This window comes from Epargyreus clarus, unplaced genomic scaffold (genome assembly GCF_041222505.1).
Source record: "Epargyreus clarus isolate Ecla_fem2 unplaced genomic scaffold, WU_Ecla_fem_2.2 ptg000036l, whole genome shotgun sequence".
Classification (NCBI taxonomy): Eukaryota; Metazoa; Arthropoda; class Insecta; order Lepidoptera; family Hesperiidae; genus Epargyreus; species Epargyreus clarus.
In genome coordinates, this window is record NW_027332241.1 from 7,218,084 (window position 1) to 7,290,172 (window position 72,089).

The following is a 72,089-nucleotide window of genomic DNA, read 5'->3' on the forward strand; positions in this document are numbered from 1 at the left end:
AACACAGCGTTTAACACTGCTGTTATAACAGAAATAGGTGTGGCTGTGGAGCCAGTGTCGAAAGATAAAGGGTTCTTACCAACTTACCTACAACATAAATATCAGAATTAACCTGGAACCTAAACCCTGGACCTTTTATTCAAGTGATCAAATTTAATACCACTTTTTCACTTACTCAGTATGAGTAAGTGAATAGTAATCTTTGAAAATCAGTATTTTTAGTATGAGTTTTTACGTTTTTACAAAAATGGCTGTTTTGGTATTTATTTACGTATTTGCCCATACACTCCCAATCAGCGTCCCTAGCGGATTGTATCAGAACTGATTGGAAATATATGAGAAATACCTAAACAAATACAAAAACAGTAATTTATGTCAAAACGTAAAAACTCATACTAAGGACACTGGACTAATCCTTCAATATAGAGTTCTAATCGGATTAAAATCAGACTCTACATCAGAACTCTACACAGTACGAAAAGCTCCAGACCAAGTAATTTCATTTTGCCAAATTTCGCCATAGAGCAGGTGCGACAAGGACGGAGATATACTGTCTGGTGAGTGCGAGCGAGATGGCACAGTGCCGTCTTCCTTTGACTGCACTCGTCTCGTGTTTGGGTGTGGTGTGTCTGACAGCGGGTTCATAAGCGACAGCGGATGAAAACTATATCGCTGTAAGATAATCGATGTAAGATAATTGAATTTGAATTTGAATTTAAAGCGATATTTTGAAGTGTTTGATGTTTATAACTATTGGTTTGTTTTATCCACCATTATTCCCACCGCTGTGCATAGGTCTGTTCTCAGAGGGGCTTAGGCTAACCTAAGACTAATCTTACCTTAGGGTTAGACTCTATTGCCCTGGTCGAGTGCTAATTAATTGACTTCATATACCGTAAAGAACATTCTTAAAGAACTCTTAAGTATGCATCTTGTAGATTTCCTCACGATGTCATCTTTCGCCGTCAAAGCAAGTGAAATAATGTGTAATGTGCATGAAAAAGCAGAGGTGTGGGCGTGGGATTTGAACCTCGAACCTTCGACAGTAAAGCCGAGTTTTAAGCACTACGGTATCACTGCTCAATAACTGAATTTAGTGTAACTCTACTTCTTTGTACATATTGAAGATATATGACATGTGTTTTACATTGTCAGTATGGACGTAAATAATAAATATTATATATTATTTTAATTTAATACATTTGTAACACATAATGTGCATTTTATGTTTCTATACACACTATATGAACTTAAATTGTACCAAATTATATATACGTCGTACACAAATACTTTGAACAGGGATAAAAAAATCTTCTTCACAATTTAATATTTAGATTATTCTAATAAATAACGAAACAATATAATAAAATGTATTTCCAAAATAATATTAGTCTAAAAACCACAGTTGGATCAGTAATTTTTGAGAAAATTGAACATAGAACTTACACGAACATACAAACATACATACATACACACATACATAGCGGTCGCATACAGAACCCTTTTTTGAAGTCGGTTAAAAAGTTACTAAAGGCTTGTTAGGGGTTAAAAGCTTCTAGCTATCCGCGGTAACTACCAACCTACCCCACCCCGACGACAGATCGGGCGAGGTCATCGACCCTCGAAGGCTGCTTGCAGGCACTTCCGCGTGTAGCTATACTGATGCCGTACCTGGATCCAGTTGACTAATAACAAAATGAATCTGTCTGTCTGTAAACTTCGGTGATAGAACCCTTTGGTTCGACTCCGACATCACGGACACTTACTTCTGTTATAATAGTAACAGCAGTGTAGCGCTGCTGTGTTCTGGTTTGAAGTATGGTAAGGGAGGCATACTTTTCCGTGTTCCAGCTTAGTCCTTAGGAATAACGGCGCATCTGTGGTCTAACTTACGAAGGACTTTATCTGGGGTTGATTACAGATGTCCATGGGCGGCAGTAGCCACTTACCATTGGATAGATTCCTGTACCCTTACCATGAGTTTTAACGTTTTGACAAATGACTGTTTTGGTATTTGTTTACATATTTGCCCATACAATTTCCAATCAGCGCCCTTAGCGGATTGTGTCAGAACTAGGAAATCGCATAGGCCAATACGTAAACAATAACCAAAACAGTCATATTTGCCAAAACGTTAATACTCATGGTAAGGGTACTGATGACTATGGAAAACTACATTTCTTTTCATTTCATTTCGGATATGTATGTCTGCCTTAGCCTTCAAAGCATTCTGGTTTACGTACACTACTGTTATAATAGAAATTGTGATCGACTTCAGGTAGAACCATTGTTCTATATGCAGTTAATGGCAGGTGGACTGCATTTAAAATAATAATGAAATTGAATATTAATTTATTAATAATCATAATACCCAATATTACCACGCTTTTATTAGCTTGGGTTGCATGTATGTATGTATGTACCTATCTAACGTAATCTTTGAACTCGATTTTTACCCACTTTGAACGGTTCGATTAATTTAAAATTTTGAACAACTATCAAGAACCGATGACAATACACGATTTTAATAATTTTATCCCATTCTCCTCATCAGGATCGTCAGGAATCAGGATTAACGATTTTCCTTGTGCGATTTTAGCGTGGTTTTTAGTTTTTAAACTGTTAACATTATTTTTTTGTTACCTTCAGGTACTAATAAGCAGACATCATGTATTGGGTAAGTACATAAACTAGATAATTATTATAAGAACGATTTCTCGGCAGCACACCTATTTCTGTTATAACAGCAGTGTTAGCGCTGCTTTGTTGTGGTTTGAAGTGTGGTAAGGGAGACATAGTATTCCAAGGTATACCAGCTTAATCTTTAGGCGTAACGACGCATCTGTAGCCAACCTCAAGTAGAACTCTAATCTCATCTGGAGTTGATAACAGATGTCCATGTGTGGCTGTAACCACTTACTATCAGGTGGACTGCATGCTCGGCTGCTACTCCTATGTTATATCAAAATAAACATATCCTGACTAACTGATTTATCTCCACAGAGCCTAAACAATCGAAGAAAGAAGCTATTGTCTAAATTTCACATTTGAACAATAGCCTTCTTTTATGACGTAGGAATACACTAAGGACGAATTTAATGATATTCCTCCCCTAAGGGGGTAAAATAGAAGTTGAAAGTTTGTTTGAAAATCCGCCAAATTTGAAGCAAATTCTATGAAAATTAGTTGGCTAGTTTCTGGCTATAGAATGAGGAAACACCGTTTCTAACTAACTAACTAACTATTTCACCGTTTTAATTGGAAAATCAGCTCTGAGGGGTAAAATAGGGGTGTAAAGGTCGTTATAACCTGACGAAAGGTAATGTTTTTCGAGCGTTTGTATAAATGTATGTCTTATTTGTTACGCCCTATTTATAGTACAAACGACTGGATGGATTTTAACATATTAGATGTCCTTTATCTTGGTCCTCAACCCGCTACTGTGCCACTGCTGGGCACGGGGCTCCTCTCAGAATGAGAAGGATTAGGTCATAGTCCACCTGGCCAAGTCCCTTGGTAGATTTTACATACATTACATTACATTTGAGAACTTTTTTTAAGATCTCAGGTACGCAGGTTTCCTCACGATGTTTTCCTTCACCGTTTAAGCAAGTGATAATTAATTTATAATTTTGAAAAATCACACGCCTGGGAATCGAACTTTGGACTCCTCAAGAGGCCCAATTTCATCCACTATCATACAACATACTACTATTTATAAAGCTCAATTTATTTATTAATTTTCCCTGATAATTGAAAACCGGAAGACCGCTTTTCCGGGGGAATAGTTCGCTAGTGCCTAATTGAAGCCTCCAGGCTTTTGTATTGATCGGTCTCTGAAGTCTCTCGTAGAGACGATAGAGCTTGGATATTACGTAATGTATGTAGAGTCTTCAATTTACGTTAGGATTTTAAACTCCTGGTTCGCTCGTAGTTACCAACGTCACGTTACTTAGTCCTCAGGAATAATAAAGCTGTGGTCGACTTTTTTATAATATAGGAGTAGCAGACGAGCACGCAGTCCACCTGATGGTAAGTGGCAACTACCGCCCATGGATATCTGTAATCAACCCTAGATAGGATTAGTCCTACCAGAGGTCGGCCACAGATGTGCCGCTACCTGACGACTAAGCTGGAACGCATCGGAAAATTATGTCTTCCTTACCACACCCTTCAAACCAGAACACAGCAGCGGTTAATGCTGCTGTTATAAAGCTGAAAAAGGCGTAACGATGGTGTCCCCCGAGTCAAACCACGGGTTCTATCTGCGAATATTATAAGTTACGTCACGCGTCTGTATTTGGGTCACAGAAATACATACATAAATATGAACCAAATCTGAACTTAATCTATCCAGTAGATTTGCAATAAATTGGCTGTGACAGACGAACAGACAGACAGACAGTCACGAATGATCTAATTGGTACAACATACGTTGGAATCCTCTGAATTGTGGGAGTAACTTATTATAATAATATTACTTGTTTTTCCAGTTATGTAATTTTCAGAAATCATGAAGATCTGTAATCAACCCCAGATAGGATTAGATATTCCTACCTGAGGTCGGCCACATATGCGCCGCTACATGAGGACTAAGCTGGAACGCCTCGGAGAAGTATATCTCCCTTACCACACTTCAAACCAGAACACAGCAGCGCTACACTGCTGTTATGAGGTAGAAATAGGGTTCTACCAGCTTCAAAATTGAAGTATATGTATGTAACTAAAAATAGACATTATATTCAAGCAATCATCTCTATTATAATTTCTAGGTCCGCGAGGTCTATTCCTAGATAACCATTTTGGAAATATCGATTCCGTTGCTAAGCAGCAGTGCATGCGCAGTACTAAGAGGGGGGATGGAAATTTGGCGGGGAAATCGATATCTTCTGTCTCTGTCTGACGTGGGGGTGGGAGGGAGATGGCGTGGTTCGACGGCTCTCCGTAAATTGGTTAAGTTTGGAGCTTAGATTTTGATTTTGATACTGATTTTTGGTCTAGGTCTAGAATTGAGGTTTTATTGCTATAATACGCCAGGACTTCCGTAATCGTGGATGTTTTAGACACATACAAAGGTGATACAAACATCCATGCACAGAAAAGAAATTCTTACAATTTTTTTAATTTTGGCATAATGCAGTTAAGTTAAGCAGGTTTTTAATATGTATATCACTTCAGTGTTTTTCAAAGCTTTTCGTAATATGACCGTTGAGTATACAAAAATATTTCTCGACCCCCTACCCTAGTTGTATCTACTCGTAAATTTGAAGGTGGTAGAACCCTTTGTGGTTCGACTCCGGTGACACCACCGCCACACCTATTTCTACCTAATAACAGCAGTGTTAAGCTGTGTTCCGTTTTGAAGGGTGTGGTAAGGGAGACATACTTTTCCGAGGCGTTCCAGCTTAGTCCTCAGGGGTAGCGGCGCATCTGTGGCCGACCTCAGGTAGGAATGTCTAATCCTATCTGGGGTTGATTACAGATGTCCATGGGCGGCAGTAGCCACTTACCATCAGGTGGACTGCATGCTGGTCTGTTACTCCTATATTATAAAAAAAAATCTTATTTCTATTTTATTGTGTTACAAAAATGTAAGCAGGATAATATATATATTTTTTATTACTAATTGGTTAAATATACATAATTAACTAGATACTTAAACCAGACTTACTTTTAAATTGATTAAACCGAGTGCCTTAAATAAAAAAATCTTTGTGAAAATATATTTTTTTTAAGTTTATATATTTCTCTTATTTAAGTAAATCCACTGGAGTACAATTTATGGTAAATGGCGACTGCCATCCAAGCACATCTATATTCAATCTCTGATAGAGTGAGAGTCATACATGTAGTCGGCCGTTGAAAAAGATTTTTTTACCTTGGCTACTCCTTATCCTCTCGAATCTGTTATCCATTATTGTTAAAATAAATAATAGTTAATTATTTAATACGTAACTTAGTTAGTGCTTATCTGAGATTGGAACTTCGAGCCACGAACTGAGACGCCAAATCTCAAACCATTTGGCTATCACTACTTCATTCAATGCTTTCATTTTTTTTTAATTTAATTAGATTTTTTTTAACTGAAAAGAAATTCAAACGTAAGTGGCATAGAATATTAGTTAAAACTCAGATTAAATGAACATAAGTATCATTTATCTGTCGATTCATACGAATAAAGCTTACACAGGATCACTTAGCAACAGCATAATTTTACCACACCCCACTCTGTCCAAGGCCTCTGCCACACTTTCTGAGGAAACTGACTCTTATTACTCGTTCACAGAGCGACTATTCGGTTGGAAAGGCCCCCATTTCACTTACAAGCGTGGAACCGGCCAGGGAATAATTGATAAGAGCAAGTCTCGATTTTTGTTTGCTGTTTTTTCACGGAGTACCACAAGGCATTGCCTCGGCCCGGTACTCTTCGGCCTTGGTGGGTTTAATTTATCCAGTTTAGTTACATTTTGATTCGTATAAGTGGGTCGCCTTGTATCCTTGTTTGGGGTGCATACAACGTTTAATTAGGGTTGAAATTTTGGAGTTTTATATTCGATCCCTTCGATCTCTTGATCCAGTTTTACCTACCAAAGATAGGATTTGATAATGTCTAGTATGCAGTATTATTGAATGTTAATCTTTTGGCAAAACATTGGATAGATTGATTATTAATAACGGGCAATAGTGAAAATCATGAGTTAAAATAATAAGTTTTCATATTAAAAAGGACCTAAATAAGATAAGTAAATGTAAAAAGATCTAACCGTTCTTTTTTTGATTTGTCGACAGACTTTCTTTCTTTTGGCTGCTATTGATAAGTTTTAAGTTAAGTTAAGAATAAAAATATCTAGAAAAGTTATAATTATGGGTAAACTCATATTAACAGAGTTTATTTGTCTGATCTGTTCTCGTGCAGTCTTTGTCAAGTTCGTCAGAAACGGATATGATTACTCAAAACTTTAACGATACTACGAACTTGTACAGCAATGATAGCCTATTTCCTATATAGCCTATTTGATAGCCAACTTCGAATGATTTCGATTTTTCAACGTTCGTTAGAAACTAATTATCACTCACTCTAACGATGTAAAAATAGTGAAGAATACATGCCTGAGATTTAAAAAAATCTCAAAGATGTGTGAAGTCCACCAATTTGCTCAAGGCTAGAAATGAACTATGTCCTAAGCCCCAGTGAGGAAAGCCATGCCCAGCAGTGAGACATTAATTGGTTGACAATAACACATAAAATAACACGTAACATATGTAAATACATAGTAATATACAATATTTCTCTGTTTGTGGCCACAACAAGCATATAATGTAGAAGTAGCAGACGAGCATGCCGTCCACCTGATGGTGGCTACTGCCGCCCATGGACATCTGTAATCAACCCAGATAGGATTAGATATTCCTACCTGAGGTCGGCCACAGATGCGCCGCTACCCCTGAAGTCTAAGCTGGAACGCCTCGGAAAAGTATGTCTCACTACCGCACCCTTCAAACCGGAACACAGCAGCGCTACACTGCTCTTATAAGGGAGGAATAGGTGTGGCGGTGGTGCTGCCGGAGTCGCACCGCAAAGTGTTCTACCACCGTTAATAATAAATAAAGATATGCAAGATAAGCAAAAAATGTAGTTTGTAACGTCTAGACCTATCACAATTGTACCATTTTAACCAGAAAATTAATTCAAAATTAAAACCATAATAAAACTATGGTGATTAAAGGTAGAACGGAGATCGTGTCGTCAGTGACATCGAGTCGTGACGTCGCGTCGTGACGGTCCTCGTGGTAGAATATCATTTGTTTTGCCTTCAACATTCTTGTGAAAAATTGCAAATGCAGAAATATGGTGATTTCATACATAAATGGATGGTTTAGTTCTAATATCAAGAAAAATATCTTATATATAAAATTCTCGTGTCACAATGTTAGTTACCGTACTCCTCCGAAACGGCTTTACCGATTTCCACCAAATTTTATATGCATATTCAGTAGGTCTGAGAATCGGCTACTATCTATTTGTCATACCCCTAAGTGATAAGGGTTGTTCACCCTTAACATTTTTTCATTTATATGGCAACACAACGTTTGCCGGGTCAGCTAGTTCTTATATACGATTTAAATTGAGTGGCCTGAAGTTTGAATCTATGGCACGCATCTCTGATTATTACTCAAAGTTATAGATATAGCCCGCGCCAAACTGCTAGTCCACTCTGAAGTTGTTGCGAGCCGGTGTAGTCATACAATTTGCTATGGCGACGCGATTCATTTCTATATTCAGAGCGGACTAGCAGTTTTACGCGGAGTTTATTAAAAATTATTTATCACTTGCTATAAAGGGAAGAAAAATGTGAGGAAAAGAGTTCCTTAAAGAAGACAATAAAAACAAGAAAATCGGACTGTTTAAAAATATAGCCTCTGTTTCTCCCACACTTTAGACTAATCCAACGACATTTCCTATGTTAAGATCGTTCCAAATAATGAAACCTGCATGCATTACAAAAACATTAGCTCCACTCCAACTAAACAAGGTTCTCAGAGGTATATGATATAATCAAAACACTTGTCCAGATGTGGACTGCCTTAAACCCTCTCTGTGAGGAAATCCGTGCCCTTGCCCAGCAGTGGGACTGTGGGTACGACGTATCGTGTCGTCAGTGATCGAGTCGTGATGGTCGTGTCGTGACGATCTTCGAGGTAGAATATAATTTGCTTTGTCTTCAATATTCTCACAAATGCAGAAATATGCTGATTTCATCCGAGTACATGAACGTCTGTAGATCTATTTATTGAAGATTTTTTTATGATACAGAAGTAGCAAACGAGCATGCAGTCCACCTGATTGTAAGCTACTGCCGCCGATGGACATCTGTAATCAACCCCAGATAAGATAGTCCTACCTAAGGTCGGCCACTGATGAGTTACTTTACCTGTAACCTAAGATATAAGAAAAGATAGAGAACCCTTGGTAGATAAGGTGGTAGAACCCTTTGTGGTTCGACTCCGGCGGCACCACCGTCACACCTATTTCTGCCGCACAACATCAGCGTTACGCTACTGAGTTCTGGTTTAAAGGGGCGTGGTAAGGGAGACAGACTTTTCCGAGGCGTTCCAGCTTAGTCCTCAGGGGTAGCGGCGCATCTGTGGCCGAACTCAGGTAGGAATATCTAATCCTATCTGGTGTTGATTACAGAGTAGTAGCCACTTACCATCAGGTGGACTGCATGCTCGTCTGCTACTCCTATGTTGTATAATGTACAGTGTTAGAAAAGTTCTCAAAGGTTTGTAAATACTACCATTTTGCCAGATGTGGATAATGGATAATCCCACTCTGTGAGGTGACTCATGCCCAGCAGTGGGTCATTAAGACGACCCGCGTAGCGGAGCGGTCACCATACCGGTCTGACGCGCAAAGGGTCCCGGCTTCGATCCCCAGCCAGACAGATATCTAAATGATGAATTTAGATTTCTGTTTCTGAGTCTGGGTGTTTGCGTATTTGTCTATGTGTGTGTCCATGGCACCCACGACACAGGGAATCCTAGTGTGGGGCTGTGAGTGTAGAAAGCGTTTTATTATTATTATTAATGCCATAACAACAAAAACAGGATAACGTTTACTGTCTGTACATTGTAATAAACTTATCGCTATATATACACATGACAGACATAATATTTTTATCTATAGTGTCCATACAGACATACAGTTGAGCGTTTCGGAGAATTTCGCTTACACGGCAAATTAAATAAATATTGCGTTTTATTGCCACACCTTCTTATATTTCTCTAAAAGTATTTAAAGGTGGGTTGTGACCCCCTAGGGGGTCGCCGAGCGCTAAAGAGGTCAAACAATATATCTTCAAAAATATATTTTTACTAAAAGTTGTAATTTATTATAAAAGGCGTTTGGCGACGTATTAGTAAAAATATGTCAGTTTTTGGTATTTAATGATGTATTTAACGAATATAATTTTGAAAATATATAAATAGCTATAGTGTTATTTTAATAAAATATATTTTATGTACATACTATAATAAAGTACAAATTAAAAACAGCGGAGCAAAGGGGTTCGAGTAATATTGTTACACCTTTAGGGGTTGAGCCATGTAAAAGATTGAGTAACACTGGTCCAATACATAGCTATATTCCGGTTTGAAGTGCGGTACGAGACACTGTTTGAAACGTTCCAAATTAGTTAAAAGTATCAATAACCGACCTCAGGTAGGACGCCAATCCTATCTAAGATTGATTATAGATGTCTATGTAGTGGTCATTTACCATGCATGTCATATGCGTAGATATGCCACATGCTTTAAAGGTGATGAAAAAGATCAAATAGTTCTTAAAAATCTCAAAGGTATGTGAAGTCTACCAATACGCACTTGTCCAGAGCGGTGGACTATGGCCTAATCCTTCTCATTCTGAGAGGAGACCCGTGCCCAGCAGTGGGACAGTAATGAGTTGACGATAGGTATTTCAAGCACTTTCTTGTAGCGATAAGGCGGTGCAACGTAGGTCGAAAGTTATCAGGCGCTGATAACTGATGTGAGCTCCAAGGGCATTTTTAAGAGCTCGTAATAAAACTGTGGAGTCGACGGACGAAATCAATGGAGATGATTTTTACTATAGTAGCGGACGAGCATGCAGTCCACCTGATGGTAAGTGGCTACTGCTGCCCATGGACATTTGTAATCAACACCAGATAGGATTAGATATTCCTACCTGAGGTCGGCCACAGATGCGCCGCTACCCCTGAGGACTATGCTGGAACGCCTCCGAAAAGTCTGTCTCCCTTACCACACCCTTCAAACCGGAACACAGCAGCGTCTAACACTGCTGTTATTAGACAGAAATAGGTGTGGCGGTGATGCCGCCGGAGTCGAACCACAAAGGGTTCTACCACCTTCACCTGATGGTAAGTGGCTACTATTGCCCATGGACATTTGTAATCAACACCAGATAGGATTAGATATTTCTACCAGAGGTCGGCTACATGGCAACACAACGTTTGCCGGGTCAGCTAGCATAAGATATACAAATATACTTGAAAGATGGTACTGAATCTGTACTCATTATTCCTGAAAAACCATTTTATATAATACAGATAAGATAAGATATAGAAAAGATTAAATAACAACTCCATTCTTTATTTTCTCTGACAATCCATTATATGACATCTTATTCTCTAAACAATATAATAATCCTTCTTTCTTTCTTTATATACTTTCCTTTATATACTTTCCCGCTACATTGCTACTCACTAGTAATTAAAAAAACTTTTTAACATAAAATTATTAAAAAATTGGAAAGATTCCATTAAAATTCAAATCCCAGGCACCCCTGATTTTTCAAAGTTATGTGCGCATTAGAAATTAATTATCAATTGCTAAACGGTGAAGGAAAACATCGTGAGGAAACCTGCATACCTGAGAGATTTATACAAAAAAATCTCAAAGGTTTGTGAAGTCTACCAATACGCACTTGGCCAGCGTGGACTATGGCCTAATCCTTCTCATTCTGAGAGGAGACCCGAGCCCAGCAGTGGACAGTAATGAGTTGTTGATGATGATGATGAATTTAGCATTGAGTCCGCCTGTTGTACCACAACTTTGTTTTGGTCAATAAAGTATAAATAAATAAATGAATTAAAAAATGTTGTAACTTAAACGTTACAATTCTGTATGATTCGGTCAGGGTGGTACCACCGTCACACCTTTTAGTGTGAAGCAGTTTTGCGTTTTGGTAGATGGGTGTGGGTGACTTACATATGAAGATCATCTTGGTCTTCAGGAATGGCAACTCTGTGATAGGCTTCAAATCAAATCAAATTAATTTTTTTTATTCATAATAGGTTCTTTATAGAGCACTTTTTGAAAATCAATGCAATTACCACCACTTCACAAGGTGTTTCGTTATAGAGAAGAAGCGGCGACCGAAAGAAGAAAGAAACTCCATAACACACATCTTTTAAAAAAATATGTTTCATACAATGGCTCTTAACCTAGTGGTACATGTGGAACTGGGGCTACTTCAGACCATACCGTTTTATCCGTTTATGAAAATGGTGTCTATGTCAGCAGCACTACCCCACAGCAGAATGCCATATGACATAATGCTGTGAAAGTAACTGAAATAGACAAGCAGCCAAGCCTGGCAGTGGGGACTCTTCCGATAAAACCTGTTATATATGGCTTTGGAAGGCGTAAGAATTCAAATTCTTGCTATTTCTAGCTGCTACCCCTGAGGACTGAACTGGAATGCCTCAGAAGAGTGCCTACATTTCCTCTAACATACCATTCAAACCAGTACCTTTACAATGAGGTTTTATGTTTTGACACATGACTGTTTTTGTATTTGTTTACGCATTAGCCCATACAATTTCTAAGTTCTGATATAATCCGCTAGGAGCGCTGATTGGAAATTGTACGTAACGTAACAAATACGTAAACAAAAACCAAAACAGTCATATTTGTGAAAACGTAAAAACTCATGGTAAGTATGCTGTATGCTGTTATGACTGAAATAGGTGTGACGGTGGTGCCGCTGGGATCGAACTACATAGTGTTTAAATATCTATCTTTAAGTATGTTTATGAGAATCTTATTGGAAACATTTTAATTGAAATATATAATTAAATATGTATACGTCTAGGGCGATATGTTGGTGTTACTGTATTGTGGGTTTATTTGAAAATTCACTTCTTGTATGGTAGCCAGCCATGAAGATGGTTAGGAATATTTGCTGAAAAATTAATTCTTAGTTCATATTTTATCTAATTCATATTCATAGAATAGTAAAGATTACTCACTCCTAACAAGAAAATGTACCCAGTTTTGAGAATTGAAACAGTTGCGTAAAAAAGTTTTGCCACGTCTCCGTGCTAAAATGTCCCTAAAATATTTGAAATAATTATTTATTTATTATGAAAATTACGCAGTATTACTTATTTATTCGTAAATTTTCTCTAAAAATGTTTTTATTTGTCAAGAATTCAAAATAATAACTTACTAATAAGCCGTTTGTGGCTTCATTCAATTTCAAGGCGGCGAAGTATCTTTACTAATCTATGTTCATATTATAGCCTTTTCAGGCTTGTCGTATTATTCAATGTATTTTGAGGACTAAGTTGGAACGTCTTATCATATGCATCTTAAAATTTAGTTTGCTTAACCTGAAAACCTTATAAAATTGTTTTCAAATTCCAAATTTAGGCCTAAATATTATGTAAATGTATAATATAATTATTACTTTAAATTTCATGTGTAATATTTAATATTAATAAAAAAATCAATATCACTCCATAATGTAACTATGAAAACTTAATTTTTAATACGCATTTTGACAGTTAAAAAGCGTTAAAAAATTCAAATTCTAAAAACGCAACAGATTTTGCGTTTTAAAACTAGGTGTGGTTCTAAATAGGAAAAGAGAGTCGAGTGCCTACTCTATGTAGAGCTGCGCTGAGCTCATATTGTTTCAGTGTAGTATTGAGCGGATCCAGACTTCTGTGTATGTGTGCTGTGTACGCGAAACCCACCCTTATGCCACAGTAAGTAGGGCGAGAGTCGCCTGTAGTGTACAGTTGTGTCCGTGTGCGTATCTGTCGTAGTGTGCAGCCCTGCGCTGTTGCAGTAAGCCCTAGGTCAGTACTCCGCGATGCATACGACTGATTGCACCACTCACGCCGCGAAAAACCAAAAATCACACAAATAACCCCAAAATCACCCCAGTGAGCCACAACGGACCCTTTGCACGCGGTCTCGACCACAAAGCGAAAACTCCGCCATATTTGCCACGGTAAGTGACTTTCTATTTTTTCGCCATGCGTAAGCCATTTTGTGAGACAAGCTTAAAACTCAAAAATTGCATTCGATTCCAAATTCGAATCTGGATTTCAATTGCGTTGTTAATATCGATAGCGTTGTCTCATGCGTCATAATGTCTTAAAATCATGTAATTCACGAAAATACCTTATTTAAGTGTTCTTTTTAAATATAAATAAGAAAATAATGCATTTTTGTGTAATTTCTGGTATATCTGGTAAATTTGGTTACGTCACAATTTGAGGGAAGCCATTTTGAAAACGGCGTCGCCCCACCGACGTATTCGGTACTTTTCGTTGCCGGAATCGTAAGGAAATTAAATTCCTTTGTGTCAATCTATAATAAAAACGTAAGTGATTTTGATATATTTTATATAGATTTGATTTGGTTATCACTTGTGGGATATACAATAATTTGTTCGCATTTTTGGCTTCTTTGTGACGTCACAGCCCCAGACTTGAAGCTTTCCTGACCTACTTTTGATCTGGTGAATAATTTATCAATACTTTCTTTGTCTTTCCTTAAAATATATAGCAGTAAGTTTTAAAAGCTTGAAAATTACAATAGAATTACAATTTTGGAGAATTTTTGAAAATTGCATTTTGCAGGTTATGTGCTAAGCCAATTTTGCTTTTGCGTACTATGAAGCTAAATTTTTAATTTTCTTTTTTTTGGAAAAGCATCTTTTATTTTGTATTGTATTTTATTCTTTCTTTTGTCTTTTGGGATAAAATAATTGAAAATATTTTTCTTTTGTGCTTTATTAGTAGGTACTAGTAGTTATTAACATTTTTATGAAATCAAACCGAATCAAATTATTTTAATTTACAAATTGCTTTTGATGTACATAATTATATTCATGTCAAAAGAAAAATCTTTATATTTAAGCAATCTGGAAAAAATAGAAGCAAAATTTCAGAAATTCTTACAATATTCTGTCTTCTGCTTAACATTTCAAAAATGTTTTCAGCCATGAAGGAAATATCTATTTAATAATAGTCTAAAACTGACTGACCGACAAAGCATAATGAAAAAGGGTAAAAATCTGAAATTTTGTAAAATTTCTTAACTATTAAATAATTTTTGAAAATTCATTGCTTAAGGTCTAATAGATGAAACATTGTGTTTCATAGTTATAGTATTTTTATTTTTGTAATGAACATAGCAGTGCTGTTTGGAAGGGCGTGGCTTCAATTGCGCATTAGTTTTAGCGACCCTTAGAACTTTATAATTTAGTTATTTGGTATTTTCTAAATAGCCTAGGATTTTCTACGTCACACACACCAGAGTCAAGAAAACATAAAGAAATTCACTCATGGTCACTCAAAGACAAACCTTTGATAAGAGATAAGTAACACAGATAAGATTAGATCTTAATTGCTATCCCTGAAGACTAAGCTGGAACACCACTTATAAGATCTTTATAGGTATCTTCATGACCACACCCTTCAAACCAGAACAAAGCAGCAGCAAAACTGTTCCAAAACAGATGATTTTCCAAATTGGATTCTAATTTGAATTAAAATTACAATTGACTTCAGTGATTTGCGAAGAAGTTATTTTTTCTTCTGGTATTTTTACTGGATATATTTTTAATGGTAGTTAAGTAGTAACTGGAAAAGATCAATCTTGAAATGATATTTATTTAAAATATCATGCAGTCCACCTGATGACGAGAACACTGTTGTATGAAAGTCATTAAAAAGAAATAAATAAGTCAATTTCTACTATTTTTACATAACAGTTTACAGTGTATTTTATTTAGAATAATATTTCCTTGATGTAGGCAGAAAAATCGTTTCCCTACCGTAGTATTTTTAATATACAACTAGTTTTCTTGATATCTTAAAGTTACATGAAATTCATTTATTTTGTATGACTACGGAAGTTTAAATTATCAGTTAAAAAAATTATCTTTAACCACTTCCGGGTCGATACGACCTCAGTTGAAAATATTCTGAAGGAAAATCAGTGGGCTCAAGTTTTCTTTATCATAATCAAAATCTTTTTTAATGATTCTTTTGTCTCTATCTTTTTCTATTTTCTCTGAGCGTTCATTGTCTTCATGCTTTTGGCTATCTTTTACCAATTTATCATATTGCCCATTTTCATTCGAAAAGTCCGGTCCATAATTTTTATAAAAGATGACATGATAATACGATCTTGCTCTACATAAAAAAATATGGAAGAAAATTCAGAAATTTCTTTGTCTAGCTAACTGCTGCCTAAAATTATAATTAAGTAAGTAAAGACCATGAAATCCTTTGTTTTCAAAATACTCTTTCAAAAGTCCTTAAAATTCGACAAATAAATTACAATCATTTCATCATTATTAGAACAAAAATGTCAAAAAAAAATTTACCCCTCAAAATTTCGACATTTCGATACTTAATTAATAACATATAATTGATTTTCTTTTCACCCAAAACATGACAATTCAACCAATTACCAAAAATACAGCCAACCGGAAACGTAATTCCCTTTAAGGCATCGTAGAGCCTTCAGTCGTCACAGTTTTGGGCGTTACCCCGGGTCCATAAAATCGGGGGTGGAAGGCAGCGGGGCGGGGGCGGTGCAGGAAGGCTCTACGCCGCATTGATTTTCCACTATGTAGTCTATGTACTTGCGCGAATTTGTATGTCTATGAAGGCTTTTAAGGAGTAGATGCTCGCGATACGTCTAATATATAACGTTATAATGATAACAGATTGAATATTATTTCTTTGTGACATTTACTAAATATAATACGTTGCATACGAGTGTCAAGTTCCGCCTTATTTGATTCAGTAGTTCCGGAGCGGCTGTGATAGACGGATGGACAGACAAGTGATCCTATAACGGTTCCGTTTTGTATTTTGTCAGACGGAACCCTAAATATAAAATTCCTTTCTTCTCACTGCCGCCTGTAAGTAATATTTTTACTAACTTCTTCATACTTCATATTAAAATTACTTTTTCTTTTCACTTATTTGGTCATTGCACTATTTGTTCGATAGACTTAGAAAATTTTCGCAACTTTTTTTCATTTACTTCTATTTATTGGTTCGACTTCGGAGACACCACCGCTAGACAAATATAAATTCTGCTTAATAACACCAGTGTCCAGCTGCTGCGTTGCACTTTAAAAGGTGTGGTCATACTTAGTGTTTTGAAGGTGAGAGAACTCTGTGGTTCGACTACGGTATAAGTTGGTAGAACCCTGTGGTAGGTAAGTTGGTAGATGTCCCTGTAGTTCCGGGACTAAAATAGGGCTACGGTATCCCCTGCCTGTCGTAAGAGGCGACTAAAAGGGGGTTTCCGGGGTTGCGGGCGGCACCGGCCACCGGGGGTTTTAGTGCGGTAAAAATCCCACATAACCCGGCGTCGCTCCCACGTCGTCGGGTACCTTTTGAAGGTTTCCCCCTCGAAGAAAAAGGTAAGTTGGTAGAACCCTTTGTTCTTCGACTGGAGGCACCACGGCCACACCTATTTCTGTCATAACAGCAGTGTAGCGCTGCTGTGTTCTGGTTTCAAGGGTGTCAGTTTAGTCCTCAGAGGTAGCGGCTCATCTGTGGCCGACGTCAGGTAGGAAAATCTAATCCTATCTGGGGTTAATTACAGATTTCCATGGGCGGCAGTAGCCTCTTAACATCAGGTGGACATCTGATACTATTATATTTAGTGTACTAACTTATGGATTCTACTAGTATGGTGGATTTAGTACTGAATTACCTGAAAATGATTGAAAAAAGAACTAAGAATTAGTTAGCAATTTTCGAAAATTTAGTAATAAATCCATTTGACTATCTAAATATATATAACTCAAAGATGACTGGCATAGTGATCTATCAACGCACAGCCCAAACCACTGGACGGGTCGGGCTGAAATTTGGCATGCAGGTAGATGTTATGACGTAGGCATTCGCTAAGGAAGGATTTTGGTCAATTCAACCCCCAAGAGGATAAAATAGGGGATGAAAATATTACTTCGTAACGCGAGCGAAACCGCGTGTAAAAGCTCGTAACGTGTAAGTTAATACATCAAAGAGCCCTAATAAAGGTTTATTCAAACACCACATACATACATTATGTACATCAAGTGCAGGTCAATTACCTCAAAGTGCAACAATATTGATAACGACGATACGCGGCCCTTGAACCTGATGACGTAGACAAATGATCACATAAAATCAGTGAGATTAGAATTGCATTTTGCAATACCGGAGAATAAATTGCAAAGTTTATTGCAGTTTGCATTAAAATTGCAGTTTGTGTAAAAATAGAAAATCTGGTAGATTAGACATTAAATTTTCATATACAAGCATAGATAAGTATATATATCTCACCGCCTTGTAATTGAAGGAAGCCATTAAATTATTTAAACAGCTGACAATTCTGTCAGCCGTTTAATAGCTGTCATGGTGTAATTTACGCGGAATATTGCCGATATGCGCAGTTAAGGCACGAAATCAAAGAAAAAGGGCAAAGAAATATCGTTTCATACGTAAACGATCTAAAAACTACATTTTTTTTAATATTTTTCAAACACGAAAATAATTGACGGTGACAATTGTCAAAAGATTACATTTTCTTGTTAGGAGCGAGTAATCTTTACTAATCTATGTGTCAAACTACATAGTTTTCAAATCCCTACAAGTTTGTTAAGTTATAAGTTATCTTAGACCCTCTATTGGGCGTAGGGATACTACCTGCATTTTTTATGAAGTATCTTCCTAATGTATCAACTTCTGATTGGCTCAAAGGGTTTTAATAGTCATAGACCCGTTATGGTCATTAAAAAAGGTTATATACCTTATACATTTATAATCAAGGTATATATAACATATGTATACTTTTACATAAGTTGATTTTCTTGACTGACTTATGATATAGGAGTAGCAGACGAGCATGCAGTCCATCTGATGGTAACTGCTGGCCTTGGATATCTGTAATCAACACCAGATAAGATTAGATTCCTAGCTATATCGGCTATAAATGCGCCGCTACCCCTGAAGACTGAGCTGGAACGCCTCGGAAAAATATGTCTCCCTTCAAACCAGAACACAGCAGTCAAAGTTATTGAATAATATGAATTGTATTCATTTCGTATAGGCCTATAGGTACGTACAAATTGTCAGTCATATATTTTCTTACCACCTGAATGCTACCACTAGAATAAGAACTTTATTGAAAGGTACAGCCAGTATTGGTACCATCGTCACACCTATTTTTAACTTGAAGCAGTTCTGCATTTTGGTGGAACAGTCTGGATGCCGGTTGACTTACTATTGATACTTACTACTTGATATTTCTTCGCACTTTTTCTTCGATTTCATCATTTCATTCATTGATCCTCGTAAATGACACCATAACAGCCTTTAAACGGATGACAGAATTTTCAGCCGTTTAAGCCATTTAATGGCTTCCTTCAATTACAATGCGGTGAGATATCTATCCTTATCTATGGTTTGACATAAGAAAGTTATTTACATAAAATAGATATTTTTTTTTTCAAATATTGAAGCAAAAAATAAGCATGCAGTTCACATGATGGTAAGTATCGAATAGAAAAATGACAACATTTTTTTTTAAAAGGTAATAAAAATAACAATTAAATATTTTAAAGATTTCACTTAGGAAAATAGTATGAAAAATCCCGTCAAAAACTATGTAGCTTAAAATACGAATTAAAAGTAGTTAAGTGAGCTTTTTTAAATAAACTCAATGTATTTTGTATATCAGGTATGTTGAACCTATATTTAAAATAATATTTGCCAACTAACCTTCTAGGAATATTAAAAAATATTTCCTTTCCTGTGGTCACATTCCACAATAAAGTATAAGAAAAAACTGTGCCTTTTATGAAAAAACAATGCAGTTATGACATTTCTGATACACCTTAACTAAACTAACCTTTTTGAAAAAAAGAGATCACAAATTTATAAAAAAGCTTTCTACGAAATCCATTCTCAAAACCTTAATTTAAATTAAATTACCACGAAACCTTATTGGCATAATACAACAGAATCATCCAAAAAAAAAAAAACAAACAAAGAACCAGAGCCTGTATCAAAAAACAAAACAAAAAAAAAACAAACTGTCACTTGTCAAATTGACCGCCAACCAACCGTATGTGAGACGAAACTATGAAAATAGACCAATGATGGTCTATGAGGCCGTAGGTTGCAATGATGCGTTGTCCGCCGACCAATAGTATGCGCCCGCGACGCCCTTTGGACGCGAAGCGGCAACGTCGCGAACCCTTTCCGGTTCTATGTGGATTGGGGATACCATAGATTAAATATTGGAGCTCTGCCGCGCTTTCTACATACCTACGACGCAGTTTCTTTAAGTTACAAGTCTCGGCTCTGGTATATACAGAGTAAAAAAACTTTTGATGCGTTTTTTTTGTTTATAGATAAAAAATAATTTGGCGTTTGAAAATAAATTTAATATAACATAAATACTAGAATTTACTTGTTTAATTAAGTAGATTTTCCTATAGTTAATATCCGAGAAAAATTGATTTTAACCTTGCACAGCGGTATTTTTGACAAATTAAATTATACTTAGTCTACAGAAATAACTGACTCTGATTGTAGATTTCTTTCTGTGTAATGTTTTTTTTAAAAAATGGTAAAGTACTTTGTAGTTTGACTAAATAAGCCCTTATGTCACCTATTTCTAGCTCATAATACTAATATAGCGCTGCTGTGTTCTGGTTTGAGATGTTAAGGAGAGACACTTTTACGAGGCATTCCGACTTCGTTCTAAAAATGCAATTATATCTGATCTCAGACAACACTTTGCTTCTTTCTAGAGTTTTTAATATTTTTTTTTTAAATATAGGAGTAGCAGACGAGCATGCAGTCCATCTGATGGGAAGAGTCAAGTATATGTTCATGTCCATATTCTCACAAAATGGTAAATTTGAATTTGAAATGAAACTCATTGGACGCCGGCGTCACTTCAACGATTATGTCATAATGACGTCATATGCAAGAATTTAATATGACTACAGAAATTACTAAATGCATGTGCATTATTTTACAAAAATTACAAGCTTTTACTTAACTTTAGTTCGTATGTATGTGAGGGTCAACTTGCTACTGAATTTCAAATCAGTACCCTTAGTATGAGTTCTTACGTTTTTACAATAATAACTGTTTTGTATTTGTTTACGTATTTGCCTATACATTTCCAATCAGCGCCCCTAGCGGACTGTGCCAGAACTGATTGGAAATGTACAGGAAATACGTAAACAAATAAAAAAACAGTAATTTTTGTAAATACTCATACTAAGGGTACAGTTAACGACCGATTGAGCTGAAACTTTGCAAACACGTGTGGTTTGGACAATGCATGATTAGTGACGTCATACTAAATCCAATATGGCCGACAATCCAAATGATATTTTTTATAAGCTCTTATATATAAAATTCCTCCTCCTCCACACTCCTTACCTCACAACAGCAGTGTTAAGCACTGCTGTGTTCTGGTTAGAAGTGTGGTAAGGAAGACATACTTATCTGAGGCTTTCCAGCTTGGTCCACAGGGGTAGCGGCGTATCTGTGGCTGATCTCAGGTAGGAATATCTAATCCTATCTGGGGTCGATTACAGATATCCATGGGCGGCAGTAGCCACTTACCATCAGGTGGACTGCATGCTCGTCTGCTACTCCTATATTATAAAAAAAATAAGTAAGCGGTAATAATTAACCATAATTACTAATCAATACTTTGACAACAAAGTTATATATTATTCATAGTAAAAACCCACCCTATACCTACTAAAAGGCCTCAATTATTTAAATTCTATGGGTTGCTACCATGATATTGATTTTTCAGTCAGTAGCTAGAACTTTCTGCAAAAGGAAGTTACAAGAAATGAAAGATGCCTAGGAACAGTCTTATAACTTACAAAATGTTATAAAATATAGAATTAGCAGACGCACATGCAGTCCTTCTGATGGTAAGTGGCTTCTGCCGCCAATGGACATCTGTAATCAATCCCAAATAAGATTAGATTCCTATATGTCTATTCCTATAAACATGCAAAAAAACATCCCTAAAATGTCTCGGAAAAGTATGTCTCCCTTACAACACTTCAAACCAGAACACAGCAGCGCTTAACACTGCTGTTATACACTTAAATAGGTGTGGCGGTGGTGCCGCCGGAGTCGAACCACAAAGAGTTCTACTATCAATTCATTGTTCATGTTTGTTTGTTCTCTGTGGAGGTCGCGTTCCGATCCGGTAGTAGTTTAAGAAAATATTGTAACTGACAATTTGTAAGTGCCGCCGTAGACCTATACAAAATATATATATTTCATTTCATTTCATTTCATTTCAGTTAGTAGATTAAAACTAAATATTGTTACATTGAAGTATTCTGAAGTTAGGATAGGTCATTTAATATCATCATTGAATTATATTACTCACACGTTTTTTAGATTATTTTATAGGTATTATGATATCAACATTTTATTTGGTAACATCGAATGTTTTATGCAACACTCAACATTAAAACTTTCAACATAGATAAGTATATCTCGCCGCCTTGTAATTGAAGAAAGCCATTAAATGGCTTAAACGGCTGACATCTCTGTCAGCCATTTAATGGCTGTCATGGTGTAATATACGCGGAACAATGCCGACATGCCCAGTTAAGTGGTGCAAAAACACAGCTAGTTCTTAGGGGTAGCGGCGTGCTGTAGCCGACCTCTAATTTTATCTGGGGTTGTACAGATGTCCATACGGCAGTAGCTTACCATCAGGTGGACTGCATGCTCGTCTGCTACTCCTATATTATAAAAAAGAGAAAAATAGGTAGCGGTGCATCTGTGCCGACCTCAGGTAGGAATCTAATCTTATCTGGGGTTGTACAGACGTCCATACGGCAGTAGCTTACCATCAGGTGGACTGCATTCTCGTCTGCTCTTCAAAGAGCATAACTAACAGTAGGTTAATCAATTTAACACGAGATAAGTCTCAATAAATAATTAAACTTACACAAATTAAAAATATAATCATATCGAGCTGACAACGTCGCTAAAAACCAAACAGGCGCTATGAGGGGGTCGCTGTCTCCCTCTAACGTATACGTCTGTCTCTGTCTAATATTCTATTCCTTTAAACGTGTTTGTGTGGGAGTGTTATTTTTTAATGTGTTTGTAGGGTTCCCGATTTTTCATATATCTATTTAAAATGTTCTTTTTTTCAGATCTTTTTACAATAGAGTAGTAGAAGTGTCTGTAAGTTTCTTTTAAATAAACATACTTTTCATTCTTAAGTATATACTTAAGTCTTCTTAAGTATATGTACTTAAGAAGGAAAAGTGTCCATTTGTACATACTATTTTTTTATGTGTTTTTCTTATATCTGTATTGTGTGTGCATTTTTTTATAATATAGGAGTAGCAGATATATGCAGTCCACCTGATGGTAAGTGGCTACTGCCGCCCATGGACATATGTAATCAACCCCAGATAGGATTATATATTTCTACCTGAGGTCGACCATAAATGCGCTGCTACCCCTGAGGACTAAGCGGGAACACCTCGGAAAAGTACGTGTCGCTTACCACACCCTTAAACCCACACAACAGCGATTAACACTGCTGTTATAACAGAAATAGGTGTGACGGTGGTGCCGCTGGAGTCGAACCACAGAGGGTTCTATATTATAAAAAAATACCTTAGCAACAACTAAATTAATGCAAACATAGCTATATGTCATCATTTATCTACATATGGCTGTGTTTAGGTACGGTATGATTTTTAGGGTTCCGTACGCAAAGGGTAAAAATGCAACCCTAAGCCTCCGCTGTCTATCTGTCACTGGGCTCTATCCCTAGAACCGTAATAGATAGACACTTGAATTTTTAAAATAAAAAATACTAAAAATTAATAAAATAAACAATGGTGATACGGAATGCTTCCTGTGCGAATTCGACTTGCACTTGACCAATTATTTAATTGTCAATGTCCTATATTATGGCTAATATTAAGGTAACAAGTCAACATATTTTATTTTTCACCATTGGACATAGGTCTTCCTCTGAGCGTAGCAAGGCTTACTTCACACCTAGCCAAGGGTTATATGTAAGTCAGTCATCCATACTCTTCCATCGAAGCACAAACTTGCTTCTTGCTAGAAATAGGTGTGACGGTAGTACCTATTCAAAATTGTTCTTCTTCAATCCATTACTGTCCCACTGCTGGGCACGGGTCTCCTCTCAGAATGAGGATTAGGCCATAGTCCACCGCGCTGGACAAGTGCGTATTGGTAGACTTCACATATCTTTGAAATCTTTCATAGATCTCTCAAGTATGCGGGTTTCCTCAGGGTGCTCCTTCACCAATAAAGCAAATGATAATTAATTTCTAACATGCACATAGTTTTGATTTTGTGCATGCCTGGGATTCGAACCTCGGACCTCTCGATCGTGGAGCCGATTCAACTTAGGTTCGAATACGCTGAAATACCTTCAAAGGTATTTAAAACACGAAACGAAATCCAAAAACAGCCCTTACTCACGGAGCGATCCGTTTTTTATTTTCCATTTCACCCCCGATATGTTGTAATCCACCACCCCATTGTACTTTTAATTTCTTTTTAAAGGGGTGTTTTATCCAATCGTGCCCTTCAACGAATTGTATTTCATTGTTTTTGGCGAATTTTTTGTTTATTTCTGTCTACGTTTTTGAAAATACGTAGGAATTAATTGTCACTTGTTTTAACGGTGATGGAAAACATGTTACCTATAAGAAAATTTCAAAAAAAAAAATGAAAAAAAAAACTGGCATGTGTGTAGTTGACACACGCAAGACTTTTTTATAAAATAGGAGTTGCAGACGGGCATGCAGTCCATCTGATGGTAGGCTACAGTTGCCTATGTACATCTGTAATCAACCCCAGATAAGATTAGTTTCCTACCTGAGGTCGGCCATAGCCATTACCTCTGAGTACTAAGCTGGAACGTATCAGATAAGTTTGAAGTTGTAGCTTTTTGTGTATCAACGTGTACACGCACAAGAAATTAAACTATTGCAGCCATAGATAAGTATAGATATCTCACAGCCTTGTAATTGAAGGAAGCCATTAAAAGGCTTAAACGGCTGGCAATTCTGTTAGCCGTTTAATGGCTGTCATGATGTCATTTACGCGAAACAATGCCGACATCCGCAATTAAGACACGAAATCGAAGAAAAAGTGCGAAGAAGTAGAACATTTTTTAATATTTTTCAAACACGAAAATAGATGACAGCGACAATTGTCAAAAGGTTACATTTTCTTGTTAGGAGCGAGTAATCTTGACTAATCTATGATTGCAGCAAAAAAAACACTCTTATATTTTTCTGAAACGTCTAAAAAGAAGTTAATTTTTGAAAGTTTTAGATACCAATTCAAACTTGGCCAGCGTGGCTAGGGTCCAAACGTATTTTTAAACGTACCCAACAGTGGGACGGTAAAATAATTAATAAAAAGGAAATTAAAAAAAAAACATAAGTACCACATTCTTTAAAATTGTTAGCTGTTATGAAAAATCAAGGTCGTTGACCTGTTTTTGGGTTTAAAATTATGATACTTTGAAAAATAACCTTTGAAATGTTCCCTTATTTCGGCAGTAGGAGAAATACAAATGGGTATTCAAATGGAATTCTGGTAATTAAAACTTTTGGTAAATTAACACCATAAAAAAAAAATATATAATGATTATGGAAGAAGACAAACCCACTGAGTTTCTTACCGGATCTTCTCAGTTGAGGCCGCGTTCCGATCCGGTAGTAGTTTAAGAAAAAATATTGTAACTGACAATTTGTAAGTGCCGCCGTAGGCCTATACAAAATATATATTTAATTACATATTCAAAACCAGACACCTGTATATTAGAAAAAAGTTTGTAAAAATCCTTACTAATATTATAAATCCGAAAGTAACTCTGTCTGTCTGTCTGTCTGTCTAGTTGTCTCTTCTTCACGCCTAAACCACTGAACCGATTTTAATGAAATTTTGTACAAAGAGTCTGAGGCCCGAAAAAGGACATAGGATAGTTTTTATTCCGGAAATCCCACGGGAATTAGGGATGGCGATCTAAGATCGATTAATCGGAGAATCGATCTCTTGGACCCAAAACATCGATTATTTTAATCGATATTAGTAAGGATTGAATCGTAAACTATGCATTTGATCAAGTGATGATCTTTAGCAAAGTTGAAGGTACGAATTTTCAGTTTTGTGTATGTTAGTATGTTATATTATTTTCTTTTAAACGCGGGCGAAGCCGCGGGCAAAAACTAGTAGAAAATAAGAGAGAGTTACGTAGAGGAATCGTCACGTTTTTTCCTTACGTGACGATTTCTTCGATTCAACTCCGAAATTTGTAGTACAAAAAATATTTTTTGAAAATTTAATGTAAGAATACATTATAATATATAGTCATTGTCATAAAACTTCGTTTATAATTGCTCATAAAAATATGCAGCACCGGGTGTCGAACCCGGACCGTTTGTGTGTCAGGCCTGATGGTAACAAATAAACTATATCATATCAAGTAGTCTGTAAATAACTAAACATAGTTCACCCACCCACACACCTATTTCTACCTAATAACAGCAGTGTTAGGCGCTGCTGTGTTCCGGTTTGAAGGGTGTGGTAAGGGAGACAGACTTTTCCGAGGCGTTCCAGCTTAGTCCTCAGGGGTAGCGGCGCATCTGTGGCCGACCTCAGGTAGGAATATCTAATACTATCTGGGGTTGATTACAGATGTCCATGGGCGGCAGTAGCCACTTACCATCAGGTGGATTGCATGCTTGTCTGCTACTCCTATATTATAAAAACAAAAGCTGTCTGTCTGTTGATAACAAATTATATGGGTTATTTATTACCTACATTTTTTATTACACATCCGATATTATAAATGCGAATTTGCGTCTGTTTATTCCAGTTTCACCCCTTAACTAAATAATCTATTGTCATGAAATTATGTACACACGGAGTCAGAGGTTCAGAAAAGGATATAGGGTAACTTTTATCCCGAAAAATTACCGTTCCTGAGGGAAAGATAAAAACCTCTGACCACGAGCGAAGCAAGGGTAAAACCTTGTTCTTTTTTTATAAAAAACTAGCTGACCCGGCAAACTTTGTACCGCCTCAAAATCTATTTATCAAATATATTTCATATAAAATATAGCCTATGTTACTCGTGGATAATGTAGCTTTCGAATGGTAAAAGATTTTTTAAAATCAGTCCAGTACTTTTTGAGCCTATTCATTACAAACAAACAAAGTTATCCTCTTTATAATATTAGTATAGATAGGTACCACTGCCAACCATGGACATCTGTAATCAGTCCTATCTGAGTATGGTCGCTACTCTTGAGGACTAAGTTGGAACGCCTCGTACTTTAGTATACTTTTTGAAAATATTGATTTTTCTATAAAATTATGTACTAAAGTGCTTATTTATTTTTTCAGATGTGGCTGCTGTATATTTTTGGTAAGTTTTAATTTTGATTATTTTTTAATGCATTATTTTTTCTGTGTACAATATTTACGTTTTTTCTTATTACTTACATTTTCAAAAAAAATCATAAGGTATATTTCAAAGAAAAATTGTTTAGGTACTGCCAAAAAAATGGTTTACAGTCGTGAATTTAAGTATTAATTTCTTTTATGTAATAGAATTAAGTGACCATAATTCTATCTAGTATTAAACTGTTGTTCAGGAATACGAATAGAATTGAAGGTGGAAGAAGTAGAACCTTTTGTGGTTCGACTCCAGCGGTACCACTGCCACACCTATTTCTACCTAATAATAGCAGTGTAGCCCTGCTGTGTTCCGGTTTGAAATGTGGCGTGGAGACATATTTTTCCGAGGCGTTCAAGCTTAGTCCTCATGCATAGTGGCGCATCTGTGACCGACTTCAGGAGTAATCTTATCTGGGGTTAATTACAGATGTCCATACGGCAGTAGCTTACCATCAGGTGGACTGCATGCTCGTCTGCTACTCCTCGGTTTTATAAATAGGATCCCACTGGAAAATAGGGAATTATTTAGTTCTATTATGACGTCATCACCACCATCAACCCTATGACACGGTGGTCACCATCGAAGGTGGTGGTGATGATGATCAATATAAGGTGATTCCGGATTCAAAATTACGTCAGATATCTAAATAACTATTTTTAAATAACTACGAGTAATTAAAATAGTCCTAAAATCACTATTTTCAATAGTCCTAATATTTGAAGTAAATAACTTTTTAAAATAATTATTTTATATAAGGTTTATAAGGTGTTCCCGGGTTCAACATTACGTCAGATATCTAAATAACTATTTTTAAATAACTATGAGTATTTAAAATAGTCCTAAAATAACTATTTTCAATAGTCATATTGTTCGAATTATATATATTTTTTAATATTTATTTTAGATACGTTTTATAAGGTGGTTCCGGGTTCAACATTACGTCAAATATCTAAATAACTATTTTTAAATAACTACGAGTATTTAAAATAGTCCTAAAATAACTATTTTCAAAAGTCCTAATATTTGAATTATATAACTTTTTTCAATAAATATTTTATATATGTGTTTCGTGTCTTGGTATTTATATTGTGTGTGTTTATAGCACCCATAGTATAAGGGATATGGTTGTGGGAGTAGAATTTAAAAAAATATATTAACATAAATATAAAAAACAATGAAGATGAATTGAAAAAGTATAAAACAGTATAAATTCAATGATTTTCAGAATTGAATTTTTAAATGACATTCGATTTAAAATAATTGCGAAAATTTGAAACTAATTTGAGAAAAGATTGTGCAATAATTTTGAATTTGGTTTAGAAGGTGTTTGGTAGAGTCAAAACTATCACCTTTTTTAAAAACTAACGTAATAAAATCAGAAGATATCATTGTAAAAACAAATAGCCTAAAACAACATTCAGAGCGTATTTTTTCAGTAAGTTTTCATGGTAGAGTTCACAAAAAAAGTAAATATTTCTCAGTAACAACCAATAGGTTTTCCTGAAATTTGAGTCTCATCTCAAAATAAGAAGGATTTTGGTCATACTCTACCACGCTGACCAAGTGTAGATTGGTAGAATTCACACTTTTCAGAACTTTATTTCTAACTCTCAGGTTTTATTACAATACATTCCAAAATCATTAAAATTATTAATTTCCATTAACAACATTATTTCCAAAAATTCAGTATCTAAAAAATCCAAAAATAAAATTTCCAGAATTCCAAAATCTAGAAATGTAGAGTCAAAGTAGAGTTCAGCGTAGCCTAGTAGCCGACAATTACACGTATGTCTGTATTCCCAAATATATATATTTCTGAGTGAAATCGAATTGTAGAGACAAGCTTGATTTTAGCGTCGACCGGCGCCCGCGCACCGTTACCTCGGGACGGAGCTGAGGATGTATACCCGTCTCGCTCTAACGTACCGCCTACCTCACTCCACCTTTTACGTATACTGCAACGAGAGGTCTCGATACTTGTGGAAAGTTTTTTTAGATTAATTGACTTTGGACAAGGTTAGCTATTAATAAATGTCTTAATTTGGTTAATTTGTGGAATGAATATGGAATTTTTGGTATTTTTTTATATTTAATTTTGTATGAAGACGGTTATACGGAGAAGAGCTTATATTTAATGTATCCGTTTTAATAAAAGGTCATATTAATTTGTTCAAGAGTTGTATCTAGACAAATTAATGAACCAATTATTTGAAAAACTATTTTTTTAAACATTACACAATTCTGGAATTATAATCATATTTAAAAACAAAAAAATAACGGCAGTCTCAATTTAGTAGTATGTTAGTAAAACCACAGAATAATTGCTAATGTAGCATTATCCATTTATTTATAACAGTAAATAGCCTACGCCTGTCAATTAATTACAACTTTGAAACTTTGTAATTTACAAAACACTTTGTAATTTTACAAAATAAGCCGTTGTTATTGGAACATTACACGGATTGCGTGACTAAGTATAGATCTAAAATGGTTGCTCTCAACCTCTTAAACGGTAAGCAATATTGTTTAATATTCAGAATTATATTTAGTTTATTCAATTTAACTGCTTTGGTTAGAATGCAGACTTTTAACACTTTAAAAATATATTTTACTTTTTGCATATAAGCAGCATTAAAATATTAATTAACATCATTTGGACTACATTTTTACGCCATTTTTAAGGTACTTTTTGGAATATAAAAAACAATTTGTCCATTAAAATAATGTGAATTGATAAAATTTAATCATTGACCTATCTATAATATGCACAAAAAATGAATAATACACATTTTACAAAGCTTCGATAAAATCTACTTAATAACGTAATTTTACACGCAAAAATTAAAAAAATAGCATTTTTATCGATGTTGTGTTTAAAAACGTTTTTTCTTTAAAAATGTGATAATATCTATTCAATAACGCATTGTAAAGGTTGAAAGAAAGAATAAAAGAAACTTAACCTTGACTCGTGATGTCTGGCGCATACCAGTTTAATAGCAGCGAGTATTTTTTATTTCTTTACGCTCCTTGCGTTGCAACGCGGTTTAATGCAGTACTCCGTGATTCGACTGCATTGTCATGTTGAGTTTTTACTTGGTTACCTTACTTACTTAGAGCTCTTTGGGGTAACTCCGGAGGTTTCAACGACACACCTATTTTTGCGTAATACCAGTGTAGCGCTGCTGTGTTCTGGTGTGAAGGATGTTGTAAAAGAGACATATTTAACCAAAATGTATCAATTTAATACTCGTGGGTAGCTACGCATTTGTGACCTATCTCAGGTAAGACTTGATTACAGTGGCTACTTGTCATCAGATGGACAGTATGCTATTTTACTACTTCTGTATTATAAAAAGTAATTGTCATTTAAGAAATTAAAATATTTTTTGTTGTCAACTACTTTATCGGGAATCGAAACAGAATTTAATGTAGCTATTAGTACAACGCTCCACTCAACCATACATTGTAATCACACCTCAACACTTTCATCTAATATACATAAATATGTTAATTTGTGTGAATATGCATTTACCTCAGACTAATAATTAGGATAGAGTGCGTCTTTGCTGCTAATATAATATTTGTAGGCACATTTGCTAAAGCCGTTTAACTATTTAAGTTGCAAATATACTTCAACATTTTACAGCTTATTTCACCAAAGCGAGGGTTACTATTAAAACATTTGGTGTAGTAAGGGAAATACATTTCTGATGTTCCAGCTTAGTCCTCAGGGGTAGCAGCGCATCTGAGACCGATCTCAGGTCAAAATCTCTGAGATCTATGCTTATCTGGTGCTGATTATAGATTATAAATCACTTACAGGTGGATTACAGACTCGTCTGCTACAGATATATTATAAAAAACAACTAAATTAACAAACTTACTTCACTTAAACTTGAATTGTGTATGATCTCGCTAGTGTTCTTACTTGTTTACTGTTCTTACCTGAGTTGGCTGGCTCTGTATACTATTATTATGTTCTGAGGTCTAATTTGCATGTGTTAATAGTTAAGAGAGGAAAATTGCCTTCCATTTGCTGTTAAATCTAATTAGACTTCAATAGCTTCATTAGTAGGAATCTGATTGGAATGTTTCTAATAAGCTTTTAAGTTAGGCTTCTTATGGCACGTTTAAGAAAACAGATAATTTTTATGAATCGTAGAATGAAGTTGAATGCGACGAAGTAACACATTATTTTTTTAACTAAAACAAAATTGCGTGTCAATGTAACACATATTTTTATAGCATGGATCGCAATTGCACCTAATATAATACATAAAATATCTACATATTGGCGTCTATCGATCAATTGTTAAGTATTGATTTGAATGCATAAAAATGTTGACTTATTATTTACGTCATAGCAAAATATCTTCTTACATACATACATAAATACATACTTTTTCGATATATACACCGTTTTCTTTAAATTGGTGGCCACTGATGACATCAAATGGTGACGTCACCAAGTGCATATTAAGTTTACGATTTTAAGATGCACATTTTACGACAGTCGTAAAGATATGAACATATAAACCGTTTTCTTTACTTATTTGTATTTTATTTACCAACGTAATGTTAAGTTAACTTATTGAAAATATTGTTAAGTTTGATTTGATAACGGTTTAAACATAATCCTAATAACAGTATAATTATTGCAAAATTTATTTGTAATTACTAACAAATATATTTATCAATATATTTTAATACCACTTTTCAAACTAATATTCATAATCTAAGATTATATGTGTTCTAGTCTAGATTTTTATGTAAACCCAGATGAAAAATTCAAATTCGACATTTAGTTATCTGTCTCGCCAGGAAACGAACCTGGAACCATTTGTCTGTGCCACAGTAGTTGTCATAATGATTATGAAATATGTAAATTATCTATATATACTACTGATAAACACAGCTTTATCTACACACCTACAAATTAACTAAACCATAACTAACTAATCACTAAGTAACTAATTAAGCAAATAGTAACGGACTAATCAAGGTTAACGCAATAATAACGCCTATAACTTATACTAAATATCGAAATAAGACAATTTTTAATAGGCAAAAATTTACAAATATGAATCATTGGAAAATATTGAATAGATTGATTATTAATAAGCAAAAGCTATCCTTAAACTAAATCCGAATGAAAACAGAAGAAGGACAATATTTTTATCTTTTATCTTGTTATAAATCTGTTTTTAAGAGGCTATATCGAAAATTATCAAGAACACTTAGATAGCAATGTGTACAGTGTACATAGCTGACTCACGGATGTGAGTAATAAAATGTATGAACGGTTACACTCATTTTATATTTTCCATACATTTAGATACTAACGTTATACCTGTTGTTATTAACGTTGTAAATAGCGCGCTATAAATAGCATTGTTGCTATCCGTTATTACACAATTCCGTAACACCAAATTTTCATTATTTTTTTATTTTTCGTTATTACTATCAGAACACACTGTTTTATATAATCTGTAAAAATTACACGTCTATCCATTACGGTTCAAGGGGTAGAATCTTATGACAAACTGACTGATAATGGAGGCTTAGTAATAGTGTTTCGTTTTTACCCTACCCGTATCCAGAGGATTTTTCTGTACTCAAAGGTTAAAACGGAACTCTAAAAGTTAAGACATTAGGCAAATAATGTGTCAAATAAATACAATACCTTCGCTTTATCCAAATCCGTTTTAAGTACATTAGGCCATAATGTTATTTTAGTACACAGTTCTAGAACGTTGGCACTTGTGTGCCATAAAACTCACAGTTTATTCCCTGTGCCAACTATATTGTATGCCTTTTTTGTTTTACTTGTCTTCGGTTTTGTAAAACTAAAAATTTGCGAGACAACGTTGGTAATGGATATAATCATTACTCTTAAGTAATGATAAAGTTACTTTTAACTTCGCTCATTATTTCATTTGACATTATGAGGGTTTAGTCTTATTTTATAATTTATTTATTTATTTATTTATTCTTATATAATAGCTGTAACTATGTTTTGTAGACAATAATATGTATTTACGGGAAGAGTTCCATTAAGTATACAGAAAAAATAACTAATATAGATACAAGTAATAGTTTTGCATTTCTGAAATAGCATTTTATTAAAACGTACGTTTTCATTCGATTTTATTCATTTTAAAAATTGCCTAAATTCTTATAATTTATTATTTCTTAATTTCATTATCAAATTTTTGAAACCCTGTTTGGATTTTATTTATTTTGTCGTTTGTAGAAATTGACTAAATTCTTATATTTCGTCATTTTATAATTTATTTTCCAATTTTTGATACTCTGCTGACTATTTATTGCTCAAGAGTCAACGCCTCTGTGATCAACTTCAGATAGAGTCTGTTCTATTACATAGACTAAAAGTAATATTAATAGGTGAACTACGTTTGCAAAACGAATAAAACCCGATTCAAAAGCAAAAAAATCACGTCACATTGATAAAGAATTGTGAAATGATAAGCCGACCATTAAATTCCAACTACGAGCTAGCAAAAAACGTTAAACGAGTAGGGATGGCGATCTGAGAGCGATTAATCGATGAATCGATTTTTTGGGCCAAAAAAATCGATTATTTTAATCGATCTGAAGTAATGGATCGATTCAGTGAATCCATCTTTCATCTTAGGAAATTGAAAGTCGATTTTCTAAATTGGTTGAATGTGTTATAGAAATTTTTGCTGGTGGATACACATTCCAGTGTTTGTTTGGTCCTGATGACTTTCTTTTCGCTAACTCCGCATTTTTAACTGAAAGATCGAAGATCGATTTTTAGGAAAAAAACATTGTGGGCCTCGATTTTTTTGTAAATCGATTTAATTCGTAAATCGCTTTAATTCGAATCGATTAAATAATCGACCTTCGGAAAGAATCGCCCATCCCTATAAACGAGTTGTTCTCTTCGTCTATAGCCGTAATTGACGGCAACGTTATAAATAGCGCGCTATAAATAGCCTGTTGCTAGCTTCGTCATCGTGCAATGCATGACGCTGTGCATCCTTGGCGGTTTGCGCTGAGATTTTAAACTCGCATGGATCCTAATATTATAAGGGCGAATGTGAGTTTTTTTGTTACACTTTCACACAGTAACTATATAATAGGTTGATATGAAATTGTGTACCCACGGTTACGGTTTAAGAAGGGGGGGTACCTATTATCCCGATTAAAAGGTTCCTGAGGGATAAATAAAATCTGAACGAACGAAGCCGCAGGGAAAAGCTAGTTCACGATAAAAACGATATATAAATAATTTTAACAGTAGGTAAACATTACAATTAAATCATAGATTTTTTTTTATTATTTTACTTTTAAATATGTTTTTAATAATTTATTTCGTACAAAATAAGTATAAGTAATATTATATTGTAAATGTAATGTCTGTAAGTAATAAATAAAAAGTTACATAAAACTTTATTATAAAAAATTATATATAAAAATAATATTTGCCATATTTCTGTCTTTTATTTTTCATTTCATTTGATTTGATTTACGGAGTTATACCGGTCTTTAACACTAAGGGTCTTGGGTTTGGTACCCGGTTTGGTAGACATGAATTGAATAGATTGAGAATTTATACCTATAAAATTTAATTCAATATGTCTACTGGGTCGGGTATCAAACACGGGACCTTTTGGTTTTCAGACCGGTGTAGAGTCACACACAAGCAAAGGTAAAGTTAGTGACGTTACGGTCCCACTGCTGGGCAAGGTCACAAAGTGAAGGAATTAGGTCATACCACGGTCATACCACGCTCTATCAATTTAAGAAAACGTCGAATTACTTGTTTTTTATATATACCAAGTTTATACCATAATTATTATTATGTTACCTCTATAATAGATATAAGGGATTGAAATCGATCGTAAGAGAATAGACCTTAAAAATGTTAAATTTAAAATGCAGGACTTAATTCTTAAATTCTCTTTTTTACTCGAAAACAACACATTAATAGTTCATTTTTAATCGTTAAATACGTACTATTCTGCGATATAAGGATTTTATTTTTGATTTTCAATAGTTCAACTGTTGTATTAGTACTACCTATATACTAGCTGACCCGGCAAACGTTGTGTTGCCATATAAATAAAAAAATGTTAAGGGTGAACAACCCTTATCACTTAGGGGTATGAAAAATAGATAGTAGCCGATTCTCAGACCTACTGAATATGCATATTAAATTTGGTGAAAATCGATAAAGCCGTTTCGGAGGAGTACGGTAACTAACATTGTGACACGAGAATTTTATATATAAGATTAGTATTAACTACTTATATTTGAACTTTTCTCCAAACACGATAAAACAATCCATTCACAATTAAAATAAAAAACCAAGTACCAAGACGTTTGAGCGCGGTATATTGATCGACATTCAAGTTCGTTGCAAAAAGTGGTCCGATCGCCGCTCTCTTTCCCACTCGTTACCCAGTCACACGTGCGAGAGGGACGGAGGACCGCGTCGCCCGCGCCCACGTAGAGAGGACGTGCATTGAACTCGGTAGAGACGGAGCGCGGGAAATCTGCCTTCTCGCTCTACAACCGACTTACTGTCATTATATGGCCCGTTCTTAGCATTGGGGCACGAATAATTTGATTTCGACAAACTTTCTTTGAACCATTTCACATCTTTTCCCTACACTGAAGTATTTGTGGTTAAGTGACGATAGTGCAACATTTTCCGTGGTTTATTTGTGTTGCCCTTTCAGGGTGAAATGGAGACTGAAATTTTTTGGTGAAATTTCAGAAATGGGACGCCATGGCTGTCGTAGACTACATGTAAGTAATTCTTTTTTAATATTTGTAAAAACACTGATCATTGTATTAATATCAAATAAATTCATTTTCGAGGCGTTCCAGCTTAGTCCTCAGGGGTAGCGGAGCATCTGTGACATACTCCAGGAATATCTAATCCTATCTGGGGTTGATTACAGATGTCCATACGTCAGTAGTTTACCATCAGGTGGACTGCATGCTCGTCTGCTACTCCTATATTATAAAAAAAATAATGATAAACGAAATCGTCTGCTCATTGTGATAAATGAATTAATTTCGAAATTTCGTTTAATAGTCCCAAACCTCTAAAAAGTCTAAAAACAGTCTACCTGTGACGTCATCACTCCATACATTTTCGTAATGCATGAAATTAAATAGTATATAATTATTCCAATTTTATTATACCCTTTCTTAAAAGGGCACCATTTTCTTTTCATCGTTTTTCTGAAAAAAATCTTATTGAAAACTGATTAAATAACTATTACATGTTGGTGAGGCATTCTAGTTTAGTCCTAAAGGGTCGTTATACAAAAATTACGAAACCTTAAATAGCAGACACCATTATACTTACTCTGTAAAAATTTCAAGTGTCTATCTAATACGGTTCAGGAGATAGAGCCTTGACAGACGGACAGACAGCGGAGGCTTAGTTAACTTTATATAATATGGAATCTAATTCTGAAATAAATGATTATTATTATTATTATTAGTTATAGAGTTCCGTTTATACCCTTTGGGTACTGAACTCTAATAAGGGTGGTAGAGTTCCTCAGTTATCCGGAGGCACCATAACTACCCCTATATCCTATATATCCTGCCTTATAACAGCAGTGTAGCGCTGCTGTGTTCTGGTTTTAAGTAAGGTCTACCTCATTTAGTTTGTCTACACATGCTCAAGACGTTCTAACTTAGTCGTCAGGGATAACAACGCTGTGGCGACCTCTGGTGGGGATCTAATCCTATCTTGGGTTGATTATAAATGTCCGTACAGCAGTGACTTACCATCAGGTGGTCTGCTTACCTAAGCTACCATAAAAAAATCTTAAAGTGACAATAAATGTCTAAGCCTACCTAAGACGGTCTCTACATTTTTTTTTCCTGAGGACTCTACCAATATTTTAAACAGTGATATGAAATATGTTAATACTTTTAACCTAAAAAAATATATTTTCCCAACAGTGGGACAGTGATAGATTAATAATTATAACCCTTTTTTTGAAAAAAATATAAATGTCCATAGGCTAGGTAGTGTAATCCACCTAACTTTGAGAATCATATGTCCAAATACCAAACAAAACACTATAATATAAAAAAAATAATATACCCGTCTCTACATTTTGTCGAACTCTACATTATTATTTATAAGTGAGAAGCTATCCTAAAAATAATTAAAAACATTTTCCACTTTACTATCTCTTTGATTCCTTACTATGCCTCTTCTGGGCAAATGAGATACATTAAATGCAAATAATAATATATTTTAAATGTATCATATAACTAACATCATATTTTTAATAACATTTATTAATTACAACTATTATATTTAAAAAAAATACATTATATATGGAATAGTTTTATTCCTATCTTTTAAAATAATGAACAATAAATTTTAAATTGAAAATATTTAAATTTATAATTAAGTCAATTAGTCAGTTTATTAAAAGATTTTTTGCAGTGCATCTTTAAATACGTCACATTATATAAACACAAAAACATTAAAATAAGGTCAATGAGAACACACCTACATACCTATAATTAACTCTATCAATATTAGTATTACTAAAATTAGATTACTATAGACACACCTACTTACTTAAAAAAAACTCTACCAATATCATATTTACTTGAATTATGTTTAAGAAATTTTAAATCATTTTTGGCAGTAATTTTTGTTAAATTTTTCTTTACATTACATTTTACTTTGTAATCTTTGACAGCTTAGTGCTTTGATAGTGGTCCAAATTTTTCAGTTGGAAAACATTGTGAGCAAAAATGACAATTGTGACATGTCTAAAAGTTGTTTTAAAGAAATGTTCTCAAAGGTATGTGAAGTCTACCAATACGTACTTGACCAGCGCGGTGGACTATGACCTAATCCTTCTCATTCTGAGAGGAGACCCGTGCCCAGCAGTGGGACAGTAATGGGTTGACGACATTTCACTTTACATAAATTTGTCTTAATATTTTTCTACATATTATACAAGGTCATTCAAAAAAATTTTCTAAGGACTTAAATTACAATCAAAATCGAAAACTAAAGTCCTTAAATAATTAATTTTAAACATCACTAACTTACCTATAAGAAATTATTTACATCTTCAGGCACAGGGTACAGAAATATAGTACAGAAAAATATAATTTTGTCTGTCACGACACGTGCCTGATACGCTCAAAGTCTGATATAAACAGGGCCTCTCTACCTTAACGTACTACCCCGAACTCTACCGTTCTCTAAGAACTCTACCACAGGCCGTAATATTGTAAAGAAAAATATAATTTTGCCTGTCACGACACGTGCCTGACACGCTCAAATTCTGATATAAACAGACTCTCTACCTCAACATACTACCCCGAACTCTACCGCTGTCTAAGAACTCTATCACAGGCCGTGGTAATGTATTGTATAGAATATTATTTTGTCTGTCACGATACGTGCCTGACACGCTGAATGTCTGATACAAACAGAGCCTACCTACCTCAACATACTACCCCGAACTCTACTGCTCTCTGAGAACTCTACCACAAGGCCTGGTAACATATTGTCAAGAAAAATATAATTTTGTCTGTTACGACACGTGTCTGACACGCTGAATGTCTAATACAAACAGAGCCTCTCTACCTCAACAAACAGAGCCTCTCTACCTCAACACACTACCCCCGAACTCTAACGTTCTAAGAACTCCACCGGCCGCGGTAATATTGTCTAGAAAATATAATTTTGTCTGTCACGACACGTGCCTGACACGCGCAATGTCTGATAAAAAGCCTAAGACCTAAGTCCCAAATTACCGCTCTAAGAACTCTACAAGCATGCTCTGTAGAGTTCAATGTTCGCGGCGACGGTCAAGCGCGGTCACCATACCGGTCTGACCCGCGAGGTTCCGGGTTCGATGCGAGACAGGCATGAATTTTAAGTTTTACTCTGGGACTAATTTTGTGTTCTTGTGGGTGTAACGCACTACACACAATATGGTAGAGTTTGAATGTAGAGTATTAAATACATAATATAATTATAGAAATTATATTCTGTAAAATATCTACAAATTAAATTAATAATATTTATAATTATATAAATAATTACTAAAGGTCGCAGAAACCTTTTATAGTCTGACTGGAATTATATTAGACTTTTTATAAAAATAATACAAATCCTCTATTTAGTCCTTTAGAAGACCAATTTCCAAAAATCCTTTGTCATATATTTGAAGTGGGAAATGAGCATGCAGTCCACCTGATGGTAAGTCACTGTATGGACATCTGTAACCAGCTCCATATAGAACAGGTTCTACCTGAAGCCGATCACAGTTGCCACTCCTGAAGACAAAGCCTCATATGTAAGGCGGTACGAAAGGAAAATTTATACAAAACCAGCTGACCCGGCAAACGTTGTTGCCATATAAATAAAAAAATGTTAAGGGTGAAAACCCTTATCACTTAGGGGTATGACAAAATAGTAGCCGATTCTCAGACCTACTGAATATGCATATAAAATTTGGTGAAAATCGGTCAAGCCGTTTCGGAGGAGAACGGTAACTAACATTGTGACATGAGAATTTTATATATAAGATATCATACTTTAATCCATATGCTTTAAATTATGCTTTTTTTGTTTATCATCACCCCATCACTGTCCCACTGCTGGGCACGGGTATCCTCTCATAATGGGAAGGATTAGGCCAAGTTCCACCGCGCTGGACAAATGCGTAAAACAAGTGATACTTAATTTGTAATACGGATATAAATTTGAAAAATCAGGGAACATGCCAGGGATTTGAACCTCGGACTCCTCGATTGTGAGCGAGTCAACCACTGATATCTCTGCAATATTTATTAATATTTAGTATTTTTTATTATTTAGACATTGTTAAATACATTTAGATTATATATGTATGTATGTATGTACATATTTAGGAGTGATAGCCTAGTGATTAAGAACCTCAGCTCTTGATCGAGGGGTCCGAGGTTAAAATCCCAGGCACGCACCTCTGATTTTTCAAAGTTATCTGAGTTTTAGCATACCTGAGGGATTTATAAAAAAAATCTCAAAGGTATGTGAAATCTACCAATACGCACTTGTCCAGCGCGGTGGACTATGATCTAATCCTTCTCATTTTGAAAGGAGACCCGTGCCCAGCAGTGGGACAGTAATGGGTTGATGATGATGACATTGTTAAATACATTTATATTATATGTATGTATGTATGTATATATCTCAGAATCATACAAGCATAACATCATACATATATACCTCATACAGATAACTAGCCGTGACCTTGACCTTTAGCTGCAGACAAACTGTCAAACATTAGCAGTCGAGCTGATAATTCAAATAACATTTTAAGAAGACATCTAAAATATATAATAAAAAAATATGGAATTAGCTATTTATTTTCGTAAATAATTTAATATATTTCACATATAACGACAATTAAATTGTACAGACAGTATATTTCAAAATAGGTGTATTATCATTTCTTGATATGATGTTATGAGAGATCGCTAGATGGCGTTAGTAGTTTTAACAAATCAAAATGATTTTAAGTTGTATGAAAAAACATTACGAAGACTCTCTGAATGAATTGTTAGCGTAAAATATTATCGAAATTAAAAATATCATCCAAATAAGAAGCATGGTCGGGGGATATAATATTTCCTTTACAAGTAATTATTTATTTTATTAGAGCGGTGATAGTCTAGTGGTTAGAAAATCAGCCACTCATTGCAGGGGTCCGAGGTTCAAATCCCAGGCACCTCTGATTTAGCAAAATGCCTTTTAGAAATTAATTATCACTTGCTTAAACGGTGAAGGAAAACATCGTCAGGAAACCTACATACCTGAGATTTCTATAAAAAAAAGCTCTCAATAAATGTGTCTACCAATAAGCACTTGTCCAGCGCGGTGGACTATGACCTAATCCTTCTCATTCTGAGAGGAGACCCGTGTCCAGTAGTGGGACAGTAATTGACGACAATTATTTATATATTTTCTGAGTACTAATATAAATAGTAATAGTAATGCCATCTATTGAGAAACTATGACATACTATCATTATATTGGATTAAAACCACACTATTCATTAAGTTCAACAATAGATGGCGCCGTAAAGAGGTTTTTATTTTTATTTTTTATGTAATTATGACCTTTATGTATTTTTAAAATTTTCTTAAAGGTGTTATTTACTTTAAGATAAAATTATATATAAAATTCTCGTGTCACAATGTGAGTTACTGTACTCCTTCGAAACGGCTTTACCAATTTTCACCAAATTTCATATGCACATTCAGTAGGTCTGAGAATCGGTTACTATCTATTTTTCATATCCCTATGTGATAAGGGTTGTTCACCCTTAACATTTTTTTTATTTATATGGCAACACAACGTTTGCCGGGTCAGCTAGTAAACTGTAAGATAATAAAATATGTTCCATATGCAAAATTTAATCTTAATCGTCAGTTTTGCAATAATAAATATTAAAAAAATAACCAGAAACCAGCAAAGAGTAATTTTTTAAAATATAACCTATGCCACTCCCACAATTTAGACGAATTCAACGACACCTCATATGTTAATCCGTCAAGTCGTTTGTGCTGCAGCGTGACAGAATGACACATACATACATACGCTCGAACATTACCCTCCGCTGTCGAGTAAACAATAGGCCTAGGTTAATCCTTACATCCTCCGCTAACTGTCAGTGAAACTCCCGCTAAATTCTATCCAGCCATTTCGGAGACTACTCGAAACAAACAGGCAGACAAAAAATTGATAATTGATTTTTTATTAAGTGCCGTATATAATCATATGCATTTAGTAAAAAAAATATTGTGATATTACAAACAGACACTTCAATTTTATTTATTTGTATATGTATAGAGTATGGATTATTATTAAGCCTCTACTGTCTGTTCTTCCGTCACAGGGCTCTATCACTTGAATCGTAATAAACAGTTAAATTTTTTACAGAGTATTTATAACGATGGCTGTTATAACAACAAATACTAAAAATAAAAAGGCTTGAAAATAAATAGGGGTCGCCATAAAAAACGCTATTTTTCAAGGTTTTAATTTTAACTATTAATAGCTGGATTGTCAAAATTTTCGCAATGCATTTACTTTCATAGCGGCTATGATAACAAATACTAAAAATAACAAATATAGGATAACCAAAACTCCATCCAAATTGGATCAGTAGTTTCTGAGAAAATCGCGGACATACATACATACAGAACCTCCTTTTTTGAAATTAGTTAAAAATTTGCTGCCACGGAACGCTCTGTGTGCTAATTTGATTCACACTTAGTCTATTATAGCCCGCGACAATCTGCTGGTCCGCTCTGAAGTCCGCGAGCAGGTGTAGTCATACAATTTGCTATGGCGATTCGATTCATTTCTATATTCAGAGCAGACTAGCAGTTTTACGCGGACTATACTACAAAACAAAAAAATCGCAGAATTAAAACCGCACGTTTTTGGCCAAGTCGGGTAATAACTGGTAAAAGTCAGTCATCGCACGACCTTGACTTTTGACTGCAGGCGCACTGCCGGCAGACCAGCTGATTGCGTTTATACGTTACGGTAGAGATGGTAGAGTCACTACTGACTGTTATGTTATATACATTTTTATTAAAAAATGTTATTATTAAATAACATTATTAAAAAATATATTATTATTCAAGAACATTTTCTTTAATTATTCTTCAAAATAAAGTATTTATTTCGTATTTTTTTGGCCTTTACGTGTGTTTTGTTATATGTAATTTTTAATAACAATATTTTTTAAATTATTCTCATAAACAAAGTCATTTTTTGTTTGTTATTTTTTAGTATTTAATTAGATTTATTTTAAACTAAGGATTTCTACACATCAATATTAAATGTCCAAAATATAACTATAGAAAAGTATTTACAAAATTTACAAGTTAGAAAAAAGGTATTAAAATAAACATTAAAAATAAAGGCCAAAGTATTTTAAATTTAATTTCATTTTTATTATTAATTATAATTTGTGTACGAACAAAGATTTTTTGAAAATACTTCCCCTAAGGGGTGAAATGTTTTAAGAAACGCAAAGAAAATAGAGTCATTAATATTTTAATATAAATATCCACATGACCTAGATTTTAACAAAAAAATTAATACGCAGTCAGTGACAAATGACAAAACATATTACCCGCCAAAAAAATATGTGTTACGATTTACAAATGTAGTCTAATTATAATTTACTCATATTATACTAAAATTCTTGGGAAAAGAAAAATAGCTTCAAAAGATTTCGGAAAATATTTCAACAGTACGCTAATTAAAAAAACGGCAAGAGTGAGTTGAATATAAAAAGTAGGGTTCCGTACCAAACAATTTTGCTAACATTTTTATTTTTTGTACGTGATGATCTTAGAAGCTATAACTTTAACATACATAATAAAAAATGTAGTATCTTCCTATTAAGGTTCAATAGATAAACCGAAAAAAATGAATTATACGGTTCCTTATATGGTTCCCATGTTTTTTTGTTTGTCACACTTGGCCAATTTTAATGGTATTTTTTTCTGGACTTTCTTCCGAAGATTATTTTAGACGAGAAATTATTTCGCCCCTATGACCTAAGACAATTTTTAAGGGCCAGTAATAGGACAAGATTTTTTTATATTAGATAATTACCAAACAAGTATGCAGTGCACCTGATGGTAAGTGTCTACTGCCGCTCATGGACATCTATAATCAACTCCAGATAGGATTAGATATTCCTACCTGTGGTCGGCCACAGATGCGCTATCCCTGAGGACTAAGCTGGAACGCTTCGGAAAAAGTCTCCCTTACGACACCCTTCAAACACGACCTTAATCTTATCTGGGATTGATTACAGATGTCCACATCATGTAGGAATCTAATTTTATCTTAGGTTGATTACCGATGTGCATACGGCAGAGGCTTACTATCAGATGGACTGCATGCTCGTCTGCTACTCCTATATTATAATTAGATAATCAATTCCATGAAAATGGTAGTTTTAACAGATGTCCAGTGCCTTATCATCAGGTGGACTGCAACCTCGTACGCTTAAATCTTAAAGTCGTGATCATCATCATCAACCTCATCTCAGAATGAGACGGATTAGGCCATAGCCCACCGCGCTGGACAAGTGCGTTTTGGTATACCTTTCACATACCTTTGAGATTTTTTTATAAAACTCTCAGATATGCATGTTTCCTCACGATGTTTTCCTTCACCGTTTAAGCAAGAGATAATTAATTTCTAATATGTACATAATTTTGAAAAATCAGAGCGTGCCTGGGATTTGAACCTCGGACCCCTTGAGAGGCTGAATTTCTTACCACTATCACAGCCAAAGTCACCACAAAGTCGTGATATTGAACGTAAAATTTTGTACTTAATCCACGGAGAGTCATCTCGAAGTCGAGCCTTCGACGCGGAAACGCACACAGCCACCCTCACGCACACAGCGACACCGCGTAACCCGGTAGCCGACCGGTTTTGATGAATCACGAACGGACCCACACATTGGTGGGAGAGTGGCTATGTTTTTTGAGTGGTAGAGACGGTCCTGAATGTTTTTTTGGGGATTTTGAAAATTGCTATGTTGGTTTGGGAAATTGTTGTTTGATTGCAGAGGGTTTTTCGAGTGTGTGTTTGTATGTTTGTTTGTGTATATGAATGCATGTATGTGTCATTCTGTGTCACGCAGCAGCAGCAGTTGGATTCGTCTAAATTGTGGGAGTGACAGAGATGTATTTTTAGACAGCCTGGATTTTTTTTTTATTTTTGTTAATTTTATAGTAGTATAATACAGCATATCATCGTATTTTTTTTGAAAAAATAATCCAAGGTAAACTTACAATTTTTCAGTTTTTTTTTACCTGAGGTAAACAAGTAATAACGAAGTGGCATATTTCTTGATATTATTATGGCATATTATTTCATATAAATGTTCATTAAATATAAAAGATTGTCTTTCATTTCATTGTTTTAATACACACTTACTATTTTTATGAGTAATTATATAACTAACACAGTCTAAAGTTATAATTAGCTTAGTTAGTTAAAATGTAGAGTTAGGTAGAAATTTTCTTAAAGTTCCTCCTATACACATAAGAATATCAAACATACAGTGAACATTGTTCTCAAGTAACTTCAGCGGAAAGTTAGATGTAGAGTTGAATAGAGTTCCTCAAAAGCCTCTTGTATAAAGAGGTAAATGTTGGAGTTGAATATTAAAGTTTCTACTAAGAATAATTCTGAAGCTTCGAAAAGTTGTGCTTTCATTTTAGTTTTTAAAATTAAACTTTTATTAAATGACCAAGCTGTGATATTCAGAAGCTGATACAACTATTACATAATTAGTTATGTAATTCATATAACTATTACATTATTATCTCTAGGATTTAATCTATTTTTCATATGTTGCATACAAAATGTTCATACACATATTACGTTTATAGATATAGGTGTATATTATAATAAAAAACATCAAGTCGATTAAGTCCTAGCTTATGCGAAAAGCCTAAATTTTCCTTAATTTATAAGGATTTAAGGTTAAAAACATAAGTTATTGGTAACATTGTAATATTTTAAATGAAACTTTTCCTAGAAGTTACGAACAATAGATAAAACAGACGAGATAAATTATAATTATATTATTATATTAAATTCCCAAATCTATTTAATAAAATGTTAAATGCATTAAATGAGGGTAGCAGCTGCCGATTCATTAAATGAACGACTAATATATTTAGCCCATAAAAGTGTCCCAAATAAAACTCAACTAACATAGCCACTCTACAAACCCACACATGTAGAGCCACGAACAAAACGTGTACGAACGCTACCACACGTACGAGTATGTATAATTATATTATTATGTGTGTACTCTACATCGCCCGACGCTCTACTCGGCGCTTAGCTGTGCAGTTGTATGGACATAGAGATGGTAGAGCGCATTTAATTTGAACAATTTTTCGCCTTTTGAGCTTCGAATCCCACGCACGATTTTTCAAATTATTAAAAATTATTACTTGCTTTTGGTAAAGGAACACGTGAGGATATCTGCATACCTGAGATTTAAAAAAATGTTCTTAAAGTTGAAGTCTACCAATACGCACTTGTCCAGCGCGGTGGACTATGGCCTAATCCTTCTCATTCTGAGAGGAGACCCGTGCCCAGCAGTGGGACAGTGATGAGTTGATGATGATAATTTTATGGATACTGACTGGCTTACATTTTAGGCCTTAGTCCTCAGAAGGCGACGCTGTGATCGGCTTTAAGTAGAACTTGTTCTATATGGACTTGGTTACAGTCCATACAGTGACTTACCATGGGGGGGACTACATGCTCATTTACTTTATAAATAACTAGTTTTTGCCCGCGGCTTCGCCCGTGTTTAAAAGAAAATAATATGACATAGTAACATACATAAAACTGAAAATTCGAACCTTCATTGGAATGACAGTGGCGCCATCTGGCGAAAATTGCTCGTACCAACTCTGAAACCTTCGTGGGCTCATGGACAACAACTTTGCTAAAGATCATCACTTGATCAAATGCATAGTTTACGATTCAATCGTTCTCGGGTTTTAGACTATCTTTGTACAAAATTTCATTGAAATCGGTTCAGTGTTTTAGGCGTGAAGAAAAGACAACCAGACAGACTGACAGAGTTACCTTCGGATTTATAATATTAGTAAGAATTTTGTTTCACTGCTGGGCACGGGTCTCCTTAAACTGGAAAGGATGTAGGCCATTTAAAAATCTTGTAGTGAATAAAAAAGTGGTCGTCTTTTATTTTGAAATTCATTCTCAATGTGAGGTTCTTATGAAATAAAATGAAATATATTTCTCTTGTATAGGCCTGCGGAGGCACTTACAAATTGTCAGTTACAATATTTTCTTAAACTACTACCGGATCGGAACGCGACCTCTACTGAGAAGATCCGGTAAGAAACTCAGTTTTTTGTCTTTTTCATTAAACTTTTATTTTTTTATTTATTAACTGTTTTTCTCTTTTTTATTTAAATCAAATCAAATTTCAAATCGCATCCATCTCTAATCGCTCCAATCTCAGATTTATCAAATGTTAAATTAAATTTAATTAGAAATTAATTATGACTTGGTTTAATAGCGAAGAAAAACACCCTGAAGAAACCTGCGTACTTAAAAGATTTATAAAAAAAAGTTCTGAAAGATTTGTAAAGTCGATCAATCCACACTGAGCCGTGGACTACGGCCTAAATCTGCCACATCGACCACAGATGAGCTACCCCTGAGGACTAAGCTGGAACGCCTCGGATAAGTATGTTTCTTACCACACTTCAAACCAGAACACAGCAGCGTTACACTGCTGTTATAACAGAAATAGGTGTGACGGTGGTGCCTCCGGAGTTGACAGAGTTCTACCACTTTCGAATTTAAAAACAAAATTCTATTAAATAATAGTTCAGTAAAAACGCGTTGAAGTCTTTTATTCTATATCTTTGTTTTAGGCTTTACTGAAAATTATAATTTTACTGCAAAAATATTTTCTACATTTGTTAAAAGTTGAAGTTGGTAGAACTTTGTCCTACCACCGCCACACCTATTTCTGCCTATTAACAGTAGTGTCAAGCGCTGCTATGTTCTGGTTTGAAGGGTGTGGTAAGGGAGACATACTTTTCTGAGGCGTTCCAGCTTAGTCCTCAAGAGTAGCGGCGCATCTGTTGTCGACCTCAGGTAGGAATATCTAATCCTATCTGGGGTTGATTACAGATGTCCATGGGCAGTAGCCACTTACCATCAGATGGACTGTATGCTCGTCTGCTACTCCTATATTATAAAATAAAAAGTTACATTGCAAATTATGTTCGCTTGTAATAGCGAACAGACTCTACAAAGAGCTCTCAACCCTCGCATACCAGATAATTTGAATTTGAAGTAGCAGACGAGCATGCAGTCCACCTGATGGTAAGTCACTGTATAGACCAACTCCATATAGAACAGGTTCTACCTGAAGCCGATCACAGTTGCCACTCCTGAGGACTACCACCACATATGTATGTCAGTCCACACCCTTCCACCGGAACGCCGAACTGCTTCACACTCACAGGTGTGACTGTGGTACCACCCCGGTCGAGCCATACTGATTCTACCACCTTTTTTTATCCATTAGTAAATTACATATACATTTCATTTATTAACAAAATACACGTATTTTAATAAATATGCTTAGTCATTTTTATAGAAAAATGTTTGTTTTTAGGGATCCGTAACCAAAAGGTAAAAATGGAACCCTATTACAAAGACTCCGCTGTCTGTCCGTCTGTCACAGGGCTCTATCTCCTGAACCGTAATAATAATATATATTAGACACTTATTTTTTTTTTAATTACGCATAACTGTGGCTGGTGCAACAAAAAAATAATAAAATAAAATGCTAAAAAAACCTAAGAATTATTAACGCTTTCTACACTCACAGCCCCACACTACATTCCCTGTATCGTGGGTGCTATGGACACACATAGAGACATACACAAACACCCAGACCCAGAAACAAAAATCTAAATTCATCATTTAGATATCTGTCTGGCCGGGGATCGAACCCGGGACCCTCTGCGCGTCAGACCGGCATGGTGACCGCTCCGCCACGCGGATCGTCAATGAATGAATGAATGGTTGGTCGCCGAAATATCTATTGAACTGAGACATCTCTAATTGCTACTTCTATGACTGCTATGACAATAAATGCTAAAAATAAAAAACAATTTAAATTTGTTGACGACTGACTCGCACTTGGGTAGTTACTTCAATAATTTTAATATCTACTTTTCCTTAGATTGAAGCATGTTAAATCGTAAATACAAAGTGTCCTTAAGGTCATCAATCATCACCAACCCATCACTGTCCCACTGCTGGGCACGGGTCTCCTCTCTGAATGAGGATTAGGACATAGTCCACCGCGCTGACAAGTGCGTATTGGTAGACTTCACATACATTTGAAATCATTTAATATTTCTCAGATGTGCATACATACATATGTTACGTCGTAAATACAAATTGTTTTAAGGTCCCTGAGATCCATTATTGACATGTCACGACATGTTCATATAAAACCTGTATATTTTAGCCACTTTTAAGCTACATTTAACGTGTTACAACTTGTTACAAATTAATGATGTAATGTTCTCCAAATATTTTTTATAATATACGAGGAGCAGGCGAGCACGCAGTCCACCTGATGGTAAGTGGCTACTGTCCATGGCCATCTGTAATCGCCTTTTTTTTTTTTTTTTGGCGCCCAGATGTAGGTGGAAAAAGGGCTGACCCTCTACGGAGAGGGAGGAGTAAAAAATGCATCCAAGCACTTACAGGCCGCGACGGCCGGTGCCTGCGTCGTGTGGGGCTGAATGAAAGGTCCTCCTGAAGGGAGGACCATCCCACTAAAAACTCCTTTAAAGGCATTCGTCCTAGGGGACCGTACAGCCGACATCGGATAGCGACCTCTCGTTGTTTGTAATCGCCAGATAAGATTACATTTCTATCTGAGGTCGGCCACTCGAACTGAGCTGAGACCCCTCGGTAAGTATCCCTTACCACACCCTTCAAATCAGAGCACAGTAGCGCTTAACACTGCTGTTATGAGGCAGAAATAGGTGTGGCGGTGGTGCCGCCGGAGTCGAACCACAGAAGGTTCTATCACCTTAAAATTAATGATGGGTAATAAAGTATGATGTAATATTATCTTCATGGTGGTTGCACTGAAGGCACCACTGTCACACCTGTCTGTAACAGCAAAGTAGAGCTGCTGTAGTGTGTGTGGTTTGAAGTATGGAACGAGGGAAACATTTATCCGAGGCGTTCCAGCTTAGTCCTGAGAGGTACCGGCGCATCTGTGGCTGACCTCGGGTAGGAATATCTAATCCTATCTCGGATTGATTACAGATATCCATGGGCGGCAATAGCCACTTACCATCAGGTGGACTGCATGCTTGTCTACTACTCCTATATTATAAAAAAGAAAAACAGAACACAGCAGCGCTTAATAAATCCGAAAGCACATATTTGCTACCCCTGAGGGCTAAATTAAAACGGATCGAAAAATTACGTCTCCCTTACCACTTCAAACTAGTACCCTCATCATGAGTTTTTACGTTTTGACAAATATGACTGTTTTGGTATTTGTTTACGTATTTACCCATACAAATTCCAATCAGCGCCCCTAGCGGATTGTGTCAGAACTATAGTGTCAGTAACATAACATTAAATATCTAAATTGACAAAATGGCGCTTTATGTTTTGTCTCTCTTTTTTGCGAACATGTGAGGCAGACAAAAAGACTTGAGCGCTTACTGAGCGTAACAGAATATTGGATTGAGTAAACGTAACGTAAAATTGTGGGATGTTTTGAAAACTCATGGTAAGGGTAGAAAACACAATAGCTTTTAAGGGTACAGAACTAACAGAACACAATAGCTCCACTGCTGTTAAAAAAAATATGTGTGACGGCGTGCCAAGGAAATATTTGTACCTTCAAAAAGATGGCGATTTTCGAAAATATAAAGCTCATCGATTGTCACAGACGTAACCATTGGCCATTAGTTCCAACCCTCTTTAATTTAAGGGTGGGTTGGCCAATGAAAGGGAACTTTCACCCTTCATCGATACCGTAGGGGTGAAAGCATTGATTGCAGGGGTAGCGAGGTTTTAACGAGGTATTATTTAGATGGTCGGGGTTCGAATACGACTTTTTCGTTTTAGGGTTCGGTAGGTAAAGGGTTATAATTGGCTAAGTGCGAGTCGAACTTGTAAATCGAGTTCCGTAGCACCAAGTTTCGTTTTTGTTTTAGTATTTGTTATCATAGCTGCCATAAAAGTAAATGCATTATGAAAATTTGACGACCCGCATGGCGGACCGATCGCCATATCAGTCTGACGCGCTGAGGGTCCCGGGTTCGATTCCCGTCCAGACAGACATCTAAATGATGAAAATGATTCTGGGTCTGGGCTGGGTGTTTGTGTATTTGTCTTTGTGTGTGTCCGCCATGGACACACCCACGATACAGGGAATCCTAGTGTGGGGGTTGTGAGTGCAGAAAGCGTTTTTTTTTTTTATAATTTGCGGTATATTACGGTTCAATAGATAAAGTGAAAAACGCCCGAAAATAACGGTTTGTTGTAGCGACCCCTATGAAATTTGAAGATTTTTTTTAATCTTTGGTATTATAGCGGCCACCAATATACATATTCTGTGAAAATCAGGTGTCTATCTACTACGGTTCAGGAGATAGAGCCCTGTGACAGACGGACAGACAGTGGAGGCTTAGTAATAGGGTTCCGTTTTTACCCTTTGGGTACGGAACCCTAAAAACGGAATCCTATTATTAAGCTTTTACTGTCTGACCGTCTGTCACGGGGCTCTATCTATTTAAACGTAAAAGATCATCATCAACCCATTACTGTCCCACTGCTGGGCACGGGTCTCCTCTCAGAATGAGAAGGATTAAGTCATAGTCCACCGCGCTGGACAAGTACGTATTGGTAGACTTCACATACCTTTGAGTTTTTTTTTATAAAATCTCTCAGATATCTCTCAAGTATGCAGGTTTCCTCACGATGTTTTCCTTCACCGTTTAAGCAAGTGAATTAATTTCTAATACGCACATAAGTTTTAAAAAGAGGTGCGTGCCTGGGATTTGAACTTCGGACCCCTCGATCGAGAGGCCGAGTTTCATAACCACTAGGCTATTACTGCTTTGTACCTTTAGTACAAGTTTTTACGTTTGCTCGAAAACGTTCAACGTTTACGAATTCGGTCCTACAGCGCTCCGCTGGGCCATATCGGAACTAAAATTTAAAAAAACGGAATTATAATGCTATCAAAATTAAATTAAAAATGTAAAAATAAACGCATTCTATTTATATTTGTATAATTAAATGTCGTTACAATCGACTATTCAGTTTTAAAAGTCATAATGCGAAATTTTAGTTCCGATGGTCCACGGAGTGCTGTGTAAGCGAATTCGTAAACGTTGAACGTTTTCGAGCAAACGTAAACACTCATACTAAGGGTACTGATGGTAAGTGGCAACTGCCGCCCATGGACCATAATCAACCCCAGATAAAAATACATTCCTACCTAAGGTTAGCCACAGTTATGCTGTTACTCCTGTAGACTAAGCTGGAATGCCTCGGAAAAATATATCTCCCTTGTGTTCCGGTTTGAAAGGTGTAGACCTTTCAAACCAGAACACAGCAGCGCTACATTACTGTTATTAGGCAGAAATAGGTGTTGTCCCTGTAGTTCCGGGACCAGAATAGGGCTGCGGTATCCCCTGCCTGTCGTAGGAGGCGACTAAAAGGGGCTTCCGGGGTTGCGGGCGGCAAGAGTAGGAGCTCGAACCGTCTAGCAAGCGACCCCGGGAAGGACAGCGGTTTGTGTGGTCGCATATAGCTGTAGTCACCAGGGGATGTGAGAGGAGAATTAATTGCTCTCCCCCAGGGCAGAGCCCGATAGAAGGGCATCGCGTTAGGAGGACTCCGGTTGTGTTCCCTTGGAGATCCCGGAGTTCTCCACCAAACGCCAAGGACGGCCACCGGGGGGTTTTTAGTGCGATAAAAGTCCCACATAACCCGGCGTCACTCCCATGGCGTTGGATACCTTTTGAAGGTTTCCCCCTCGTCAAAAAAAAGGCAGAAATAGGTGTGACGGTGGTGCCCCAGGAATCGAACGCTGAATTCCAAGTAAAAATAATCCGACTACTTAAAAATATATCCTATGTCACTGGCACATGAGACGAATCCAACGACACCTCATATGTTAATGCGTCAAGTCGTTTGTGCTGCAGCGTGACAGAATGACACATACATACATACGCTCGAACATTACCCTCCGCTGTCGAGCTGTTAATGGAACGAGACCCATACCCAACTTGCCCAATAGTGGGCAATCTTAACTTAGAGACTAAACGCGCAAAAAGCATAGGTCGTTGAACTCTTCGCTAGTAGTGCGGTGTGCATGTGTGCGGACCAGACCTGTAGCGACACGGTGTGCTTGTGTGCGTGCAGACGTTGTGATTGTGTGCGTGGACTTGACAGTTTGCGATTTTTTCCTATATGTATGAGGGTTTTAATTATGTGGTTTTCTGCCTCATAACAGCAGTGTTAAGCTGCTGTTCTGGTTTGAAGTGTAAGGGAGACATACTTTCCGAGGCATTCCAGCTTAGTCCTCAGGGGTAGCGGTGAGTCTGTTGCCGGCCTCAGGTAGGAATATCTAATCCTATCTGGGGTTGAATACAGATGTCCGTGGGCAGCTTACTATCAGGTGGACTGCATGCTCGTCTGCTACTCCTATATTATATTAAAAGAAATGGTTCTAGTACGGTTTGGTTTGAAGGGTGTAAGGTCCCACTGCTGGGCACGGGACTCTAAGGTCATAGATCATAGTCAATCACGCTGTTTTTCTTGCAAATTCCTAAATACATTTGAAAAACCATAGTTAAAAGTACCATGATTATACTTATTTCTGCCTCATAACAGCAGTGTAACTGTGTTTTGGTTTGAAGGGTGTGGCAAGGGAAACATACTTTTCCGAGGCGTTTCAACTTAGTCCTCAGGGGCAGCGGCGCATCTATGGCCGAACTCAGGTAGGACTTTAATCATATTTGGAGTTGATTAGATAGCCATATTAGAAATTAATTGTCAATTGCTTAAAGACAAAGCAGCCGACAAAACAGTGATAGCCTAGAGGTTAAGAAACTCGACCTCTCGATCGAGGGGTCCGAGGTTCAAATCCCAGGCATCTCTGATTCTTACAACTTATGTGCGTATTATAAATTATAACTTGCTTAAACAGCGAAGGAAAATGTCGTGAGGAAACCTGCATACCTGAAGTAAAAAAAATGTTCTCAAAGGTATGTGAAGTCTACCAATACGCACTTAGCCAGCGCGGTGGAGTATGGCCTAATCCTTCTCATTCTGAGACCCGTGCCCAGCAGTGGGACAGTAATGGGTTGATGAGTATCTAAATTTATGACAGCTTTGTTAGATACATGACTAATAGTTATTTTTAATACTTATTTACTTAAGATAACTAAAATCAATTAAACAGTTTGTGGTAATTCTATAATTAAAAGTTCATTATTTAGTTTTATTCGTCAAATAAAATTTAAAGTAATTGTTTATTTATCCTAACTAATATTATAAATGCGAATGTGTGTTTGTTTGTTACACTTTCACGCCTTAACTACATAACAGATTGTCATGAAATTTTGTACACACGTTGTCAGGGGTTCAGAAAAGGACCTAGGGTAGCTTTTATCCCGAAAACCGTAACTGTCAGCGAAGTAGTGGGTAAAAGCTACTTTTATATATAATAACTAGCTGACCCAGCAAACGTTGTATTGCCATATAAATTAAAAAAAATTGGGTTGTACTACCCCTAACATTTAGGGGGATAAAAATTAGATGTTGGCCGATTCTCATAGATACCGGATAAGCACAAAAAATTTCATCAAAATCGGTCAAGCCGTTTCGGAGGAGTATGGCAACGAAAACTGTGACACGAGAATTTTATATATTAGATATGTCTTAAATACCAAAAAATAATATAATAATATGTCTCAACTGTACACAGACACTTATTCGAAGTGTTCCAATTTAGCCTTCAGGGATAGCGACACGTCTTATTTGGGGTTGGTTACAGATGACCATGTCAAATCAAATCAAATCAAATCAAAAATTTTATTCAAAATAGGTTCTTTTCAGAGCACTTTTTGAATGTCAATACAACTACCACCACTTCACAAGGTGTTTCGTTATGGAGAAGAAGCGGCGAAAGAAACTCCGAAACATCCGGTGGGCTGCAATTATATAAATAAAAAAATAGAAACTAATTGTCACTTGCCATAACGGTGAAGGAATAGATCGTGAGGAAACATACTTAGCTAAGTTCTTTAAAATAAATAGGTTCTGAATATTCAAATGTTTGTAGATTTCACTTTGCACACTAATCCGCACTTGGCCAACGGTGGACTATGGACTATATATTCTGTCTTTACCTAAGGGCCCAAGGACCCGTGCCCAGGGCCCCTGACGTAAGACGGTCCCCAAAAAGACAATCTATTTGCTTACACAACACGTTAAACTTTACGTTCAATATTTCTATTATGAAATCTTATATAAAATTCTCGTGTCACAATGTTAGTTACTCACTCAGTGCACTCCTCTGAAACGGCTTTACTGATTTTCACCAAATTTTATATGCATATTCAATAGGTCTGAGAATCGGCTACTATCTATTTTTCATACCCATAAGTGATAAGGGTTTTTCACCCTTAACATTTAAAAACGGGTCAGCTAGTATTTTTATAAATAATCATTTACCATAGATTCTTGACTTTTTAGGTTGTCGGGTTATTTCCCTTAAATTATTTTTACAGCCCAGTCTAAATCCCTCACCGTGCCCAGCAGTGGGACGGTAGAATTAACGACCATTCAATTAATATGAAAACTGTGAACAAAGTCATAGGAAAAAGTAGTACAATAATAGAATGAAACAAAACAATTAATTACTTCGAAACCGATTAATTTGTTGTTTCCCAGAAGATTGGAAAATTACTGTTAGCTACAATTGAATTCTGACTAATACTTGTAGTTAGAATTAGTCAAAATTTATTGTTATTCGCTTCATTTTTAACTATTCGTTTCAATGAGATATTTTTATTACTAGTTTTTGCCCGCGGCTTCGCCCGCGTTTAAAAGAAAATAATATGACATACTAACGTACAAAAAACTGAAAATTCGTACCTTCATTGGAATGACGCCATCTGGCGAAAATTGGTCGTACCAACTCTGAAACCTTCGTGGGCTCATGGACAACAACTTTGCTAAAGATCATCACTTGATCAAATGCATAGTTTACGATTCAATCCTTACTAATATCTATATATTATAATCTATATATTAAAATAATCGACTTTTTGGTCCAAAAGATCGATTAATCGGTTTTAGATCGCCATTCCTAGTTCCCGTGGGATTTCCGGGATAAAACTATCCTAGGTCCTTTCTCGGGTCTCAGACTATCTTTGTACAAAATTTAAAATCGGTTCAGAGGTTTAGGCGTGAAGAAGAAACAGAGAGACAGACAGACAGAGTTACTTTCAGATTTATAATATTAGTAAGGATATGATCTAATGGTAAGTGGCTACTGCAGCCCATGAACACCTGTAATCAACCCCAGATAGGATTAGATTCCTACCTGAGGTCCTACAGATGTGTCTCTAACCTTTAAGACTAAGTTAGAATGCCTCGAATAAGTTCGCCCCCATTCCATTCCATTCACTACAGAGAGAGCACAGTAGCGCTACACTGCTGTTATAACAGAAATTGGTGTGACGGTGGTGCCACCGGAGTCGAACTAACGGGTACTACCTTCACATAATGTTGCAAGTTTTTTTAACTATTTGTCTAAATAACATTTGTATATGTAACACATTTTCAAAAGGTTTTTCAATCGAAAGGTCCGAGGTTTAAATCCAAGGCATTGATTTTTTGTGCGTTAGGAAATTATCACTTGCTTAAACAGTGGAAGCAAATACGGAGGGGAAATTTATATTGAGAGTTCTCTAGAGTGTGAAGTCTACCAATTCCCACTTGGCCAGCAGTGGTACTGTAATGATTTGACAAGAACTTTAGAAAGAATTGTTTATAAATATTTTAAAAGGTAAATTGAAAATCTTAGATTTTTATACAAAATAATTCAACAAGAAGCACTCAGTCCCAGTACCCTTAGTACAAGTTTTTATGTTTTTACAAAAATGACCGTTTTTGTATTTTTTTACGTATTTCCTATACATTTCAAATCAGTTCTGATACAGTCCGCTAGGGGCGCTGATTGGAAATGTATGGGCAAATACGTAAACAAATACAAAAACCGACATTTTTGTAAAAACGTAAAAACTCGTACTAAGGGTACTGGGACTGAGTGCTTCTTGTTGAATTATTTTGTTTTGTACAGTACCCTGACCAGAAATCTCAATTAATTATGTAGAACTCTACCTAGCCGGGGATCGAACCTGGAACCCAGCGTGTCATAGTATAGTGACCGTCCCACGCGGGTCGTAAAAGTAATTTCACATTGACGCATACATATGCAAGTTGCATAAGTAATTGACAAATCTACTTACGTCACCATTCTCCCTTCCCTACTTATTCCCTGTGACGTCACTCTATTTGCTTCATTTCCAACTAGAACATAAAAATTATAGGAATAGCAAATGAGCATGCAAAACAAAAAATCTAATTGGATTTTTTCAAAAAATCTTTTTTCTAGCTCCATGGAAATTCTAATAGGAAAAGTAGTTTGAAGGTGATAGGAAACTTTGTGGTTCGACTCCGGCGGCACTACCGCCACACCTATTTCTGTTATAACAGCAGTGTTAAGCGCTGCTGTGTTCTGGTTTAAAGTGTGGTAAGGGAGACACACTTTTCCGAGGCGTTCCGCACTAAAACCTCCCCGGTGGCCGTCCACGGCGCTGTAGAGAGGATTCCGGGACCTCCAACGGAACGCAACCGGTGTCCTCTTACCGCTTTGCCCCGTTGGGCTCCGCCCAGGTGAGATTGTCCCACACCGTCTGCTGTATACGACGGAATGCTACCACACATACAGCCGTCCTTCCCGGGGTCGCTGGCCGGGCGGTTCGTACCCACTCTTGCCGTCCGCAACCCCGAAAGCCACTTTTAGTCGCCTCTTACGACAGGGATACCGTAGCCATATTCTGGTAACGGAACTCCAGGGACAACCATAAGGTGATCCGCCTAATCCTCAGCTACAATTCTGTCTTAAAAGTTAATGTGAAGCGAAGCAGCGCTAACCAACTAGTCAATATAGTTAGCTCAGTTATACTTTACGACTACAGGATGTTGTATTAAATAAATCATCTTGTATAGCACGTCTCTGTGTCTCTGTGTGCGTCTGCGCGTGTCACGATAGACGCTACACGCGCTAGTGTGCGTTGTCTGGCTGTCACAGTGTGCGTCGCGATACAGGGTTGGGAAAAATTGAAATTAATGCATTATTATTTAGTTTTTTGTGCAGTAAATTTTGGGTTGAGTGCAATGAGATAATTATTGTGGTTTTAAGTTTAATGAGATTAACAAAAAGACGAAATTATTTTCTCAAGTTCTTTAATTTAAGAAAAAATATGTTTCATAAATAAAATAACAGAAAATTACGTTTGAATATAGAAGGGGAAAAGATAGAAATTAGTCAAGGTCAGTAACTTTTAATATATTTATTGAGGAAAGAAAATAAGATAAGTTCATATAAGAAAGAATAAAAGATGTCTAATATAACTTTATAAAAGAAATTCTTATAGGAAACTTATTGTTAAAATACTTATTACTAAATACTAATAGATCTCTAATTCAAATTAGAATTAAGTTTTGTTTCATTTTTTTTTTTAATTTTAATTCTGAAAATATTACACATGTCAAACATGATTTTTTGTCTAATCATACTTACAGTATGATAATGATTTTTACGAGTTTTTATTAAACTTGCCTTTAGTTCGTATGTATGTGAGGGTCAACTTGCAACTGATTTTCAAACCAGTACCCTTAGTATGAGCTTTTACGTTTTTACAATAATGACTGTTTTTGTATTTATTTACGTATTTGCCCATACATTTCCAATCAGCGCGCCCAGCGGACTGTGTCAGAACTGATTGGAAATGTACGGGAAATACGTAAACAAATACAAAACAGTCATTTTTATGAAACTCATACTAAGGATAGCGGTTTTGTATTTGTTTACATATTTGCCTATACATTTCCAATCGGCGCCCCGAGCGAAAGTATTAGAACTGATTGGAAATGTACGGGAAATACGTAAGCAAATACAAAAACAGTCACTTTTGTAAAAACTCATACTAAGGGTACAGTTAACCACAACCGATTGAGCTGAATCTTTGCATACGTTTGGTTTGAAGACTACACATAATTAAAATTGTGACGTCATCCTAAATCCAATATGGCGGACACCCTAAGATGACGGACCGATTATTTTATGCACCCTTATCCAGTATCAAATGTTTTTGTGAATATATGAAAAACTTATTTTTTAAAAAAATCGTTTATATTTTTTTTATTTTTTCAGGTATCATGCTTCATCCACTATGGCAGGTATGTTAAATTTAATTATTTTATTAGTTTTTGGAAATCTATACTAATATTATAAAGAGGAAAACTTTGTTTGATTGTAATGAATAGGCTCAAAAACTACTGGACCGATTTTAAAAATTCTTTCACCATTCGAAAGCTACATTATCCACGAGTAACATAGGCTATATTTTTTATGAAATATATTTGATAAATAGTTTTTGAGTCGGTACAAAGTTTGCCGGGTCAGCTAGTATTTAATAATATAGAGGTAACAAATAAGAATGATGGTAAGTGGCTATATCTATAATCCACTCCAGATATGATACCTATCTAAGATCGGCTTTAGCGTTGCTCTAAGGAATAATTTGAAACGCTTCGTATAAATCTCCCTTACCACACTTGAAACCAGAACAAAGCAGCGCTGCTGTTTAACAGAAATAGGAGTGACGGTGGTGCCGACCTAACCAAGAAATCTACCTTCTAATGTCCTAAATATCTATTTACCGCCTTTCCTATTAGAAATAGTTACAAGGAAGATCCCATTCTATATACTTATAATAGACTAAATTAAATTGAGTTATGTAATAGAACATGTAACCAACTTTCCAATGAAAAAGATTGCCTACTCCACATTCACAAGTACTCAACCAATATAATATTTAAATTATATTTTACCTTGTATATAAATAAACGGTTTCTACACTTACAGCCCCACACTAGATTTCCCTGTGTCGTGGGTGCTATGGACACACACATAGACAAATACACAAACACCCAGACCCAGAAACAGAAATCTAAATTCATCATTTAGATATCTGTCTGGCCGGGGATCGAACCCGGGACCCATTGCGCGTCAGACCAGTATGGTGGCCGCTCCGCCACGCGGGTCGTCAAATTGACCTTAGTTGTATTTTTATTACCTTTTGGAATGACAGTGGCGCCATCTGTCGAAAATTGGTCGTACCAACTCAGAAACCTTCGTGGGCTCATGCGCAACAACTTTGCTAAAGATCATCACATGATCGCATAGTTTACGACTCTATAAAGGACATACAGACAAAAACATTTTTAGGGTTCCGTAGGTTAAAAGCGGAAATCTATTACTAAGACTTCGCTGTCTGTCCGTCTGTCACAGGGCTCTATCTCTGGAACTGTAATAGAAAGACACTTGAATTTTTTACAGAGGATGCATAACGGTGGCCGCTATAACAACAAATACTAAAAATTAAAAAAGTTGACTATTAAAAGGAACTGGTATTTTTTTAAATTAACTGATGAACCGTTAAAGGTAGAGAGTTCAAATGTTCTCAATATATATAATATATAATCGCTATAATAACAAATACTAGAAATTAAAAAAAATGAATTTTGGTGGTACGGGACCCGGTGCAGGTTCGACTTGCACTTGGCCAATTATTATCTATACTATAATATAATATTATAAAGAGGAAAACTTTGTTTGTTTGTTTGATTGTAATGAATAGGCTCAAAAACTACTGGACCGATTTTAAAAATTCTTTCACCATTCGAAAGCTACATTATCCACGAGTAACATAGGCTATATTTTATATGAAATATATTTGATAAATAGATTTTGAGGCGATACAAAGTTTGCCGGGTCAGCTAGTATGTAAATATAAAGCGTCAGGTTCTCGCGAGGCACAACCCTTATTCAAGTAGGTGAGGGGTGAGCGTCGAAACACTGACCCAGAGGCAAGCGTGAGTCGCTTATACAGTACGAACTAAGCTTTTTAACTATGCTTGCGATGAGTTGCCTGGTTTAGACAGATATAAATTGTCTTATTTAATTTACGATTGTTTCTTTAGTGGTCGATATTGAACTATAGAACTTTTGAAAAAATATATATTTCAATTTTTTATCTTACTGCGGAGGGTAATGTTTTTGAGCCTATGTGTGTGTATTGTCACGCTGCAGCATAAACGGCTTGACGGATTAATATATGAGGTGTCGTTGGATTCGGTTAATTTGTGGGAGTAGGAGTGATGGAAGGCTAGAACCCTTCATGGTAAAACTCCAGGGCACGACCGCCACACCAATTTCTGCCTAATAACAGCAGTGTTCAGATGTACATACAGCAGTGACCTTACCATCAGATGGACTGCATGCTCTTTTATTACTTCCATCTTATAAAAAATATTAGGATTTATTTACATTACAGACACAGAGCGTGTCAGTCACGTGTCTTGTCAGACAAAGTCATCTCCTATAATATGTGTATTGACGTATTTATATCTACCGTAACAGCACAGACACAGGCTGTGACATAATACTCTATAGAAAACGTCTGTAACGTCCCTTGTCTGACACGTTCAATGTCTATAATATAGGAGTAGCAGACGACCTGATGGTAGCCTAATGCCATCTATGGACATCTGCAATCAACCCCAAAGATTGCATTCCTACCTGAAGTCAGCCACAGATGCGCCGCTGCCCCTAAGGACTAAGCTGTAACGCCTCGAAAAAGTATCTCTTACCACACACCCTTTACTACACACTTTACCCTTCAAATCACATAGCAACCTTTAAAGGGGGTAGAACCCTTTGTGGTTCGACTCCGGCGGCACCACCGCCACACCTATTTCTACCAAATAACAGCAGTGTTAGGCGCTGCTGTGTTCCCGTTTGAAGGGTGTGGTAAGGGAGACAGACTTTTCCGAGGCGTTCCAGCTTAGTCCTCAGGGGTAGCGGCACATCTGTGGCCGACCTCAGGTAGGAATATCTAATCCTATCTGGGGTTGATTACAGATGTCCATGGGCGGCAGTAGCACATCAGGTGGACTGCATGCTCGTCTGCTATTATTATATTATAAAAAAAAAAAAAAACCTAACACTGCTGTTATAACAGAAATAGATGTGACGGTGGTGCTGGCGTCGAACCACAGAAGGCTCTACCATCATCATCATCATCAACCCTTTACTGTCCCACTGCTGGGCACGGGTCTCCTCTCAGAATGAGAAGGATTAGGCCATAGTCTACCGCAATGGACAAGTGCGTATTGGTAGACTTTACATACCTTTGAAAACTTTTCTTAAGATTTCTCAGGTATGCAGCTTTCCTCACGATGTCTTCCTTCGTCGTTTAAGCAATTGATAATTAATTATCTAATACGCAAATAACTATTAAAATTAGAGGTGCGTGCGTGGGATTTGAACCTCGGACCCCTCGATCAAGAGGCCGAGTTTCCTAACCACTAGGCTATCACTAAAAAAACGTCTTAAAGGTATGTGCAGTCTACCAATACCCACTCGTCCAGCGCGGTGGACTATGGCCTAATCCTCATTCTGAGAGGAGACCCGTGCCCAGCAGTGAACAGTAATGGGTTAGTGATGAAGCTATCACTGCTTCCACTGATCTACCTTTCAAAACAGGGCCTTAAATTGCAGCAAAGTGCAACGTCTCCAAAATGTATTCAGTAATACATTTTAAACAGGTTTTATTTGAGCTGAATAATGCGTTCTGACGCTATCCTGTCTGGGAGGGTTCGGGTTCGATGCCCAGATGAGTCAGGTACCTGGATGTAGAATATATACATTTCAGATTTCGTGCGGTGGTACTAATGTCACACGATTTTAACTTATAACATTGTAATGCTTGGTTTGAAGAGCGTAAGGCGTTTGAACTTAGCAGTTAGCTTAGTTCTTTTCAGGAGCGACATTATAAAGTAGCTTTCTAACATGCACTCCAGTAGTTGATAGATGCTTATTGCCACTGGACATCTTTAGATAATATAAATTATTATAGTTTAAAAACTAAAAACCACGCTAAAATCGCACAAGGAAAATCGTTAATCCTGACTCCTGACGATCCTGATGGAGAGAATGGGATAAAATTATTAAAATCGTGTATTGTCATCGGTTCTTGATAATTGTTCAAAATTTTATATTATTCGGACCTTTCAAAGTGGGTAAAAAAGGAGTTCAAAGATTCCGTTACATACATACAGATCAAGCTAATAAAAGCGTGGTAATTATATCTACCTGAGGTCGGCTACAGGGTGGTTACCCCTGAGGACTAAGTTGCGTTGGTAATGCTTGGGTTAATTGTCTCCATTACATCACACTTTTATAAAAAAAACAGAGGCCGAAATAGGTGTGACGGTGGTACCTCAAGAATCGAACCACGAAGGATTCTACTATTTCTACGTTTGTATAGTAAAACTGCTAGTTCGCTCTGAATATAGACATGAATTGCATCACCATAGCAAATTGTATGACTACACCTGCTCGCAACAACTTCAGAGCGGACTAGCAGTTTGGCGCCGACTATACCTACCTTATACCTATAATTGCCAAAACAGATAACGACAAAGTTAAAGCAATTTGTCGGCTAGACTCAGGTTCGATGCCCCGACGAGACAGCGGTAAATTTGCTTTAGGGGGATCCAAGTTTTAGTCGCATATTACTAACTTTTGGCTTGCAGAGCTTGTCCCGTTTCAACCCTTATATTTCATCCCTTACTCATCCCCTTATTTGTAAAGACTTTTCTTAGTCTACTTTGTTATATAATTATGGTAGCTAGTTGATGGTATGGTCACTATTGAGGATTAATTTGGGATGCCTCTATGTTACCATATCAGGAAAGAAACTAAGTTGAAATGTCTTATGTAAGTGTCTACTAACATAAGGCGTTCTAATTTAGTCGTCAGCAGCCACATAGCAGTAGCCATTTCAAGTAGGACCCCTCTATAAAATTGAAATAAAATAAAATGTAAAAAAATCGATAATTATTTTTTTTACTAATTTTAAAATAATTCGTTATTTCTACGGATTACAAATATGCTCTTTAAATGAAAAGAATTTAAGTCATAGTACACCACCTAGTGATAGCCTAGTGGTTAAGAAAGTCGTCCTCCCGTAGGGTCGTCGTCATTCGTAGGGTCGGAGGTTCAAATCCCAGGCTCCCAAGTTTTAAAGTTATGGGCGTATTAGAAATTAATTATCACTTGCTTAAATGGTGAAGGATCAAAGCAAAGCATCATTAAGAAACCTAAGATATGATGTAAAAACAAAAGTGCTCATAGGTATGTGAAGTCTACCAATACGCACTTGTCCAGCGCGGTGGACTATGGCCTAATCCTTCTCAGTCTGAGAGGTGACCCGTGCCCACTGGGATAATAATGGGTTGGCGACAAATAAATTTCAAACACGAATAAACGAAAAATCTACTAGCGATTCGAACCTTTAAACTCAAACGAACTAAATTATCACGTCATTTGAAATGGAAGTTCGCTAAAATTGTGTGGCTTCTGAAAATTCGTCTGGTATCGATGGAAGCCGAGCAAAGCCGCGGGCGGGCGATGTCTGCGGGCAATGACCTTACGCCAGACAGTGACGTAGAAGTGGGGATACCATGCTGCAGTGGGTACAGGGACTGTCCGGACTAAGTTATAATGCTTAATTGTTACTTTGCGGAAATCCGTGCTATTGAGTTAGGATTACCGTAGTGGTCAAGAGACTCGGCTTCTCGATCGAGGGGTCCGAGGTTCAAATCCCAGGCATGGACTTTTGATTTTTCAAAATTAATTATCACTTGCTAAACGGTGAAGGAAAACATCGTGAAGCAACTGCATACCTGAGAGATTTATAAAAAAAATCAAAGGTATGTGAAGTCTACCAATACGCACTTGACCAGCGCGGTGGACTATGACCTAATCCTTCTCATTCTGAGAGGAGACCCGTACCCAACAATGGGACAGTGATGGGTTGACGATGATGATGATGATGAGGTTAGGATTAAAACTACTTCGCAACAATTCGATATGTATGATGGTATATTTTAAACCATGTAGTAGGTATGTACCACCCAAATAGGATAAATGCACATGCAATAAACAAAAAGATACACGATAATTATTTTTTATTTTTTTCTTTAGAAAATTTTTGGTCACTTAGTTACTGTGACCAAGTCCATATAGAACAGTTACTACTTCTGAAGACTAAGGTAACCGCCTCATATGTAAGTCACTCATCACCCTTCCACCAAAACACAACAACTGCTCCACAACAAATAAGTGTGACGGCAGAACCTCCCTTTAAAACAAATTATTAAAATTTAAATTATGTATTTATTAAAATTTAAATTACACGACATATTAAACGTATTTTTTTGTATAAATAAATCTGAAAATCATCAAAATCTAGACTTTTGTCCTTCATTAATACATTGAATAAATATATCTAAAAATAAGCTAGACTTTTGTCCAGTACCATTGCACAAGGATGGCCACCGTCTGTCTGGGACGCAGTTCGAAGGCTTTATAATTTCAGCATCTTGTAGACGGGGGAGGAAATCAGGTGTAGTGCAGTCTAGCTAAGAGTTAGTTCTACCTACATAGAATTACTTGTAGACTAAAGCTGAATTAGTTTTTTTCTATAATATAGAAGTAACGAGTATGCAGTCCACCTGATGGTAAGCTACTGCTGTATGTAACTGTAATTAACCCCATATAAAATTAGAGTCCTATTCGAGGACACAGATGCATCGCTACCTCTGAGGACTAAGTTGAAACGCTTCGGATAAGTAGATATCTATAAAATACATTTCCATTTGTGTTCTGGGTCTGGGTGTCTTTATTTACGTATTTGTTTGACTCCATGGCATCAACGACACAAAAATTCCTAGGCTGTGAGTGTATAAAAGAATTAGCAGGTAGAAGTGTAGCGCTGCTGTGTTCTGGTTTAAATTCTAGTAAGGACACTTCCTCAGGTATCTACCTGTATGAGGCATTTAACTCTCCACTAACTAGTTCTCAGAGCGCACTATTCTATAGCTAACATTATTCTATAGCTAACCTTAGATAAAGTTCTCTACATGATGCTGATAACCGATGTCCATGTATTTACTTACCACCATGTATTAATTACAAACTCCTTGTTACTTTATGCCACAAAAAAGGGTATCGAAGTAATTTTTTTCATAATTTGTTTTATCTATTTCCAAAAATAAAAGGAGACATAAAATTACAAAGTCACAAAAATATAGAAATTAATGAACCAATTATCTAAATAATTAAATGCCTAAGCATTTTATATATAATTTCATCTTAACTCAATACAATTTTTAAAAACAACTAAACACTATTTAAATTAAAATAACTACTTAATATCTCACAGCAAATATATACCAATGCTTTTTCTTGGAAGGCTTAGTTCAAATACAGAAACCTTTCTTACTTAAAAAGAAAATTCCGCTCTGATTATTTCTTTATAAGCAAACCTAGACTAGCCTTAGTAACGAAGACTTATTCTAAACCCTATTCCTAGCAAATAAAGTTGGTTAAGTTAGGGTTCCGTACCCTGTTACTAAGCCTTCGCTGTCTGTCCGTCTGTAACAGGGCTCTATCTCGGGAACCGTAATTGATAGATCCTTGATTTTATTTTACAAACTATGTATTACAGTGGCCGCTGTAACAAGAAATATTAAAAAAGCGAGAAAACAAATGGGCGATGCCATAAAAGAAACCGTTTTGGTGGTTTTTCGCTTTATCTATTGAATTGTAATAAATAAATCGTTCTATTTGATAAGATAAGAAAATACTTTTTAAACTTAAAGCCCCACACTAAGATTCCCAATCACGAACACGCACAAAGACGCATACACAAACGTCCAGACTCAAAAGTGAGATCCAATTTCATAATTCAGATATCTGTCTAGTCAGAGATCGAAGCCGGAACTTTGCGCGTCAAATATATATGGTGTCCATTCCACGTCGGTCTCCAATAACAAAAACAAACACTAATATTAAAAAATAAATGAAAATTTGGTGCTACGGAACTCTCCGCGTGTCTTCGATTCACACTTGATCAATTATTTGAGTGCGAATAATATAGGCTAAAGCTGTAAACGTCAGTTGGCCACGAGCTTTCGTGGGGTATGGACGTGTCGGGAGCTTTTTGTCTCCGTTTCAAATATTTACGTGCGTGAAAAATTAGTCTTTTATTTAACTGTTTTGTAAATCGATTAATGAACGTGGCGTTAAAATTTAGTTTTTTGAGTTTGTGTCGTGTCGTGTGAAAATTGTAGTGAGGAATTATTTCTAGGTTGTGTAGTGAAGTGCTGGGTTATAAGTTTTACGCAAGTAAGTTTTAAATTGAATTTTGTTACATACTTTCCGAGCCGTTGCAGCTTAGTCCTCAGGGGGAAAATGCTGTGGCCGACCTCTGGTAGGAATGTGGTGTTTTCTGGGGTTGATTATAGGTGTCCATACGACAGTAGCCACTTACAATCAGGTGAATTGCATACTAGTTTCCTACTTCAATCATAATTACAAAAAAAAACATATTTTTAACTGATTAAAGAATGTTTGCTTACATATTTCGTTATAAAAATCAGTATTATTATTTGTACAGATAACATGTAGACTACAATCTAACTATTAGGTTTTATTTGATTTTAATAATAATATTCTAATAAGATACTATTAATTAAATTATTTAGATGACTTACAACAAAATATTTTTAAATGGAATATGAACAAAATTAACTTTATTATTCTCGTATGAAAGATATGTTCCTAAGAGATTCAGGTAGTTTATTTGCTATGACAGAGTTCCATAAAAGCCTTATCTGAATAACTTACTTTTGAAGGTGGTAGAACCCTTTGTGGTTCGACTCCGGCACCACCGCCACACCCATTTCTGCCTGATAACAGCAGTGTAGCGCTGCTGTGTTATGGTTTGAAGGGAGTAAGGGAGACATTTTCCGAGGCGTTCCAACTAAGTCCTCAGAAATAGCAACGTATTTGTGGCTGTGGTAGGCTCTTATGTGACATAGGCTTTATTTTTAAGCAGTCAATTTTTATGTTCAAAAAGCAGTGATAGCCTAGTGGTTAAGAAACTCGGCCTCTTGATCGAAAGATTCGAGGTTCAAATCCCAGGCACATCTGATTTTTCAAAATTATGTGTGTATTAGAAATTAATTATCACTTGCTTAAACGGTGAAGGAAAACATCGTGAGTAAACCTGAGAATCTTAAAAAAAAGGTATGTGAAGTCTGCCAATACGTACTAGGCCAGCGCGGTGGACTATGGCCTAATCCTTCTCATTCTGAGAGGAGACCCGTGCCCAGCAGTGGGACAGGAATGGGTTGATGGTGATGAATTTTTATAGTTATATATCTAATTCTATTATGGTTATTAGACAATTTTATACATTACTTTTGACTTTGTTTATCTAGAGTAAAAAAAATAAAAATATATAAAAAATGACCTACGGGATCGAGCTTTAAAGGTTATTTATAAATACTTGGGGATGTTATTGCCTTTCATGGAAAATAAAATCCTCCCACACCCTTAAGGTTCTTAGGGAATGTTATTGATTCATTAAAAGGGATTTGTAACTCCCACCTTCAAGGGTCGCAAAATACTTGGAATAAATATTAAATCGTAATTATTGACTGAGCAACGAGTAAGTTTAGTTCTGAATTTACGAAAAATATTGTAAGAAATGTTATGTTAAAATATGGTTGAAGGTTTTTGTGGTTCGATTCTGCTACCATCGCCACACCTATTTCTGTTATAACAGCAGTTTTTTTATTATATAGGAGTAGCAGACGAGCATGCAGTCCACCTGATGGTAAGTGGCTACTGCCGCAAATGGACATCTGTAATCTACCCCAGATAGGATTAGATATTCTTACCTAAGGTCGGCCCGGCCACAGATGCGCCGCTACCCCTGAGGACTAAGCTGGAACGCCTTGGAAAAGTTTGTCTCCCTTACCACACCCTTCAAAACGGAACAGAGCAGAGCATAACACTGCTGTTATTAGGCAGAAATAGGTGTGGAGGTGGTGCCGCCGGAGTCGAACCACAAAGGGTTCTACCACCTTTAAAGTGGTTCTAACAGCCTTAATTAATCTCTAATACGCACTTTGCCGTCAATTGTCTATCTATTACGTTTCAAGAGATAAAACCCTGTGGCAGACGGACAGCGGAGGCTTAGTAATAAGGTTCCGTTTTTACAATTGGGTACGGAACCCTAAAAATGGTGGTGCGTGGGATTCGAACCTCGGACCGAACGAGACGCCGAGTTTCCGTTTATGATACTCCATAATAAAAATCAATTTGTAGCAGTGTTCTCAAACCTACCGACTTTTCCGTATTTCTATCGATTTAGGCCCTGTTCTACCGAAATACATTAATTTTTCCACGATTTTAGACGATGTTAATCATCCCGATTTTTAAAAAGCAGAGTGGCGAATTTTAAGAAGTTTTTAACAAATTAAGACATTCCTGATAATTTAGAACTATTTTGGCATGAAGCCAGTTTACTAAATCGATAGTCAAGTATCAGCCATAGATTAGTAAAGATACTTCATCATCATCATCATCATCATCATCCTTAAAATTGAATGAAGCCACAAACGGCTTATTAGTAAGTTCTTTTTTTGAATTCTTGACAAATAAAAACATTTTTAGAGAAAATTTAGTAATAAATAACTAATACTGCATAATTTACATAATAAATAAATAATTATTTCAAATATTTTTGGGACATTTTGGCACGGAGACGTGGCAAAACTTTTTACGCAACTATTTCAATTCTCAAAACTGGGTACATTTTTTGTTAGGAGTGAGTAATCTTTACTAATCTATGGTATCAGCACAAAAAAATCGTCAGGACGAAATATACTGTGAAATATAGGTATGTCAAGGGAAAAAAGATCGCCAAAACAGAATATTGTATTATTGTTGTGTTATACCGATTTTGGGTACGAATATACCGATTTTAGTGTGTAACTCTACCGATTTTAGTTTCGTTCGAGAACACTGATTCAGTATGTCTGCACGGTTCAATAATCCTCAATTATTTGACTGTAGATAATACTGCATACATTAATTCTATGGCCTATTCTATTCAGATCCTAGGGATTTGAAAACACTCGGTCCATGGTTCATATTCAGGTATTTTTTAAGTAATGTGAGTATGAGAGATTATTTATTTAATTAATTACTTATCGACGTAAAACCCGTTGTGGTTCGACTCCGGCGGCACCACCGTCACACCTATTTCTAATAACAGCAGTGTAGCGCTGTGTTTTGGTTTGAAGTGTGGTAAGAGACATACTTTTCTGAGGCATTCGAGCTTAGTTGTTAGGGGTAGCGGTGCACTATGGCCAACCTTAGGATCTATCTTATCCAAGGTTGATTACAGATATCCACGAGCGATAGTAGCCACTTACCATCAGGTGGACTAGTCTATTATTTTTATTATTTACAAAAAACTTGCAAATTTATGACAAAGATTTTCTCGTGAACTGAACGATTTTTTTTAATTTTTTACAAAGAAAATGCATAGAAAAGTAAATTATTTTCCTTTTAACAATGTGAAAATAACTAGATTACTTACTACAAACTACCAGTTACCGTAAAACAAGGTTAGTTTTTTTTCGTTATCACTATTATTTCAGTACAAGGCACTCGACAGCCCTAACAAAGGTTCTTGACCTATCACAATGCACGTTACCAAATTAGGAGGACTTTATAATGAAAATTAATATAGAAGTCTGTCGGTTACATAAATGCTGTAGTTATTGTATCATACTAGTTTATCCTTACTAATATTATAAATCCGAAAGTAACTCTGATTGTCTGTTTGTCTGTCTGTCTGTCTGTCTGTCTGGTTGTCTCTTCTTCACGCCTAAACCACTGATCCGATTTTAATGAAATTTTGTACAAAGCTAGTCTGAGACCCGAGAAAGGACATAGGATAGTTTTTATTCCGGAAATCCCACGGGAACTAGGGATGGCGATCTAAGATCGATTAATCGGAGAATCAATTATTTTACTCGATATTAGTAAGGATTGAATCGTAAACTATGCATTTGATCAAGGGATGGTTCAAGGGATGTATCAAGGGATCTTTAGATATTTTGAAGGTACGAATTAACAGTTTTATGTATGTTAGTATGTTATATTATTTTCTTTTAAACGCGGGCGAAGCCGCGGGCAAAAACTAGTGTTTTGTAATGTAAGAGAAGCAGACGAGCATGCAGTCCACCTGATAGTAAGTAGCTACTGCCGCCCATGGACATGTTTAACTAAATCTGTGTTCTATGGAACACAAATGTAATAAGGTAAGTTAAAATGTTATAAATAAGTTGACCAGTAATAATTTTAATTGAGGTTCGAGAGGCACCATCGTCGTACCTTTATCAGTCTAATAACAGCAGTGTTTAGAGCTGCTGCGTTCTGGTTTGATACTTATGCGAGGTTTTCCAACTTAGACCTCAAAAATAGCAACACGTTTGTGGTCGATTGAGGTCGATTACAGATGTTCATGGGCAGTAGCTACTTATCAGGTGGAATGATGGCTACGTTGGCTACTTCAATGTTTTAAAAAATGGATAAAAACGCATAGAATCGAGGGTACCGAGGTTTAAATCCCTGGCACGCACCTCTGAAGAAATTAAATATCACTTGCTTTAATGGTGAAGGAAAACATCGTGAGAAAACTGCATAATTAAAAAATATTAAAAAGTTCTCAAAGGTATGTGAAGTCTACCGATACGCGCTTGGCCAGCGTTGGACTATGGCCTAATCCTCATTCTGAGAGACCCGTGCCCAGCAGTGGGA